This window comes from Coturnix japonica, chromosome 13 (assembly GCF_054131305.1).
Source record: "Coturnix japonica strain WE chromosome 13, WE-NBRP24, whole genome shotgun sequence".
NCBI classification, from domain to species: Eukaryota; Metazoa; Chordata; class Aves; order Galliformes; family Phasianidae; genus Coturnix; species Coturnix japonica.
In genome coordinates this window covers 3613511-3683268 of record NC_140675.1, presented here as the reverse complement: position 1 = coordinate 3683268, position 69758 = coordinate 3613511, and the positions used below count along the sequence as shown (strand labels likewise).

Genomic DNA, 69758 nt, shown 5'->3' with positions numbered 1-69758 from the left:
ATAGTCTTTGGAGATATCTTCCATCCTCTCAGTTTGCACCAGCTCCTATATTTCATGTTGAAAGAAAAGCATACACAGTAAAAACAAGCAGAATCTTTAAGACAGCCTAGAATTAATAAGCTTTTCATATAGCATAAATAAGGACTCAAGCTGATATAAAGAGTTTATGGTAAGACATTTCAATTAACATATCGTGATGTCACTCAACAAGATCAGGTTACATGCATGTATTACATATGTATTTACTATGCAGATTATTGTATTTAAAGCAATCTGCCAATGCTCTGTAGTGACTAATTATTTGAATATCTTTCATGGTCTACCACTAATTTCAGTTGGCCACTTTCATTTTGCTCCAATTTTTTTTTTTTTTGACCTTTTTCCTGTTGCTTGGAAAACCTGCATCATTCATTTAATAAAAAATAAGAGCATGAAAAATACCTGTTTAAGTTGTTGGATAGTATAGTCTTTATAATCCAGCTCATCCTTAAACTGGTTATTAATCCTTTCAAGTTCATCCATCCTGTTCCTGAGGGATTCCTCCACAGAACGCATCGTGGACACCTGTAATGTAAGCACAGCTCACGGTTCATTAAAAGACTTCTGTAATCCAACCTGGCCAAATACTTCTTTGTTAAATAAAGAGGAATTCACAAACAAGTGCTGAGTAGGAAAACGACAGCAAGTGCAAGGTTACCAAGGAAGACATGAATTCATTTTTAAGCTTCAATTTTCCACCCCAAGCACACCCAATAAAGTTTCAGACTAAGATCCTGAAAAATGGGTTTTAAGATATCTTCTTGTTTAATAATTAAATTTTAACTATTAACATCACTGAAGCTGAAATTGAAGAAAAAAAATATACATGCTTATATTAAAGAGCCTCTGGAAATTAGTCTATTTCTCTTCAAGTAAATAGCATTCTTCTTCCCAGTTATCAGCGTTTTTTCACAAGACTTAGGTTTTAGGCTTTGGAGTTACAAACCTCGCTTTGTACTTGCTGAATTTGTTTCTTGGCATCAGAATGTTTGTCTTTTAGATCTGCATACTCTTCTTCTTTCCTCTGCAAATCTTTTTTCAAATTCAGTACAAGGGCAGAACTCTCAGAAAGAATATTTTCTAGCCTTATGTTAAAAATAAAGAGACAAAGAACATTACTGTTACACATCTCATGGAAACAGCAATTACAGCTTAATCCATGCCCTGCCTGTTGGTTTCTATTTGTAAATAGACTCTTAAATCTATCTAGACCAGTGACAAGATTTAAACAATTACTTTTGAATTTCAGCTTGCTTCTCATAATCAGATGCTGAAGCAATAAATTATTCAGATGCTATTCTGAGGGATGGACAACAAAACCACCAGAAATCCCCATATTATTCTTTATTTCCTTGCACACTCCTGTTTTCCCTTGGAACTCAAGTAGCATACCAAAGCATCCTAAAGTAGTAGTTTGGCCATTGATAAGCATGCAGATGCATTAAGTCGAAGGGATGTTCCCATTAACTATTTTTAACTCTAGTTCATTCTCAAAGGGCTCTAAGTTAACTCAGTGGTTACTTACGATTCTATACGTTGCACTTTCTCCATTTCACTCTTTTCCTTTTCCCGAAGAGAGTGTTTCATCTGCTCCAAGCTGTTTTTAAGCTGCAGAACTTCTTGAATCAGATTTGCTTCTTTGCTACTTAACTCTTCAAACTTTTTGTCTGCATTTGCAGACTTCTCCTGCAGAGTTGCTGTAACTGTCTCTAGATTAACAATAATAGATTCTTTTTCTTTAAGTAATTCATTGAGTTTTGACACATTGTCTTCAATTGTCTTGGAAGCCTCCAGGCGATATTCAAGCTCTCTTATTTTTACCTCACAGTTGGCAACTTCCTCCTGAAGTTTTGCAATCACTCTCTGATCTTCTGCAGTCTTTTCTTCAAACTCCTGAGTTTTCTTTTCTATTTGCTCATGTAACTGATTCACAAGATCTTCTTCCTGACTAGTGTGAGTTGTAATCTCACATAGCTTCATTACAAGTTGACGATTATGATTTTCAGCATTATTCAGTCCCGCCTTTAGGTTTTCATTGTCTTGAAGCAGTGCTTTGATGTGCTGACTTTTTTGTGAGGAAACATCAACAATACTTCTGCATACTTCCCAAATCCTTTCAAGACTATAGTTAAAGGAGAGGTCCTGCACAAGATCTGAGATGGAAGAAGTCTGTGACTGAATGCATGCAGAACTAATTTGAGATGTCCCTGTCTCATCTTTTTCAGAGTCTGAGGAATCCTTTACACTGACAAAGTCAGTACCGATGGCGTGAAACTCTAAGTGACATTTGTATAATTCATCTAATTTGGTCCGCATTTCTTTTACTTGTGACACTTTATCAATTATACATTCTTTGGCAACTTCTATGTTGTTAGTTGGGCATTTTTGTCTTCTAGTGTCATATTTATAGATTTCTGTTCATCCAGTTCAGAAGCAATTTCCCGATAGTCAGCTTGACCCTGCAGAATTTGTTCACGGAGGACATCAGCTGTTTCTTCAGAAAAAGAAAGCTCAATACGCAGGCTTGTTACCTGCTTACTGAAATCTTCTTTTTTATTTTTTTCTCTTCTGCATTGTTCTTCAAGCACAGTTAAATGATGTTCCAAGATTTCAGTTCTTTCCCTCAGTGCTAGTACTTCCTTTCGGTACGCGGAGCACTTTTGTTTCATGTGTTCAATTTTCTTTTGCTCTACAGTGTTCTTTTTCTTTCTCTCATTTACAACTACTGTAAAACAAACAAACAAACAAACCAAAAAAAAAAGGGAAAAGGAATGTAGCTCAGATTGATTAAAATCATTATTACATAGCAGTTCACAACACCAAGTAGCAACTTCTAAGTGAAACACTGTCGTAATATGCAAGCTATGCCCTCACATCACATAGTATTTGATACTAGTGAAGGAATTAAAGTCCTCTGAACACGTAATCAGGTGCCTCAGATTTCTATACAGAATTAACAGCAAAAGGTTTTCAGTCTGTAAGATCACTTTTACCATGGCACTACTCAAACCTTCCACTCCACACCAGTAGAAAATCTAATTAGATTTAAGAAACATGGGAACGAGATAGATAATTCACAGCTATATTCTTTCTATCTTCCCTGCTTCAGCAATCCCTATAAGGCAGCCAGGAATCACTCCATCTACATCTAAATGGTAGATAAACAGTTCTCTAAGAAATTTCATTCCAACTCACAGTCCTCTTACTTTCAAAAGAAAGATAAAACCCTGGACAAGTTGATCACTTAAGTGTTGATATCTGTCTCTCTTATTCAGTTGATCTCTAAACAAAATATGAGGATTCCTACTTCTGTCCACACTTACTCTTTTGCATATGAAGTTCACTCGTAAAGTTGTACAAATTTGCAGATTCAAGTTTCCATAAATATTCCATTAGCTTGGGGCTGTTTTTTTCTTTAACTGGTGAGCAATTAGCTAAAATCACATGCATTTTCTTTCTATCAAAAGCGACTTCTGCTGTATTTCATCATTGCTTTAGAATCCAGTTATGTCCATTCCATAATATGCATACTTTAAGTATTAAAAAAAATAAATATAAGTCAAGACTTACTAGGGATTGGGTCACCACAACAATATATTCAATGGTGATTCTTGTACAGTCCTTTTATTACTACAATGCAGAATTTTATAGTGCCCACGTGCAGCCTGCATTACATACAGATTCACATGTACTGCATGGAAACAGCCTCTTAACTCATCTAAGGAGTTTTATATACAGCCCTCAACTGATTTAAAAGTCATAATGAAGAAACAGCAGTGGCATATTCCACCCCAAACCAGGTTTTGGTTTTGATTGCTGCTCCCAGCAACACTAGTGAGGGGAATATGATTTATAAGTAATCTAAACACTTTATGCTGAAAACAACAAGCAAGCACTAAAGCAAGATAAATAAGACTAGGGAGAAGATTTGTAATGTTCAGTCTAGAAGCTCCTTACACAGGAAGTAGGGAAAAAGCATTATTACAGAGCATAGGAAACAAGACCTAAAAGCTCAGAGAATGGTGTAAAGACCCTGAACTTTAAGCTGAGATAACCTAGCATCTCCTAAAACACTTTTGCTCGTGCTACTTATATAACTAATTCTACAAAAGAACCAGCACAACATACCTGTGCTCATTGTTCTACTGTGTATATTTAACACAGCTAAAGAATATATATTAAGAGTTTTTTGAAATTGGACGCTATTAATACTCACAAATAGAAGAAAATTTTAACATGATTGAATACTCAGTACTTCTTAACCAAAAACTTCATGCTGACATTGTGACTATCAGCTACCCATTTTAATTCCTATGTGGAGCATTGCTGTCATTAATTTTTAAATGAGAGCTTTGGTCATATGATTAGAACAAACCCACTACTATTTGGAGTATGGAGGAGTCCACATCCCTCCCTCAGTCTCTGGTAAGATGCTTATATGTGATGCCATTCAGTGGTCACATTAGGATTCAATATTTATGCCAAATAAAGGCAGCAGGGACAAATCATCCAAGAACAGCATCTCATCCAAAGAAGGCCTTGACTTTCTCCCTTGCACATATTTTGCAAGAGGAATACAAGAAAGGAAGGGACTACAGCTAAGTTTTAGATTTTCCCTTCTACATTGTATATGCCTTCCGTAATTCTAGGAACACTGATGCTCAGCTGTGCCCAGAAGTGAAGTTAAATGCATCAGAGCTTATCCAAACCATTTTGCTCAAATATTGCCCATGAGCGAGCAATTAGCAGGTCGTCAACAATTTTGATAGTTGCTTCAGGAAAAACAAAACAAACAAACAAACAAAAGCACTTGAGCAGCTAATGCTACTCAGAAGATCAGCAACAGCAGTTGAAACAATCCTAAAGAAACTGCTTTAAAACTATTACCAAATCTGCAAGTTCATCAACAGATGAGGAAAAAGCAGCAAAAAAGTAAAAAAATAGTGCAAAAAACTTTTATTCTTAAGCATTCAAAAATGAACAGCATAGGACCTTCTGAAAAAGGGATATTTACATAACAGTTACTTCTATTTACAGTTTAACACAGTGGCTTTTCTCCTTATACCATAAGGTAACGTGCTTCACAGCCTTTTGTTTCCTATCCGGAATAGGAAGCAATTTATTGTTTTGGAAGACACCCTGTTCAAGGATGGAAGAAACTGTACCTTTCTTTGGAGGTGGCTCTTCCACAGTAGGCTTATCTTCATCATTACTGCGCTTTCTTCCCACTTCCAACTCAGTTTTCTCTTGTTTCAGTGCTTTAACTGAAAGCACTGAAAATTGGCTGCTTTCAGTTCCTTTATTAGTGTTCTCTTCTGCCGGTTCTGCTTTAATGGTAGTTAAATGGTAGGTAGTCTTTTCCTGTATTGATATAAGATCAGTTACATTGAAGCTTAACAAAAGGAGCACTTAAGTCTCAGTAATCTTCTGTAGGCAAATATTTACACAAAACCATACAGCTAAAATATTTACCCGGTGACTCTATAGACATCAGTTACAAATTTCAATAGCAGACAGAACAAGTACACCTTCAGATAATGACAAGTGCAATACTCGGTAGAGTATACAAGGGAAAGCAAGAGCCTAGCAGGTTACAAAGTAAAAGACTTGCACACAATCAAGAGTTTACCAGTTTATCAAAGAATTTCCTGTTTCCAAGAAGTCAACAAAATTACAAACACGGTCAAAGAGCAAATGGTCAGCTCTCATACAAGTTCATCACATCACACTTCTGCTAAGCTGCTAAAATCACTTTCATCGTGACAGATAGAATCCAACCTTAAAGCTTAGTCAGCTCTGTCACGCATATTTTAGATTGTGTCCTTGACCACAAGTGAAGCTTCCTTACTTACAAGATGACAATTGTTAAGCCATGCTGGCACTGCCAAGGACTGATTATTCATCTTTAGTAACTTATGAAAAGAAAAGCCCCAGAAGTGTTCAGGCCACACAATCTCACAGATAGAGTTGGAGCCTTGTTCTTGGAAGAAGTAATAGGTGAGGACATGACTACTCATCACAGTCAGCTTTAACACCATGGAAATACTAAGTTGCAGTGATGCAGACAGTCAAAGACTAAGAAGGGTCAAGTTGCTAAGCTTACAAGGTTAGAGATCTGAGTGACAGAATTAACTATAAATGTTACTTCAGGCTACCAAACATCAAAAAATGAACAAAAACCACCAGAAGTGGTATGCACACATACTTAATCAAGCTAGTCTTCACATATTCAGTAGCTCGCAGTACATTAGTCAGGATAAAGTTTTATGGACTGCATAGAACGTGGAGATATCCTGACCATTCATACTCGTACTTCCAACTCTACTCAACATACTTTTACTGTTGCTCTTCCTCTGATGTAGGAGTGTGAGGCAGGAGTTAGTGGAACACACTGATATTTTTGTTGTTTGTGTTAACAACAACTACCTTCAGATAAATTTGAATTGTTTACAATTTCAAGCGAGTACCAGCTACATACAGAAAATCAGTTTTCCAAAAATGTGTTGATTACAAGCATAGAATTAGTGTTTTCCTTTTTTTGTATAAGGCTATGGAGATGTGTAAAACTCACATAATCTTTTATTTTTTCTTCTGAATGAGATTTTAAGTCTTGTAGCTCTGTAATAATGTCATCTTTCTGCACCACGATGTCCATTAGCTCTCGAATCCTTTCATTTTGTGCATTCATTTTCTTAGAAAAAAAAATAAAAAAAATTCAGTCATCAGTTTCTAATGTAGTGTTAAGTAGCTGAATTACACAATGCATTAAAGGCAAATTCAGTTAAGCTAAGCTCGGTAAGAAATCTATTAATGGAGCCTACTGGAATAGCATTTTAAGCTACCACAAGTTGGTATTAAAACAATTTTACACAACATCTTCTTGATAAAGTTACCTCAGTTGCTTCTTTAAGTTGCTCAACAGACTCATCCAATTTAATCACCTGCATTTCAAAGTCTGTAACACACAGAAAAGGTTGTATTACATAAGTAGCCAATAGATAGTTTATTAAGTAATCAATTTTTCCAGATATTCTAACGTTTAGGTAGCTTTTGAACAGATTAATTAATTTGCATGTGGTCTTCACTTATTGGGAGTGATTCAAAAGTTTTCTATATTTCTTGGAACGAAAACATTGCATCAACAAGACATAAAGAAGAGTAGAGATTACAATATAAAAGTAAAAATCAAGATATAGACATTTAACCCCATACTTACAAAAGCGTAAAGCTGCTAGTTGCAGTTTAAAGGAGGGGGGGAAAAAAAGAAAAGAAATAACCAAAAACCGTGGAATTGCTGAACCTGAATATACACAAGGAACAAACTATCACTTATCTACAGGCTATGGTTCCAAAGGTAGAACATCTCCTCTAATTCCTACTCAAACTGGTTATTTCTCTTTTAGATTAATGAACTATTTCTGTCTTCTACCTTTCACATCGCATAACTCACCTTTGTTCTTCTGCATCAGCTCTTCTTCAGTTTTAAGTAGTTTGGTGTTTTTCTCTGTTAGCTCTTCTTTGGTCTCCATCAGTTCAAAGTTAGTTTTCTCCAGATGCTTTTCAAACCAGCCAATACCTTCCTTCGGGTCCTCCAGGGATACAATGGAACTATGTGCTGCCTCAGCTTGCTCTTTAATATCCATGACATCATAATGCACAGAATCAAGAATGCCCTCAGGATCAACACAGGTGTCAGGCACTATGCTATGTTCTCCACCCTGAAACGTAATTTATAATCAGTTAAAACTGGTGAATAGCTGACTACATAATAGCTGTTATTTCTACACATAGTCTGGATAGCCACTATGAAGACAGCCACACCTCACAAAAACCCACCTCACAAATTCACATACAACATGACAGTGATTCGTATGGGGGGAAGATAAGTGGCATTCTAGTAACAGCTAATATATTTTATAGTATTTGATGACCACGCTCCCTTTTTTTTTTTTTTTTTTTTTTTTTAAATATTACCCCAGATTGATCTCCTTCAAATTTAACGTACAAGTTTGGACTCCCCTTTTCTTTGTATACAGCGTAAATTTTCATTTTGTGTTGCAGAAACAAGGAAAATGCCCAAATTCCCAAAGCTTTCTGAAACTGTTCTTAAGGCTCAGCAACTATTCCTGCTAGATGAAGAATAGATGTATCTTGCTCATCATACAGCAACACAGCATGCACTTCTTTGTAAACAGCCTTGTGTTTCTATAAGATGTGCCCATAACATTTAAATAGTAAAAAGGAAAATATTTAAGAAAAAAAAAAAGAAAAATATTGAAGAAAAAAAAAAAGAAAAATACCAGGGTGTCATGGTTTAATAATTTTGTAATTTTGCTATCAGTATTCCACATCATAACATCATATAAAGCATGAACAATGTTACTGCTCCCGAACACTTGCAGTATATTGATGATATTGTCGTGTGGGGCCATACAGCAGCAGAGATTTTCAAGAAAAGAAAACAGATAATCCAAATTCTTTTGCAAGCTGGTTTTGCCATTAAGCGCAGCAAGGTGAAGGGGTCTGCCCAGGAAATCCAGTTCTTAGGTGTAAAATGGCAAGATGGGCATCGACACATCCCAGCAGATGTGACTGACAAAATCACTGCTATGTCTCCTCCCACCAACAAGACAGAGACCCAATCTTTTCTGGGAGTAGTGGGCTTTTGGAGAATGCATGTCCCAAACTACAGCCACATAGTGAGCCCCCACTATCAGGTAACACGGAAGAAGAATAATTTCTCATGGGGTCCTGAGCAGCAGCAGGCTTTTGAGCAGGTAAAACAAGAGATAGCCCGTGCCGTGGCCTTGGGGTCAGTACGGACGGGACAGGATGTAAAGAACATCCTCTACACTGCTGCTGGAGAGAAAGGTCCCACTTGGAGTTTGTGGCAAAGAGCTTCAGGAGAAACCCAAGGCCAACCCCCGGGACTTTGGAGTCGAGCATATAAAGGGTCTGAGGAGTGCTACACTCCAACTGAGAAGGAGATCTTAGCTGTGTATGAGGGGGTTTGGGCTGCTTCTGAAGTAGTTGGGACAGAGGTTCAGCTCCTTCTAGCACCTCACTTGCCTGTGGCCCCCCTGTCATGGACACAGGTAGATTTTTGTTTAAACCGTGACAACTACCCAGAATGCAGCATAAGGGAATTTTTGCCTAGAACTCTGGAGGACTATTTGTAACTCAGAAAGGTCAGAGATAGAAAGTTCACACTGATTTCTGGGTCACCAGCCTCACCGTACATCAGCATTTTTGGTTTTTAAATGATACATAAAGTTCTCAATGGCACTGCTCTAGTCGGTAGTTCTTTCCCTTTCCGTGCAGCTCGCTCTGTGCATGGCTTGTGAACCACTATTCAGGCCAGACAGCTGCAGCCCCAAAGACCTGCCATAAATGTACAAATTCTACCAGGATAATGTCTTGGTAGTGGAGAAACAGGATGCGCAGTCATATGGCTCTCACACATACCTTGTACAACCAGCTTGGCTCTGGACTGGGCATCACCAATGTCACAGGTGTACACGTCACTGCCACTTTTCTCCAGATTTTTTATGCACAGCTGCAGGTCTCGTCCTTTCTGTGCCCTCTCGTATTTCCTGCCATGCCTGAGCTCAGCAATGCCTTTCCTCCATATGACGAAGGATGCGGCTTTCTCGCTCTGACATGTAAAAAGTGCACTTCCACTTTCTTCAATTTTCACATCTGAAAGTTCCTTGATAAAGTAATTAGGTTTTTCTGGAAGGAAAAAAAAAAAAGGATGAGGGTGTAGGACAAAGGGATTTGTTACCCCAACAAGTCCCAAGCATACAGAGGTGTCCTGAATCTCCTTTGCCCTCATTTCAGAATATCACATAGAGATGCAAAGAGTCTAAGAAGACCACAGAGTCCACCCATTTACATAGGTTTGATAATTCCAGTAGATATCTGGAAAGTTCAATACCATTATACATGCGCTGGTAGGATCTCATCTGATAAACTGCATATAGTTTTGATTACACATATTCAATAGAGACTAATTCACATTGCCATCTTTTCTTGGCTCACTAACACCCAAGATCATAGAATCATAGAATGATCACAGAATCATATAGTGGCCTGAGAAGAAAAGGACCTCAAAGATCATCTAGTTTCAAACCCCCTCCAAGGGGTCACCAACCACCAGACCAGGCTGCCCAGATCCACATCACACTGGAGAATCATTCAGTTTCCAGATTATTTTAAGGAAAAGATTTTAATCCATCATATTTTCTGAAAACTAAGAATTGATCCTGCTCAAGGAAACAGAAGAGAAAAACATCACCCACAGGCTGCAGATATTTACCTCGACTTCTCTACATGCCATCCCCAGTGTGCTTTTCAACTCACCTTGCACAGTGACCCTGGCTTTTGTTATGGAGTCCTCTGTCTCACAGGTGTACTCCCCACTGTCCTTGGCAGTAGAGTCATGGATGATCAGAATGGCCCCAGTTCCCTCCTGCTGCAAGTCGTACTTCTGGCTTTTTCTGATTGCTTTGCCATCCTTGTACCACCTGATGTTCAAATCCGGTTTTGACAGCTCACTGCTCAGGCTGATGTCCTGCCCTGCTGCTGCTGTCTTATCCTCCAGCTGTTTTGTAATCTCAGTAGGTTTTTCTGAAAGAAAACATGCTTTTTGAGTAACATACACTTAGGGTAGGATTCCTCTCTCAAAATACATGCATCTACATGCTGGAGATAAGTTAGAGAGGCACTTGCAACAGACGCCATCCTACAGCCATCAGTAATCTGCAAAGTACAGACAATAGAATTCCAGGCAGCATTTATTTTCTCTTAAATCTACCCAATTGAGGATGATGAACCATGTCTGAAAACTGCCTCTCTCTTCTCTCCACTCATCACACTGGGAGCCTCGGATGATGCTCTCAGATGCACATGTTCTAGATAGGAATTTGTTGTACAGCTAGATGATGTGAAGGCCATCCCTTCAGCTTATACTTAGAGGATATTTGCTCCCACAGTTCCCTCAACAGATCATTCCTGATTTACTGTTAATGGAACAAGCTGTAGTGAGATGACCATTGCCAACACTACCCCAGTGCTTTGGGTAGTTCTCACATTTGTGTAAAATGTTTCCTCCTTTTACTTATTTTTAAGAGAAATTCTCAGTGCTTTGAGTTTCAAGTAGAAGGTTGCTATTCACTTTAACCATATTATGAGTTAGCTCTCACGACAATCTTATCAGAAGACAGTTGAAGGAATCAGGCCCCAGAATCTCTCTTATCTCATTACCTTTCACAGACAGAGAGGCTTTGGAGGTTAGACCACGGGCAGTAAAAACGACTTCCTCAGTGTCAGTAGGAGTCACACTTTTGATATGAGAGTATATTTCCGACTCACGTTAGAAGCTTTAAATCGCCCACCACTTTCCACTCTGCTTCCAGTCAGTGTCCAGTTGAACTCATCAATGCTTTCATGGGACGGAATGCATTCAAAAGTACAATCTTCTCCCTCCTGGATTTCAGTGTTTTTCAGCCGTTTGGTAATGCCAATATTCAGCTCTGGAAGATAAGAGATAGGTTAGTATGAGGTTTATATGGAGAAAAGGCATTTGTGACATATGTGAGTAGCAGTACTGGTGTTTTAACTCAGGATTTGCAGAACATGGCTGCGTTCCTTACTGATGTATTCTCTAAGACATTCTCCACTCAGAATTACCAGAAAGCTATAAAAAAAAAGAGACGTGAATCTCTTGGCTTTGCTCTGGAAGAACTACAAGGAGAGCAGCTCAGTCCATGGAGCAGAATGAAGATTCAATGAGCTACAGAGGGAACAACCTAACAGAGAGGACAACTCTAAGATGCTGCGTGAGAAAAAAGATTTTGCCTATGACAAGAAATTAACTGTTTCTATTAGCTAATTTGTTACCATCCTACCCCTATTGGTGTTCAAACCATTTCTCCATTTTAGGGATGGTTTGAAAGGAAACATTTCCAGGACATTCTTGATGTGTTTGGTGATTTTCATGGCAAAATGAGATACATTTACATCAAAAGCAATGGGAATTTTCCAGACATCACTGCGCTAAATTGCAGTAATACACTTCTATTGTAGAAACTATTAAGGCTCATGGGGGAATAGGTGTAAGACATAGTGACCACACTGAATGTGCTTTCAGCACTCCTTTACTTTCCACACTACTTACCATGAACGCCGACCTTTGACTTGGCAACATCAGTGCCAATATCACAGGTATATAAACCTGCATCTGACTTCTCGAGGTCATGGATAAGGGGACATAGGGTCTTCCCAGACTGTACCAGCTCATACTTGTTGCCAGAAGGGAGCACAACACCGTCCTTTTTCCATACTGGTTTGACCTTCTCTTTATAGAGACTTCGCATTCCAATTTAATCACACCCCACTCCTCAACAAAAACATCATCCAAGGACTTCATGAAGACAGCAGGCTTCTCTGCAATTAAACAGGCAAAACAGAACAACATGATACAGAAGATCAGACATTTCCAGTTGCTTTCAGATTTTTAAAGAGGGATAAATAAATCTTCACCACTATTGACGACACCAAGATAGAACCTAAAGCAGTTTCATGTGTGTTGACTGAATGCACTTTATGGAATTCTGAACTAATCAGTAGGAGAATACAGGGAACAGGAGGGACAGCCTGCATTGCCTTGGGTGGGACTGATATCATATGAAGTAATTGGGATGCAGCTCTTCTAAAGCTGGAGAGCTGGCATTGCCCTCACATGGAGCAGAGCTCATACAGCAGGCCACAGGATTAAGAGGAACACTTTTGATTTTCCTGTATTATTGACTCCTCTTATCTGTCTTCTATTTCACACATCAGATGTTTATACTGGGGAAAAAACTTCCACCAAATGCAAAAGAAAGGAGAAAGAGGAAATCCTTCAAACTCTGAGCGCATAGAGTAAAAGAGCTTAATTGCTGGGGAGAGCAGATTAGAATCACAGTATCCTTAGAATTGGAAGAGACCCTTAAAGGCCATCTAGCCCAGCTCCCCTGCAATAAAAAGGGACATTCACAGCTAGATCAGGTTGCTCACAGCCTGGTCATTAGTCATCCCAGAGGCAAAACACACACTGAATGATCTCTCCCTGCAGTCATAAATCCTTAATTCCATAAATCACTGGAAGAAAGCCCATCATGACTTTGGTGGCTATCTGAGCCCCAGAGAGGTGAGCTTTAGAAGCAGGACTGCTGCACAATAGAATGAACTGGAGCTCCTTAGCATCTCTTACATCCAGGAGGGGTGTGATCAGACCCACCTATCACCTTCAGGTGCGCTTTCTGATACCTTGTCTGACTTCACTGTCACTGTGCCAGCATCCTCAGGCTTAACCTGCTTCATTGTCAGTGTGCAGCAATTGCCAGCGTTCTTGATGTCATTGTAATTGTTGGTGTAAAGGAGGTTGCCATTCAGGAACCATTCCACGTCCTCGTCATCATGGGACAGCTCACAGGAGAAGACAGCAGAGCTCTCTTCTTCAATTTCCACATCCTGCAGGTGCTTCGTTACTTCTACATTGCAGGCTGTGGGGAAACAAGGTGAACTGTTACCATTGTTACTATAAATCATACTGGGATGTGGTAGAATGGTTGGACTAGATGATCTTTGTGTAATCTTCTCAGTTAAGATTATACATTTATAAAGTTAGCAGGAGAGAACGGCAGAAATCAACCTCAAGAAGAGAAATCTGAGGTGAAATAGGACATGGAAGAGGCCACCCTCCCTGCTCATACCTTCAGCTGTCAGCGTGGCCTCAGTCTCTGCAATTCCTGCCTTGCACTTGTACACACCAGCATCATCGGGCTTCAGCTTCAGAATCTTGAGCTCTGCTGAATGCTTATCCCTCTTGATCTTGTACTTCTCAGAGGGTTCGATGGGTGTGTGGCCCTTGAACCATTTCACAACCTTTGGAGAAGGCCTGAAGTCACAGGACAGGATGACAGAATGATGTTCCAAAGCTGTCTTGTCCTCCAACTTCCTGGTGATTTGTATATGGGAATCTGCAAAGCAGGGGTGGAAGAGAAGAAAGGATGAGGACAATTGGAAGAAGAGGAAAGTCTCTTGCATGTATTCAATTCCAATTAATGTCATGTTCACAATGGTTCTTTGAACCACTCTAAAGATAAAACAAACGATTGTCTATAGGGAATGCCATTGACTACATTTCTATAAAGTAATACTGTATATTATCTACCAAATGCAAGGTCCAGCTCTTGTTCTGTGCTTATTAAATTGCTCCCATTTGTTGAGGCTTTTATTCAAATAAGAGTGAGTTGAAAATATAACAAGTACTTTAGGGTGTGAATGGAGACTCTTACGCTGGGGACAACAGCAGATAAAAAGCCCGGAAGTTTCTTTCAGGTGAAATCAATGACAAACTGCATCAAATTTAGGTGCTACCCAACTTAACCTTGTCTAGTTCAGAAATACAATTAATTTCACCTGATTTGACTTCTTTGCTATAGCCAAGGACAAAACCTCAGCTCTGTAGATCTGAATAGTAAGCACACCACAACTATTCAAACAGATCTTTTACTGAGATGCAGCTGTCTCATTTAGTGTCCAACGACTTTGAACTGGAAATGGAGCAGACCCTCCAGAGACACACAAAATATTTCAAAGACCCCATGTCATGGTTTAATAATTTTGTATTTTTTGCTATCAGTATTCCACATCATAACATCATATAAAGCATGAATAATTTTACTGAATCTGCAACTTACAGAAGAAGACTACATCTCCCAGGGAACAACACGATAGGTCACGGGACCTGGACTCTATATTAACTCTGTCGCAGAACAGACTGACGTCTTTCGAGTTCTGGCGTTCAGGGGAGTGTGTGGGAGCCTTCAGCCGTTCGCCTAGATTCACAGTAGGCCTCTCGGTTACGGGACTCATTCTCTCTCCTATTTTGCTTGATTCGTTAGCTCAATTTCAATTATATTGTATTATATTGTGTTATCCTGTATTTCGATATAGTATTTAGTAAATAAGTGTGCCTCCTTAGATCGTTGCCGCTGTTTTCTTTTCCTAATTAATTTTTTCCCTTTCGGCCTAGGGCCCCTCCGGGGCCTACGGCCCCCTGTCACGGACGCAGGTGGATTTTTAGTTCAAACCGTGACACCCCAGTGAAGGAAGACTGTACGTTAATTAATTCTTCATCTTCATGATGTAAACCAAGCCAGGATATGTTACCTCTGACAAGCAGATTGGCTGTGGATTTTGATTTGCCAATTGAGAACTGAATGGTGCTTGTCATATCAGTGGTGGTTATCGCTATGGCAAGCTGATGGATGGTGCCTTCTTGCTGCATAATCAAGATAATAATAAGATAATTTCTGCCAGCCTGTAAGACTTCCCCACGTAGGAATACCACTTGGGAGGTTTCACAGAAGGAATGGATATCTCGCATTCAAACTTGGCTTTTTCAGGCTCAGTCACATCCTCATCACACAGCTCCTTTACTAGATTAATGGATTGCTCTTTAAGAAGGATGGAACAAGAGAAAGCAGAGATGTAGAAGGAATGTAAAAAACCCTTACATTATCACCCCACTTACTCACGTCAGCATTACTGCACATGAACACTACACCTATCAGCTCAAAATGCCTTTAAAACATCATTAAAAAATAATATAAAGAAAGGAATGTTGTTAAGAAGTCACATGAACACTACACCTATCAGCTCAAAATGCCTTAAAACATCATTAAATAATATTATAAAGAAAGGAATGTTGTTAAGAAGTCAGACAATAAGACTGACAACCTGAAGAGAGCCCAGATCTTCTGATTCCCAGTCCAACATCCAAATCAAACCATGACCTTCCCATCCCGATATCAAACTCCTCGCATTACGAAATGGAATAGAGGTTCAATGAAACACAGACATTGATAATTACTTTGGTTAAATACAGCAACTTAGCTCTGAACAACAAGTTTTCACCTAGTAAAGGTCTCTGTAGCTCAAATGTAATGACTCTACTTAGGAGAAATTCATTTTCCAGGATGTTCTTGCCCTTATAATGGTAACAGGGGCAAGGCTGGGGACTGAACTCTTGAGTAGTGTGCTAACTCAAATGTCTCCCTTTTCTTTGTAACACTTAACATCATATATATACCCTAACATTGTATATATTAAAAAAAAAAAAACAACAACCCTGTGCTCTTTTCAAACAGACAGAGAAAATGAAGAAAAAGTCACGCTATGTTTTTTATCCCTCAACGTTCAAACTCAAATCTGAAGTTTAAAAGTAGAAAATCAACCTCGTAAGAAAATAATCTGTTCTACTTAGCAAAAGTAAAACCCAAAAGACAAGCTGGATATTTTGTGGGCAGAAAGGTAGGTAGGTAGGAGTTTTTATTTCTGTGAAAGGTCCTGGTGACATTCAACTTTTTTGACATTCTTGCAAATGATGTTAGCTGGTCCATGTCACTTGTTCCACCCTAACCTCAGTCCCAAAACAAAAGGGGAACTCCCTTCTGAACCTTCTTCACTTCATTTCAGATGTCCTTTCTGCTTCATCTCCAACCCACCCCCCACTCAGGAGAAAGATCTCCCTCTTACACCCTACCATCTTGCCGCATTCTGATGTTGTCATCAGCCTTCAGCTTGTTGTCATCTTTGTACCACTGGCTCTGAACCTCATCGTGTGAAATCTTGGACAAAAGATGCACTCCCATATTCATTCACTTCCACATCTTCCAGTGGTTTAACAATCTTGATATCTCCAGCTGTGAAACAGTAGAGATATATTTGTCAGGGTATTTCCAGAACTGAGTGCAGCATCTTTTCCTTACACATATTTGCATAGAAAATAAGTAGGATTATGTTTTATTCTAAACCATCATCCATTCCTGATTCATTTCTCTCTTCAACACAGTCAATGCATTATTGCCCTTGAACTTAAAGATAGACTTACTAGCTACAATGGAGCTCCCTGCAAACAGTTTTCATGGAAACCAGAATCTCATTTATTCTAAAACCTTTCAAGCAAAATTAAGGGTAGAAAAACAATAGAACTGACTGAATCTTTAAGGTCATTTAGTTCCAGTCCCCCTGCTATAGGCAGGGACACCTCCCTCCAGACCAACTCTTCTTAACAGGGTCAAGGCTTCTCTCAAATCATTCTCCTCTAAGCCTGTGCCTGTGCTTGGGATTGCCCTGACCCAGGTGCAGGGCCTTGTACTTGGCCACACTCAAGTTCATGAGGCTGCCAAGGGCCCACCTCTCCAGCCTGTCCAGGTCCCTCTGAGTAGCATCCCTTCCCTCTAGCACATCAACAGCACCGCTCAGCTTGGGGTCATCTGCAAACTTGCTGAGGCTGCATTTGATTCCACTGGCCATGTTGCCTACAAAAATGTTAAAGAACACTGGTCCCAACACCACCCTCCACCTGGACACTGAGCTATTGACTGCAGCTAACTGAGTGTGAACATCCAGACAGTTCCCTATCCTGCAACTGGTCCATCCATCAAAACCTTTTTTCTCCAGTTCGGTGACCAGGATGTCATGCAGGATGGGATCAAATGCTCTGCACAGGTCCATGTAGATGATGTCAGTTGCTCTCCCATTATCCACTGATGCTGTTACTCCATCATGAAAGGCCACCAAGTTTGTCAGGCATGGCTTGAATTTGAGGAAGCCATATTGGTTACCACCAATCTCCTCATCTTAATTTTCCAAACTATGCCAAGGAGAACTAGACAGAACTCTACAATGTCGTGTCACTACAAACCTGTCTGAACCATTGGCTTCTCTGCATGCTCATCACTAGTCTCTCCTTAGCTTGTGTGCCCACAATGTATGGGGAATGTCAGCCACAAATGTTACCTAGAGGACATCTTTGCTTCAAAATCCCTTGAACATCACACAATCCCTTTTAACTCTCCAGGTCTGCACTTATTTGTGTCAGAATCAGACCATATTTCTGTGCTGCTATTTCCCTTTCCTTCTGAAGGGCCTGGATACAACTTGGATTAACCACAGGAGCAGAGTTCCTGCATAAAACAGCCAGTACTGAAATAGCAACCCAACTTGGTTGCAGACTGAGAGAGAAAATGAGAGTTCACTACTTGTGAATAATGATACTTCTCTTATTTCCCTGGGAAGTAATGCCCACTTTTTTACTTTGACAGAGCTCCTTCCCATCCTAGAAGGGAAAATATCAAGTCAAATCTACATTAGTCCTTCCATCTCTGCACTGAGTAAAGGCAGCCTTCAGATCTATGCTTAATTCACCCACTCCCCTAGAATTAATGGAACTGTGCTTACTGGAACATATGCTGAAGCTTAAGCACAGTGCAGTGTTTTCAACATGTAGGAATAGCTATAGAACTTGCATAAATTCTGGCTGACATATGACAGCTTAAAGCACTGCGGAGGACTGTTAACAAGCCCGTTTGGACATCACCTTGAATAAATGACGTTATCCCCAAGTAAGGGAAGGAACAGCTGAGCACCGGGGAGGTACACAAAGTGCCAGAGCAAATTCTCACACTGTCAGGTGCAAAGAAAACTGAGATTTCACCCTAAAACCCAGTTCACAACAAGGCTACAAAATCCTGGCTGACAATTTCTGTGTTAGAGTTGAAGCTCAAGACTGTGCTCCAACCAACAATATTTTGTGAAGCAAGACCTCAGGAGTTCACAATAAACCCAAAACAAACTTCAATTTAAACTTGATAAATGAACTCAGGACATAATAACAAAGAGTGCTGATCTGGGCAAGTAAAAGAGCACAAAGAAAAGAGAGTAATGCAAAAGCTATCAAGCAAAATCTCAGACTCGCATCCCTTGGAAGTGAAATTAAAGGCTCTCATTCATTTCCAGAGAAGTCAGAAATGAAAATACCATTACATGCCATACCTTGAACCACTTGACGTCCACCTTGGGCCTGGACAGCTCACACTCAAATGTGACCTTGTCCTTCTGAGTGACGCTAATGTCTGCCAATGGCTTGCTGATTTTCACAGGCAATTCTGAGAAGGAGAAAGAAGGATGTGGATTTAGTTGGGAATGAGGTCTCTAGGAGCATCTGGCATAAGGAATAATGAAAGGCAGTGCCGACTCTCCATGCTTACTAGAACTTGTCATTAACAACAAAAAAACCTATTGTTTTGAGCACATTATCATTACTTGTGCTAGGGACAATAACGTTCCAACAATCCTCTTGATATTTGAGGGATGCTCTGGTGGCAATGGCCCAGTGCAAAACATTCTTTGCAGCTGGAAGGAAAGCTGGTTCTGCTGTTCAAGTAATCTGGGACAGGAGCAGATAATGACACCTTGCACCAACCAATACCTGTCACAGTGAGCCTCCCCGATGAATTCATGCCTTCTGCTTTAAAGGAAATGAGTCCTGCATCTTCAAGGGTCACAGAAGAAAGTGTCAAGGAATGTTTCTTCCCCTGGACACCCATCGTGATATTTGGTGCAGGCTTCAGCCGCACGCCGTCCTTCTGCCAAGTCCCTTCCACATCCTCATGGGACACCTCCACCGAAAAGGTGACAGTTCCCTTCTCAGGGAATTCCAGGGGCTGCAGACCTTTCACCAGCTTCATCTGCGCACTGAAAGACAACGGGGACAGGTTGGAGATCTCACACCAGCAGCTGAGAAATAGAATCATCAAATGAATCAGAGAAAGGTTTAGGTTGGAAAGGACCTTTGAGATCATCCAGATCCAACCCCCCTCTGCTGTAGGCAGGGATGCTTCCCTCTACACCAGATTGCACAAAGCCCCATCCAGCCCGGCCTTGAATGCTTGAATAGCATCAGGACTTCCAAAACAAGTTACTTCCCTCTTCCTCTCCCAGGTACAGTATCTGCTAATTAAGCAACAGCCTTTGCAAAGAAGAAAACTTGTTCATAACCAGGTCCATGGGTGCTCTTAAATGGATCCTTCCAGATGTAAAAAACATTTCAGGTGGCCTCCTAGATTTTACCCCTTTTTGTGTTGCACACAAGACTGAAAAAAAAAATAAAATTTACTTTTGCAAAGTTCTTCTTGTCATAATGAAACAAACATTTGGGGAATGGCAGAACCAGGTAAAGTTTACCTTCACGTCAAGAAATTTGAAATATCACTCACATGTTCTTGGTGTGATGTTTCTGCTATAATTATTTGGACTAATTAAGCTTTTCCCTGACGAAAGCCTAGAAGTATATCACAAGAAGGACCAACTTACCCATGACCTTTTATTTGTCTTACTCAAGCATCTCCTCCTGACCAAAACTGACAATAAAATATTCAGCCAGACTACAGGTTTGAGCAGCTGAGTTGTTTCTAGGATCTCCTGCAATCTCAAGCTTGGAACACACACTTGTCTTTTGACTAAGTGTCTTTTACAGTGCAGTAAAACAACAGGTTTTCACATGGCTATTCCTCATTTACCTTGCTCTGAACTCATTCTCAAACCATGCGGGATCAGTCCAGGGAGAAGGGGAGGAGAGGGGAAGGGAAAGGGGAAGTCCACGGTCCTCTAAAATCAGGCTTCTTAGCCTAAAGCTCAACAGCAAATAGCAGTCCACTTCCCCACATTGCTAGACTCCGAGCATTTAAAGAACATCTGCTGACCTCATGATGAGCTCTAACATAGCCAAAGGAATTCATATATTCAAATATTCCCTCAGGGGGAATTGTGGCTGTTCCATGCCCACAGGGTAGAAGACAGCCAGTCTTCCTCTCAGCCACATAAACAGCTGCTTAGTGCTCCTGAAGCGAATGCTCACCAGTTGTTTCCAACTTGAAGCTCAGCCTCGCAGATGTATTCTCCAGCATCTTTCTTCTCCAGCTGCTCCACAACCAGACGCCGTGTTTTGCCCACAGATTCCATTCTGAACTTTCTGGAGGAGGCAAGCAGTCTTCCATCCTTGAACCATTTTACTCCGGTTGGATCCTGTGCTACTTCACAGCTGAGGGAGGCACTTGCTGCCAGGGCAGCACTCACCTCTTTCTGCACCTGCTCCTGGTTTATAAACACAGGTTTTGGCTCTGAGGGAAGAAAAGAAAAACAGAAGGACTGAAATGAGACCATCTTGCAGGTTTGTATGTACAGGTTGGAACAGGTTTAGGTTACCACTTGTGCCCAAACTAATAGCCTTCACTAGAGAATATCAGCTCTTCTGTTGAAACAAAGTGTCAAATCTAGGCAAGAAAGAACCTAGGAACTGAAGGAACCAAGAGGGTCCTTGAACACCATCCCATGGTTGCAAGTCACTATGCAAACATATTGAACCCAAAAGAACATCTGTCCTGCAGGCAACCAAAACCTGAGTTCCTTTTACTTAAGACCCACTGTGAAACATCAAAACACATAAACATGTGATAGTCAAACCACTGGCTGCCTTTTCATGACCCAGAACAGTACTCCTGGCTTCCTGAACAGACTCCTCATGGCCTCTACCATTGCCACAACTGTGACTGTCAAAGGCACAAAGGAAATATGCTCACCAACGCAGTCCTTTGTTCTTTGTGTGTGATTTGCAGATATCTATTTTACTTTGAGCTCTGGCAATAGTCAGCTCTACCAGGTCTCTTACTGTGAGTAGCAGACTCACCTATCCAGATGCAGCCTCCAACATAAAGGCATAGTAAAAAGGCAGTGTACTACTAGGAGAAGTTCCTGCTTCTCCTGCCATGAAAGGCTGCACGTAGAACATGCACTCCAGCCTCACTGCACATACTTATCTTAGTCAAATGTTTCGGTGAACAAGAATTACAGTTTGGGATCTCAGGCACAGGAGAGATTTGAATAATATCTTGAATATTGCTTCCATTGTACATATATCAGTAATTATTATTCTACAGACAGACTGAAACAGGTCTTTGTGCCATACTAAAACCAAATACTTTCTACAAACCCAGGCAATCAAGTATAGGGAAAAGACTTCAGCACAGACTACTGCACCTGGATCACTGTATAATAGAAACTAGATTTTACTCTACTGTTCTCTACTGTATTTCATACAACACCTGTCTTACCTGTGACATGAATCTTGAAGGTGAGTTTCTGGCCAGCAGCCTCGCAGCTGTACTCCCCTGCATCTTTCTTCTCCACCTGGCTCACCACCAGCCGACGCTGGACATGAGATTTAGAACACCTGCATGCACAACTGAACCTCCTCCCTTATCTTTTTTTCTTCTGATGTCTCTCTACATTTCCAGTAAATCAGAAGGGAACGGCCCTCTAGAACAGGTTGCCCAAGGAGACTATGGATGCTCCATCCCTGCAGGCATTCAAGGCCAGGCTGGATGTGGTTCTGGGCAGCCTGGGCTGCTGCTTGGCAACCCTGCACATAGGAAGAAGGGGGTTGGAACTGGATGAGCACTGTGGGGCTTTGCAACCCAGGCCATTTATGAGTCTGATTAGTGGCATTTTCCACCTAATTGTGTCATTCAAATTTTGTAACCAGACCTCTTCAAACACCTCCCCTTTTCTCACTCCTTGCATGCCTGGTGTGCTCTTGCACTGTAACCCTGCAGACACCAGCTGACTACAAGAGCTGCACAAGTTACCCTCCTTGCCTATTCTTTGTTGCAGTAATTCATTCCTGGATGGAAAAGCACATGTAGAAAAGTGTTGCTATGACACTAGATGACAAAGAAAGTCCTATAGCCAAAATGTTTTGCACCAGAGAGGCTGTAAGTTGATCCTCCAAATGCAAGAAACATAAAATGAAGCGTTCCTTTATCTCTGGGATTTCAAGCATTTTCTCACCTCTGACTTTCACTTGGAATGTTGCTTTGTCATCTTTTGTTTCACAGCTGTAGCTCCCTTGGTCTTTCAGGGTCACATTTTTGACCATGAGCTTGTGGTGCGTCCGCTGGGAGATGATGGTTGTCCTCTGGTCCTGCTTCACCTCTGTTTGATCTTTCTTCCATATGAAAGCTCCGCTTGCAGCTGACACCTCACACACCAGCTCCAGGTCTTCAGAAGGACTGACTGATATTTCTGGAGTTGTTTTTGGCTTGTTGACAAAATTAATGGCTTCATCTGAAGAAAAAAAGAGAAAGTGGTTTACATCCTGACTCAGGCTTATTCAGCACAGCATTAAGATACAGTTAGTGCTGATTGTAATGTCTCTGCTCATTACATTTGGGTGATCAAGTTTCACCTCTGGAGGTACTCACATACAAACGTGTGCTTGATTCTCCTGTGTAAAGGAAAGAGTAAGTTCTATGCAGACAGTTCTTATTTCTTTTAATCAATTCTGTATTCTGCACATGTTCTTCTGAAGCTAAAATGAAGGCAGCTAAGTAACATGTTTGCAATACATGAACAAACCTATTCAACACCTTGTCTCTAAGCTAACAAGCAGTGTTTGATGAGCACATCAGTATTTCATGCCCTTCATTCCATCCAGACAGAACCTGCCTGAGGAGCAAGCTGATGGCTGTCAGCTACAGGCAGACCTAGCTTAGTACTGCATTTCTTAGAGCAACAACTGTTGCTTTCAGTCACTGAATATACCAAGGCCAATTGCTATGCCAGGCACATTTATGGCATCAGTGAACAAATAATTTGTTAAAAATTGTAATAGACAGGAGCCATCTATTCTTTTAAAACTAGGTGACCAAAGAAGAACAGTCCCTCTAGAGTCAAGCTGTTAAGAACTAACAGCATCAATCAATATCACATAGATAGATTACTTCCCTGCCCTAAGACCATCTTGTGACCATTTGGTGCTTCTAATTAAGCCCTCTTGATGGCTTTCTTGTCTGAGCCATGCGACATTTTGTGATAGGAGTTACTGCCAGTGTTCCCTTAACCCTACACCAAAGTAGGAGGTATCCATTCTCAGGGAATCATGCAGGCTTCCTCTGTATCTGATGCTCAGAGACAGCCCCAGAACTTTTAAAATCTTAGCTTAGCTCTCATCCAATAATGTTCATCAAACAGCGCAACTTGTCTTTTGGGGCTGCCTTTGTTCTGCATCCACCAGTTCCAACGGAGTCTTCTTGGCTTGTTTTAGATCAGTTTTTCAACAGATAAAGCCAGGGTCTTTGAATTACAAAGTGAAATTGCAGAATGCATGATTCTCAACCAAACAGAACGGGAGGTGGGATGCAGGGTGAATACCTGAGCCAACACCACCTGCAAGCAATCCTTCAATATCTTAGGAATCTCTAGCCATCCCAAATCCAGTGTTGTGCTTGATCTATCATCTCTGCTGAGTTTTTAGCTAGCTGATGGTGAGCATCATGGTGGTGATGGGTGAGCAGTCGGACTAGAGGGTCTTAATCAACCTTAAGGATCCTGTGATCAGAGGAATGTGAATGTGCTGTTAAAGGTCACAAGGGCTGCACTGCAGCATGAGCATACACAGCGAAAGGCTTTCAGTAGAGCTTCAGTTCATAAATGAGGACTGGGTTATGGAAACGAGGCTCAAGATAGAAACCAGAAAACAGATCTTAACGCCAGGTTCTGTGAATGCAGCCAGCTGAATTTCACAGATATTGAATTTCAATGACAATTTCTTGTGTTATTTTACCCTCCAGCTCCACCCTGAACAGGAACATGTCAGTGACAAGCTTTACTCCTCCAGGCTTGACCTGACAGTGCTTGACTTGTACTATGAGCTAATGCCAGGAAGAGCAGGAAAAGAGTTTCATCCACATGCCTTCTCCTTCCTTAGTAAAACCAGTGTGAAACTGCAGCCACGTCAGGCTGAAGGAGACGTCTCAGATGTCCTGCCTGGATGCAGGAGGTCACGTGTCAGAGGATGTCTGGCACGTCAAGTCTCATGGCAGTGCAGTGCATGACAAACTGCAACAACACTTTCCTGTGGGCTCCTTTGGGCACAAGGCCCAGCGGGTGACACACCTCTGGCTGCAGCTCTTCAGAGCCTCCCAGCAGCCACGTGATGCCCATGGGAGAGACACAGCTGACCCGCACAGCAGATGATTTACCAGCTAGCTCTGGTTTACAGCAAGAGAAGATACAAGTGGCGATGCTGAATGGTGAAATACTGCGAGTGTGTGGCATGGGTATAAGATTGGTGAGCCTGAGGATGTTCAAAGTCAGGATGGACAGGGCTCAGAGCACCTGATGGAGCTGCGGTGCCCCTGTTCATTGCGGGGGGAGTCCAACTAGCTGACCCTTAAGGGTCTCTTCCCTATCTATGAGATACACGAAAGCTGATTCTGCAGTAACCAAGCTACCAACAGCAGTTGTTTGTCTTACAGCTTGCCAACACAGGTTTTAAAACAACAGCATTGATTACTCTTTTGATAGTCACATTACAATTCAAAGCACATGGAAACGTCCATCAGCTAATTCAATTCTGGGGGCAGACTTGCCAGTATGAAATATTATGCTAACATGACTGAGAGAAGAAAAGCAAAATGAAGACTAGCTGACAAGCCTTGGCAGGAAGTTTTGCTCTCCATCAATTTAGTCCCATTATTCAGTTCTGTTGGGAGCTGTCTCCATGTCTCTCTGGAGTTTGTTCTTTGAGAAGAGGCAATTAAGTAAGCTCTCCAATGCCAAAGTGCATACACTACTCTAGGGCTTTGTTGTTTCTCCATGGACCAACAAGGGTGACAAGCCAGCAGAATATGATGAAGAGCCTCATGCATACTCAGTGTGAAAAAAAAAAAATTGTTGCTGGGAAGAAGGTGCATTTGCATTTGTGTCATCTGCAGAGGGTACTGCAGAAATGGAAAGTCTTCCACTGGAGCAAACAAAGGGCTCTCATTTATTGCAATCAAGGCCCAGCGTGTGGATCTCAGAGATCAGACCTACACCCTGCAGCAAAACAGAGACCTGCGTGGGAAAGTTCAGTTTCTCTCTACATCAGTGTAAGAAAAAGCCCACCATGGAATGACAGCTAAGTAAACATCCCTGTGACTCTTCACAGGTCTCTTCTACATTTGGGATCACTGCTACAAAAAGAGCTGTTTACATCATATCACGTGGCCACCCTGAGAGAAGAGCAGGAAGGCTGGGATGCTCTTTTTCCTATCTTTCCCTTGATTTCCTCTATATCTTAGGGACGAATCACAGGACAGAACACAGAAATCAAATGGCTCTACAAAGCAGATTGGCCAGTTCAAGTCAAAACAGCCACTGAAAACACCCCAGATGCTGTCTGACAACAGCTGGACTGTCGGGGAGTCAGGTGAATGCAGTCTGCTGGCCCTGGGCCGGAAGAGGACAGCCCAGACTGTCACATACCTTTCACTGAAAGCTGATAGAGCATTTTATCCCCCTCACAGATGCACTGATAACTTGCAGCATCATCCATTGAGTCGTTGTGAATTTTCAGGGTGTGTTTCTTCCCCACAATGTGCAGTTCCTATTTTTCACTGGCCTTGAGTTCCTTCCCATCCTTCATCCACTCCACAGTAGCACCTGTGTCTGAAAGCTCAGCCTGAAGTTTGGATTCCTCACGCAGCCGAGCGCAGATCTTTTCTACATCTTTGCTCTTATTGGTAAATCTCACTGCAGCACCTGTCAGTAGCAAAGGCTGCGTTATTTCAATTTATATCAGGCTAACGTGGTCAATGTTTGCTGCAAGATCTCTGAAAAAGCATCACCTTCTGTACCTGCACTCATCATTGTGTCAGTGCTGAGCAATTCAAGATGTTTCATTTAGTCTTCTTGCCGGATTTACTAAGTAAAAATCAACCAAACATTTCCTTCTACTGATTAATAATGCTCTAAACATGCTTCTGCAGAGGTTTCCACCCAATGACAAACAAGTCCTCCCATAATGAATGTTTATTTGTAATATTTTGTCATGCAAAGCTGATTGATAAAGATATTATTGGAATGATTGCTCCCCTACTTCTAAACTATTCCAGTGCAATCAGAAAGGCTATCTGAACCTGGAGCTGAAAGTACTGCTCTATGGTGATGCAGTGGTAAACCTGCTGACTGAATGCACTGGCCAATAGCTGTGAACTGCAGACAGTTCATTCATCAGCTGGCATGAAGCAATCTGTTTCAGATACCAAGCAGCTGGGTAGATTGGCTTACCCTACACTCAGTGCTATCATGTTTAGGTCACTTACCCTGGACTAAATATCTCTGTGCATTCCAACCCCACCACAATGGCAAGTCAACAGACATGATGAACAGGGTGAAGGAAGGGCAGGAGGAAAAACAAAACGGGAGGGATATCAGAGCTGTTATCTGGCCTTCCTGCACAGATCCAAATCCACTTTGCTACTGAGATAAATTTCAGTGCCACTTCAGAGGGGGAGTCTCTGAGAAAAGACCACCCAAAAATGGCCTACAGTGACAGCCCAAACAATCTGAACTAAGAGAGATGATGATGCCGTTCCTTCCTCCCTTTTGTGACCTTACAGACCCAACATCAGGAGGTTCCGTGCAGAGGAATGTGACAGAGCTCAGCACTGCACAATTATGCCACAGATTTTGTACCGTATCAGCCCAAGTCGCCTGTCCTTATTACAGGTGAAACTTCATCCAGTTTGCACTGAAATCAACAGCGATTTCCTTGATTTCATCTAACTATTTTTTTTATTAGTACCCAAATGCATTTTACAGAGAGGTGGAAATTCTGCAATTTAGGCCTGCTGACCTTCGTATGGGACAAAAGGCAACAGAGGCGGCACTTCAAACTCCTACTGAAAAGACAAAACAAACAAAAAAAGGCCAGTGGTTCTGCCACTCTCTTCCCTACAGAAAAGTCTTTCTTTTCACTGCAGCTGTGGGTCAGGATGCATTAAGAAACTCATAGTGAGCATCATGCAAGCAGAGGGACTCCTCACAGTCTTGTTTACTTGAAGAACAGGAGTGAACTATGTAAATCCTGTGCTCAGCTGAGCTCAGCGCAGAGCACAGCGCCTGCCCTAAAACGAGGCACTTTGCACCCCAAAGCAAAGGAAAGGCACAGTGTGGTTTTCTCAAGACCTTGAGACGGGCCAGTGTCAAAACCTGCAGAAAGCTACACAAAAAGCGGATCAAAACACAGCAGACACGTGAACACCAAGCAGGAATAGCCTCCTGCCCAGGAACCCGCCAGTGCAAGGAACCAAGCAAGGCAAAGGTGGGAGAAAGTCAGCAAAGCCAACCGTGATTGGACAAGAGCAGGGGAGTATCACACGTGTATACCATATCATTGAGTCTCAACGAGGTAAAAACAAACAAGAAAGGAAACTGAGCAGAGCAGAGATACACACCTGAGAACTCCCCTATGGGCCATGTCCAGCGAAGCACAGAGAGACAAGGGAAAAAAGGAAGTGAAAAAAAGGATCGATCAGTGACTGAAACCAACAAAACTAAAATTTTGTTTCAAAAAAAAAAGAATTAACCATGATTCAGCCATTTCAGTGTCAAAAGGCATGAAATAGTAAGGACGGGAACTGCCACGACTCTACATACAGGACAAAAAAACCAAGGAGAGGGAACCCCTGTTAGAACTGCAGCCACACGCCTCAGCCACCCCCAGCCTTCCAGACACGAGCTTCAGACAGTCGCATCTCAGCCTGGATAAACCTTTCTTTTCTCAGTCACACAGCACTAAGCGCAGAACGGCCAGTTTCCACTGCCTTCTTGTTCCCCTCCCTTTGTGATCATTCTCCTGTTAGCAGACAGATCTGCTGAAATTAAACGTGCACTTCAGCCACATTTCAGCATGCAAAGGACAGCTGCATCTTACAACATTTTTTTTTTCCAACAGCAGCGCCAGGGCTCAGTCTGATAATTTCATTTAAACTTCTGTATAGAAAAACATCATTTATATACATGAACTTACCACTAACGTAACAACTGCTGTTTTCACCATAAAACACCCATTAAATGAAGTAAGATTTTAATCTCCAAAGCAAACACAGGGGGCCACCCTAACACTGAAAAAAAGGACTTTGCAGGGCCCATTACCCAACTGTTAGTCCTACCCTATGTCCAGAGTAAAGGGATAATGAAGACCAGGAAAGGAGATAAGAGAGAAAGGGGGAACAACCCACAAGCAGCTGGGACTGCTACACTTTCACAGCTTTATCCGACTGCTACCTGACACAAAGCTGCTTCTCTGACTGCTTCAAAGTCCTCATTGGGAACATAGAACATAATCAGACTTCAGATACAAGAAGCTCCTTCAATATCAGCCTAAAAGGAGAATGTAAAACTCTCTTGGATTGACTAAGAAGGTAAAAACTGCAGTGAAATCTATGATGTTTCCATACGAGAACGACAATTGTTCTCCTTAAACTTAAAGAAATCTTAACAAAAGGGTTTTTTTTTTCTTGCAAACTTCCAAGAAAAGCTCTATTCCAAGTGAAGCTGCCAGAAGGCAGAATTACTGGCGTGAAGATTTGTGGGAGGAGGGGAAGAAGCAATCTTCAAACAAAGGAAAATAACTTACAGACACAAAGACAGCCCAAATACACAGCCATTAACTCAAGCTGTTGGGTAAGAATTACTGCTGTAGGTGCATATTTCAGTCACAGTGTATCCCAAATTCCATGCCATTTTCTAAAGGTCAAACATCCAAGTTCGGAAAAAAGAGTGAATCTAAACGCTTCTAGAAGCCTAACGGAGCTGTCTTTGCTTCAGAGAAAACAGAACAGTCCCAACAAATTTTACCTAGCAGATCTGCTCCTTCATCAACATCTCCGATCACCTCGGATCCTGCTGTGGAAAGTTCATGATAGAGGGCGTCTGTGTTGATGCCAAACGCTTTGTTCACAATCCCCTGGGTTGGGCTGTGGTTGGAAGAAAGAAAGGCAAGGATTCTTCTTACTTAGTGATGTTTAAGCCAGAACATAACTCTGAAATACTGAGCATCACAGACCAGTACAGTCAAAACTCTGAGAGTGGATTCTGCCACGGGTTGACTGAGGGAATTCAGTAAGTAAAGGAAAAAGAATGTTTTATTCCCCATACCATGTACCAATACCTACCTTGCATGACCTCAGCCTTGCCTCGCTGATGCCTTTTCAAATAGCTGATAACTACTCAAAAATTCATAGAAAACCTTCCACTGGCAGTCCTAAGGCTGTGCAGTGATGCCTACACTCCCACCAACTTCAACAGCAACCCTCACAGCAGTAAGATCAGATAAGGACTCAAATGCTGTGAACAGCCCTGGATTTCTTTTTTCCTGTCTCAGAGCAGCCTGGGCCACTCACACAGATCCTTCCATATTACTGATATGTGCCTTCCCTGGAGATCTCAAAGGCTGCCAGCACCTCATTTTTGCATTAGGCAGAATTTATGCATTTTCTGAAACAGCTGCATCTTGAGCTCTGGACCACAATATCCACCCTTCACAAAAACAAGACAGAGGGCCAAGAGCAGAAAGTCACAACCAATACCTGTTACCAGGGCGCTCCAGGCGGGGATCCTGACACATATCCAGCTCAGGAGTAGAGTCTATGATGTCCTGAACATCGGACCACTCGTCACTGCTTCCCATACCTACGTAAGACAACACATGATCTATGGCAACAGTGCTCCTTAAAGGCATTTCTGCAGCTGCAAATAGCACAGCTTGACAATGTCATGGTGCTGCATATAGTTAAAATTTCACTTTGAAACTGCACAGTTCAGTGCATGAAATCTAACCTGGTTTCTGTATAATCTGTAGCCTAAGACCAATATTTGAGGAAGAAAATAAGGGACTCCCCCTTTTGCCAACTTACATAGAAACCAACATACTTAGAAACCAAAACATTTGAAAGCTGAGGCAAGCAACATAAACACAATGTCTGTTTGCATAGAGAATTCCCGAAGGATTAAGGATGTCACCTGTGTACTACATTAGCCCCTTTAATGTGTTAGAGGTGACATTTTTGTCCTTTCCAAGCTGCCCCAGAAGTAAAATCTACAAAGCCCATGAGAACAAGAGCGTTCATTGCTTGGTTGAGGCTGGCACTGTGGGCAAGCAATAATAAAATACAGAACTGGACTCAGCTGTGAGTCTTTTTATTCAAATGCTACACTAGAGGATGTTGCACGTTGTTTTATAGTCTCAACCTGTTAGGAAACAGCTGGTGAACGTTAGCACAGGAATTTCCTCTGTATTACACAGAAAAGGTTCTGGTTCTGATGCTAACCTCAGAAACCTGTATTCATAAACATGCTCCAGCTCCCATACCTATGCTGACATTCCTCATCTCCTGCGTGACCTGGACTTCCATGTTCCGGCTGTTCCGCTTTTCTCATGTCCTCTTGTTGCTCTTGGTTGTGCCATTGTATTCGCTGATGGGTTGGATGCTCTCATTCAGGGGTGTGACAGCAGCAGAGGGCACAGATGATGTGGGAGTGTTGGACTTGGTTCCAGTGGTACTCGGCGTGGTAGCTGCTGAGGACTGCCCAAATTCAGACATTTCATCTTGGGGACATTATGGCAATTCCAGGGTAGGGAAAGAATAAAAAGGGAAAAGCAGAGCTATATATTTCAGTTAATCTCCGGTTTGTTGGTATATGGCTGCCTTAAAGCATTAAGCAAAATGAGCCTTGCTCACTGCACTGACTAAATGCCCAGCGTTCACTGGAGACACGTGGCACTGCAACCAGAATGCAGCAGTGAGTTCCCATGCTGAACTCAGCAAGCAAATCCTACCTGTGAAAGGATTGACATCCTTCTTCTCTTACTATGAAGAGTTATCTTCACAAGCCACATCATTATGCGACCTCTTCATCATGCACCTCAAGGAAGAAGGTCTTTTCATAAGTGAAAAGCACCTCCAATTGCCACTGACTACAGCAGAAGCTGAAGGGCTTTGGCACTCGCAGTAAGCCAGGACAGCATTTCCCAAGACTGGAAGGTAACACGGACATTGCTTGGGAAAGATGCGAGCTCTTAGAGGATCCAGAAGCTGCCATTACAGTAAGCCACTGACATAACAAGAATGAGAATCCCCTGCGTTGAGAGAACAGCAGCGTATTTCTTACACCAAGCTGCAGAAGCAAAGCAGATAACAAACTGATGGTCCGATTTTGCTAGTGGGGGAAGCCCTATGTCCCCGCATGATGTTACACAGAAGCTTGCCAAGCATGGGTCTGGCTTGAAAGCACAGAAGAAACAGGTGTGGTCTCCCCAAATTGATAAGGCAAGACCCAGAAACTCAAAAATAAGAAGCTGACAAATTAACGAAGGCAACAGACTTCCATTGTGAAATGTGCATGAGTGAGTCTCAGCTTTACAGACATTACAGCCCCATTTCTTGTATTAACACCTCTTGAAAAACATGGGAGACTTGTAAGGCTTTGTGAGGATTTTACACTGCAGCCCTTGTTTGTCAATTAAAGCAGCGCTGCTTCAAAGTCAGCCAATTAATGTCTTGACCGATGCAGTAATCATCCCCAGTACCAAATGAGATCTCTCCTTTCTTCACAGCAGCCCACTCTAATTGCTGCCAGCAGGGAGATGGCAAAATGAATTTGGAGAGTTCTATGTGCTGATGACTTGCAATTGGGTGCAGTGACGCTCAGCAGCCGCACACCCAGACTCAGCTATAATTGTTACTGCTTGCCTCTCCCCTCCTGTGCAACTGCTGCAGAGGCTCAGACTGCTCAGCAGCTGCTTCAGGCCTCCCATCCTCGGAGCTGTGATGCTGGTTCACTAATTTCTAAGTCTTGCTCTACTGTTCTAACATTAACTGCACAACATAACAAAGCAATTCAAAATGGGATGAGAGAAATACTGAAATATATTAACCCTTTGCAGCCTTTTTTTTTTTTTTTTTTTTTAATCTGGAATCTTATTAACACCTTCCCTTAATTAGACCGGCCACTATGCTTATCTTAAAACACCCTGCAGTGCATTGCATGGCACAAGTCAAAAGGTTCTATATTACATCTGTGCATTTATATAGAAAGGTTTATTTTTAATATTTGACCATTCAGAAAAATTGATGTCTTGTTTGGTTTCTGCACATTCAGTCCAAGCAGCCCCCACGCTCCCACATGGAAGTTCCAATGGCTTCCCTGCACATTTGCTGATTTTACAAGCAAAACTGAGATGGAAACACTTCACTGTGGCTACATGTGGAAACCACACTTCTCACCTCCACTCCAGATTCCTGTTTTGTGAGTTACTTTTCTAATAGTTTAGTTCATTTTTTGGGAACGTGATCCAATAAACCTTGTAACACTTCAGCTGCAATTTACCTGCTGTGCTTTCTGTCATACAGAGGGACAACAAAGAGTTCCAAGCATAAAGTGCAATCATAAAACCTCTTCCCCCACCCAAAAAAACACTTCTGTTGGATGAACAGATTCAGAGCTCCTTCTTGTACCCACAACCTTTAAGCATAACTGAAGTCTGTGAGAATTTCAGCCCTGCAAAAGGGATGTGTAGATGTCAATTCTTGGACTTGGGATCTAGATGTCATTTAGAAGTTCTACAGCATCTATAGAGTGATACTTGTATTGAGAATACAAGCTTCCTGCTTGTTGACATTATCCTTCTCTCACCCAGAACACATCAGGGAGTTATTACAAATGTAATTACACTCTGTGATTATACACTTGTAGTTTGTAGTCATCTAGAGAGTGTCCTTTATTAAGACTACCAACCTGCCCTGGAGAAATTCCTCTCAAATGTTAACACTACCAAGGCACTTTTCTTCGCAGTCCAGAACATCTATTAAACTTCGCTGGTATCTTCCTTCTACTGTCCTTCTGATTGTTCCACTATTACTGTTCCAGATATTTTACCGACTGTACAGCTCTCCTCTGCAGTCCAGGAGGCACACTGCATTGCCCAGAGCTCACCCAAAGAAAACTCCACAGCCACCACTTACCTACAGCCATACCTGTCAACCTCCTAAACATCAAATGTGCAGTAGTGACCTCCAAAATGCATTGCAAAGGCTCAACATTCATAGCAGTCATATGTCACCATGAGTAGTCACACTTGTATGGTTATAACACTGAAAGCATAGTACATAAAAACAAAAACGTTAAGGACTTTCATCTCCAAATCATTATGTAAAATAAATGTGCAACTGAATATAAAAAGAAAATAACAAATGACAGCAACTTAAACAGAAAATAGTCATAATAAGTACACAAGTACAATTAAAACATAACTAATGTATGGCCCCGTAAGAAGGAAAACTAGCCAGAAAAGTCAAGATACACATATTGGTGTCATGGTTTTGTAATTTTGTAATTTTGCTATCAGTATTCCACATCATAACATCATGTAAAGTATGGATACTTCTATTGAATGTGCAGTCCACAGAAGAAGACTACATATCCCAGAGAACAACGGGGTTAATGATAAGTCACGGGACCAGGACGCTGTATAATCTCGTTCCCAGGCTGGAGTGCCCTCCTTCTTCTCTCGAACTTCTCGGAGAGTGGGAAGCGTTCCAGCCGTGTCGCCTAGAGTTCACAGTAGGCCTCTCGGTTTTCGGGGACTCTCTCTCTCTGTTTCGTTCAATTTGTTAGCCTCAATTATATTATATTGTGTTATCTTGTATTTCGGTATCATATTTAGTAAAATAAGTTTTTCCTCCTTAGATTGTCGCTGTTTTATCCCACTCCCTTTTTCCCCCTCCTTTCCGGGCCCCGGGAGGGGGGCCCACAGGGTGGCTTCCCCTGTCACGGGCATAGGTAAATCTAAGTAACCCGTGACAATTGGGAAAATAAAGTCAGTTACGTGTCTGCAGTCGATGTCAGTGAAATATCAGAGCAGATGAAGAAAAAGCAAGAAGTGCACGAGCACCACTGCTGAGATTTCAGCCATGCAGAAGAGCTGAAAAACAGCATTTTTAGTCAGAGTGCACACAAGTAGCTCGCAGGAGGAAAATTTTCCATTCCAAACTGCAAATCCAGAGTCAGATAATCAGTCCTTTTAATTATTCATATGTTTCTTCAACAGCCTTAGGAAATCCTCCCTAACACCCCAGCTATCCAAGTCTTCCATAGCCCGAGCTCTATCTGCACACTATCAGCTGACCTCCTTATTGTGTTTCCCACTTCTAATTTTCCTAGCAAGCATCAACACAAGCTCCAGACCCACCCATCAAATACATGTAGAGCAGCACGGTACTATTTCTGCATGTTTTCTTTTTACCAGAAATGGACTTCTTGCCTGACATCACCAATAATAAATGACAAAGTCATCAAGTCAGTAACTCTCCATTACTTGAGCTTGGAAACCAAAGCTTACAATCTATGTGGATTCCCGCTGTATTCTCCTGCAATGCAGATCCTGAATTACTGCTGAGTTCCCCTCAGCTCTCACTGAAAACCTCTCAGAAGCCCCGCAATGATATCTCTGAAAGAATGATGCCTTCAGTAGTCTGGAAGGTGGATCTCACCTCAACTTTGTTCCAGCTCCTCTAAAGGCTTACACCTGCCACACATGCCTGACCAACAGAGAGCTCAAGAGCACACCCATACCACAGTGTGCAGTGCTGTTCAGAGATCCAAAGGAATAAATTTTTTCCAGAAGTACAAATATGGTCTCTGTACATTTTGGCTGCCGTGTGATTGTGTGCAGCAATGTGCTGGCACACATCAGACTATCTGAAGCTACACCTTCACATCCACATCCCACTGCACTGTGGTTTTGCTATTCCCTAACTGCAGTAAAGCTCTCCAGAAATTAGTGTAGGATCTGATTAGTGCCTTTTAAGACACCTTTAAAGCAGACCAGAAGCTCTGCAGGGAGGACACACTGCAAGCCATGCTGGGTGGATGCATCACTGGCTGTCAGGGCTGACACCAGGCACCTGGGAAACATTGTTTAAGAATCTGGTAGGATTCTGAGCAAAGACTGAGAAGTTTGCAGGCACAGAATGTGGGAAAGATGGCTCATCATGAGCGGCCTCAGCTGTTAATAAATGCACAGATCTGTCAACTAAGAGCACAATCTCTGGGTCTTTGAACTCAGACCAGTCTCCAAATGGCACAGCACCTGAAGCAAAAGGCACAACGATCCAGCTGCTCTGGTGTGGCTGCCATGCTGTGAGGCTTTTGGCAAGCCCCAGTGCAGAAGGCAGTGCACTGAATGTGACAGGCGTACTGGATATAGACAGCACAAGACTAGAGCTGCAGACCAGATGTGTGAGGAAGTGAAGAGCTTTAAAAGCACAGTGCAGGACTTGGGCAGTCAGATGTTTAGTACCCCTTTTAGCTGAAAATAGGAAGGCCAGAAGAGTGGTAAGACAAAAAGAACAACTGCTGAAGAGCAAGAGTAACTCTACTTCTAGCCCCATCTGAGGAGCAAAAGCTTTGCTCTTAGAGAGGGAAAGAGAGGAGGCAGGTTCCATCATTTCCTCTCACAAATAAGCTAAAAAAGGTAAGGATTTTATCTTCACTATATTTCTAACTGTCCTCACATATACTCTTTTCAACTTAGGGCCAGCCAAGAGATTAACACTGAGACAAGGGGGTAACAAGCATGAGGAGCCTTATAAATCCATCCCACACTGTACACCAGATCTGCGATGGGACATCCTCCCACCTCATCACAGCCACCACAAGAGTAAACTCACAGCAGGAAGAGGCTGCAAAGGGTTATGGACACAGGTTAACCTCCACCTTAATGAAAACATGGATGCTATTGACAGTGGCAGAGTGGGAAACCCTTGCTCTGTGATGGTCTGTAAAACCTTGTAGCTGGAGTTGGACTGCAGCTGCCCGAGGCCACTCAGGTGCCAGTGGTCCAGTGTTGGGACGATCTTGGCCCCTATCTGCCCACGTACCATGCCATCCGCGAGGGGGAAGACATTCAGAGAGTTAGGACGCTCCTTCCTGCTAAACAGAGAAACAGAGAGAGAGGGAAAGCCAATCTGTTAGCTGTTTACGAGCTTCATACACAAAAGAAACAGCACACTAGCTCATGCAAAATGTTAGTCATTAGAAACTGAACCGCACTCCTTGCCCCAGCTTAGCAGTTGTGTGGATTCCCAAACCCACAGCTCCATGGTGCTGTTTGTTCAGACCCAGAGTGTCTACAGGTAGAGCCAACCATCTGCCTAGAAAGTCAAAGGGGGTCAAGTGACCAGGACAGGCACAACTGACATCAGCACCCCCATGCAGTGTTTGAAGGAAAAGCAAAAGTGCAAAGAAACCGAGCAAATTCAAACCAATGTGTCCTTTGAGAAATGGGTGCACCGTGGGAAAACGCCACAGCAGACAATCCCACAACAAAATGGGCATCATTGAACGAAGAAAGAGGCTGAAGTGAGTCACCTACACGCCACTTCTGCACATTCCACCCCAAACCTGGTTTGCACCAACAGCAGAAATCAGTGGGTTTTGGATCACTTCTAATACTAAGCAAGAGAAGTAATACTTGCATTCTGTGATTCCTCCTCCATATCCAACTACAGTCTTCTCAAAGTTCAGAATTTATACAAACTTATAAATAAATGCATCACTCATAAAGCCAGATGTCTGTATTACTTTTTCTTTATCACTCTCCTTTCTGGCAAGTGCAGGTGACCAGCAAGCTGTGGATTTGATTCTCAATATGGAAGCTGGCACAGATTTGGGGACCAAGTTCCAGTGGGAGAAAATGTAGAGCAAGCAGTGGAGGTGGAAACTCAAAAAAGAAAGTAGCTTGTCAGCATGAACACTCCAGAAACAGGGCAGCAGTCAACACCTCCTTGCAAGACACCGATCTGCTTCCCTGCTCCATCAGGCTCCATGCCAGCCCAGTACAGCACTGCTCCTGGACACAGCAATCATTTCACCAAGACTCAGCTCAGCTACCACCATCACACAGTGGGACCGGCAGCCTCCAGCAGTCCCTTCAACCCAACCTGTTCTGTGATCCTGTGATCTGTGACCACGGGTGAAAAACAACTGCAGCTGCATCTGAGGCTGCCCCAGGACTGACTCAAACACACTGACATGGCAGGGGCAGAAAAGAGTTCATTTACAAAGTGAAAGCAAAATGTCTAACGGAAGAGACCAATGCTCAGCCTTTCCATTCTGAGCACTGTCCAGCTGACACGGCGCACTGCACCGCTGTGCCAGCATGGCTCCTGCTTGGAATGGCTGCTTACTGTGCCCCATCAAGGAAAAACTGCAGGAAAGATAACTTCAGTTTCACAGTCCTGATGTTGGTGTTACCAGTCCCCAGAGTAGTTCAGAATATCCTCAGGGTTGCTATAAATTTTCAGTGCTGACTACAGCCCTTTGGAGTGACTTTCATACACCCACGTCCTTCTGGTCCAGGGGGACTCTGAGCACTTGGTTAGTTCCACCTCATGTTGTGAGGAAAACAGCAAAAGCCTCTATAAGGGCTTGCAGTAGCCAAAACCTGGATCAGAATGCTCCTCCTGTAAGACCTTAAAGCTTAGAAAATGTAACAGAACTACTAGGTTTGCCATCATTGCAAGGTGGCAACAGCCCTCTTTGTAGGCTGAGGGTGCAGAACTCACTGCCTCAGCCAAAGTCAGATGTGCATTCTGACAGTTACTGGTGACACGCATTTCCTGCCCTGCTTAGAAAAGAGGTGTATTTTGTGCTCATATAGGAAGTGCTCAAGAAACGTGTAGATGCGGTAGGCAGGGCATGGTTTAGAAGGGAAATATTGGTGGTAGGTGGACACTTGGATCATTGGGGATCTTTTCCAACCTTGGTGATTTGATGATTCTAATTTAAAGGAGAAAAGACAACTTTTTAAAGTAATCTGGAAGGTGAAGTTCAAATGTCCAATCACACAGGGATGATCCCGGTTTGGAATCCAGCCTCTGCCCCTTCTGCTTTGGGTGCATGAGCTCCTTCCTGATGTAGCAGCTTGCTGGCTCCCTCTGCACCAGCCAAGGGAAGTGTGCCATGTGAGTGAATCTAATGCAGATGTCAGTACACAAAGAGGGCAAATAGGCCAGCACAGAACCTTTCAGCATCACACCACGACCACCCAACAGCAACCTCCAGAACTATGATTAACAAATAGCAGTAGGATTTACCTTTTCCTCCATGACTGGCGATGACTGCAGCGACAAACGTAACAGCCAAAACAGAGCAGCAATTGCACAAAAAGCAAGAAAAAAAAAAAAACAACAAAAAAACACAACAACAACTATTAGAGAATGAAGGTCATGCAAACATGCAGCCCTATCAGAGACAGCGAATGCATGCACTTTTATTCATACTACTTGGAGGTGTGCACTGTACCCATTCCCCTCCTCAGATGGCAGCACACACACACACACCCCAGCAGTTCTTGCACCATCTTCTCTCAAGTGACAAGGAAGCACCCTTGGTGCATTTACAGCCTTATGCAAATATGTATTTACACAGTCTACCATATAAAACACACCCAAGCACATCCACAGGTGAAGGTAACCAAATGCACTCACAAACATGTAGGAAGACATTGAGAGATTACACCCATATCCCCCCCAAAACACATCAGTGTACCAACTCACAAGTGCTGGTGTTCACCCACACGCAGCTGTGCAGACACAGGACCACACAACCCTCAAAGGCACAAACATACACAAATACAGCACACATGAACAGCCCAAAGCTTGAAATGAAGGAAAACGACCCACTTCCCAGCTGCTGTTCCTACAGATTCAGATGGAGGCCTGGCAAGGGCTGTGACAGACACAGAGAGCTGCTCTTTCTTCCCATTCTTCCAGGAACTAGCAACACGTTACATGGAATAGCATCTCTCCAACACAGAGACAATCCTCAGTGCAAGGTTTGTCCTTCATACCAGAGAACGGGGTGTGGGGGGGCAACCAGCCTAACACACTCCAACCATTACAGCTGTGATCAGGATTGGTTTGGGGCAGAGGAAAACAGAAACAACCTATTGAGGGAGCTGTCAGGAACACACACTCTCACAATCCTAACAACCTACTGGTTCTTTTCACCCCATATCTTCTCTTTCCATACCCATCATGCCTGCCTCCATTCACCTACAGAGGCCACCATCCAGCTTCTGCTCTTCTTTCCTTGTATAGATTTCTATATTTTTCCACTGGTCTGCTAGAAAAGCATTACCTTCAGATGGGAAAGGGTTACACTGTATTCTGTAATCAGTTTTATTTTTCTAAGCCACTCTCTGACATGACACCAATTTACTGCTCTGCAGAAAACACAGCACTGAGAACTTACTATATGGAAAGAACTCAGCCAGATCAGAATGTTCCTATTCCAGTTCCTTTTAGATCCGCTACAGATTTGTGCTGTCCTTCAGAGTTTGTGCAGGAGAAAGCCTAGATAAGTCTCTCTGCCTCTGGAGTTTAGGGTATAACTGCTTCAAACTGCTATATTGCTGCCCCTGAAACACTGCTGGATATTCTCCATGGCAGGAGAGCTGAGCTGCTCTCTGCAGAACAAAAGAAACAGGACCACACACTGACACTTGGCTTCCTGCAATGCTGCACCCTGCCAGCTCAGCAATTCCCAGCTCCCCCTGTTCCCAGCTGAGACATGGAGATGGCAACAAGACAGAAACGCACACATCAGCACAGCTGTTCTTCCTACAAACATTCATACCTTTCAGGTAGGTGGGAGAGGTGAGTTGGACTGAACAAAGACCTAATCCACCCTGTTTCTCCTTCACCATGGGTGTGCCTAAGAGCTTGTACAGAGACATCTGACAGCAGAGGCACACAGCCCAGCAGAAGTCTCAAACATGGATGTTCTGCAGTTACAGAGCCCATTTTCCTTCAGCATCCTCCCTTCCTTCTAACACAATGTTACGTTACCAACAGCTTTGAACAAAACTCCCGTTCCCCCCAGCAGCCCTGTGTTCACACCAGTAAGGCACCAGTACAGAACCAGAGGCTGACCCCCAAACCTTCCCCTCACAGCACGATGCTCGGGCAGGAGGCCAAGCACTGGCTGGGGAAGGAACATCACGTCTGCAAGGAATCGGGGAGCAGTTTGTATCTCTCTTGCTATCTCCTCTGCTGTTTTACAATACACAACCAAAACCTTGATGATCTGAGTTCCTTCCCAGGCACTCCAACCCAGCAAAAGGAAGCCACAGCTTCCAGAGAGCTTATATTGTTTATTTCAAGACCTGACACTTCCTTCCACTTTCTTTATCCCAAACCTAATGGACACACTAGTATTTAAATGTTACGGATCTAAACAGAAGGTACTAAAATAACCTTATGTTTAGAAAATAGGAAGAATATTTCTTCTTTTCTTCATTTGAAATTATCTTTTTATATGTGGTTTTAATAGAGTGGTTTTATATACTGCACTTCATTTCCTGCTACTGCCATTCCTTTAAACAGAGGCTGGCTCTGATCACTTTGGTGCTATGAAAACAGAGGGGAAAAAAACAAAGCACTTTCATGGGCATAACTAGATCTATTGAGTGACTGACTCAGATAAATCTTCCCTTAAGAAACTGGGGAAGAAGTTACATAAAGGCTGATGCGTTTAACTACTCCAGTTTCGCTGTCTATCACACATGCACACAGACACACACAAATGAACACTCTCTTCCATCCCCATCCATTTTATGGATCAGTCTTATACATGATACCTGAGAACACAAACGTTGCTTTCCAGAAGACGTCCATCTGCAGCAGCACAATGAAGTCTAAGCTTTGTAACAGAACACAAAAAACTCCTCTCTGTCAAACCTTAGAGAACTTATCCACAACTCACCCTCAACCCATTACAAAAAGCTTCAGGTACAATCCATGCCCACAGGGAAAGATCCTTTGGTTTCTTTCTCTTGCAAATATGCACTCATTTGATAAGTTCCTGGATGGCAAACATTATATGGAGAGGTTATGGCCCTACCTTCTCCCAGGTACACTGCCCTCAGTTTGATTATTTCCCACAACCTGCTGCATCTTGGATCGTTCGATGTGTTCCACATAGGTCTGGATCATCTGAGAAGAGGAAAAAATACGTGAGGCAAACAGAATAAAACAAAAGACTCCATTGGACTCCATGATAATTATGGGTCCCTTCCAACTTGGGATATTCTGTGATTTCTGTTTTTTGAATATTGTTTTCCAGCATTTACTTCCAATTCCTTAAAATTTCTTTAAAAAAGTGCTATCTGATGTTCAGACAGAACCTCCCGTGTTCCGGTTTGCACCCTCTGATTCTTGTTCTGGCACTGGGCACCACTGAAAAGAGCATGGCTTCATCTTCCTTGCACCCTCCCTTCAGATAATGTTGATGCTCTCAAGTTTCTGAAGCTCTAGTCACTGTCAGGATGAAAAACCCAATTCTCTGATGTGGTTTTATGGGTAAGCTAAGAGTCTGTTTATTTGGAAGGAATCAGGCAACAGCTTACCTCTGTGTGACGCTGATGTAAAGCATTATACTCTTTCTTCATTTCTGATTCACGCTCCTCCAGCCGTGAAACTGCCAAGAAAAGATTCCACCCATCAGCTAACATACAGATCTAGACATGCTCCATGCAAGAGAAGCAATGAAACCTGCACTACACTAGTGTGGATATGTCGCACCCTGTAGATTGCTCTGATTTTTATACCAAAGGAAGGGACAGCCACAGATTTCAGGCTTTCCACAAACTACATTAAAACAAACAAGAAAAAACAGCACATGAAGAATATCTGCAAGTATATGCTCATGGAAAGCAAACTACATAATCGTATCTGGTGCACAACTTTGCTTACTCTGATCTGCATAGTTTTTGGTCTTCAGCTCCAACTGTCGAGTCTGAAATTCAAGGTGTTCCACTTGGATTTGTAGCTCTTTCTTCTGCTGTTCCAGTGCATCTTCAAACTCTATGAACTTCTGTACAGGGAAAAACCAGAGAAGGAAGCAAGGATGAGGAACAGACCTAAACGTATTTGACTTTTCCTCTTCTCTCCTCCTATACTATGTGTGCGTATATATACATATATATATGTACACACACAAAAAAAGCAAGAGATAAGAATTTCTATGTGCTTTAAGTTAAAACAGCATTTACTCAAGCTAGAAATACTTATCTTCTAAAATAAAGTAAAAGATGTACTTTGTGTATCATTAAGATATAATCTGCTGGCCAATGCAAGTTATGTAAACCAACACAGTTCCATCATCTTCAACAACACCTTTATCATGCTAGGCTGAATTTGGATTCCTGTTAGTTTTATGTCAGAAAAGCCAAATTCTGTGTCTACGGTCACGCATTTAGAAGTGCCTACGTCAGAAATCTCCTTCAGACATCAGAAAGTTCCCACTATTAATGATGTTGCATCTAAATTTTGCAGGAAACATACAAGCCTTGTGGAAAACCAACCCACAACCATCACACCTCTCAGTCTCCTTTGCAATCCACTTCCCAGATCTCAGACCAGAGGTTTTTTCAGGCACACATCAGAGAAGGGGTAGAGAGTTACATGGTAAAAACCAGAGCAACTTTGACAGGTGATTCTATAAGGATGGCACATTCAGCTCCAGAGCTGCTAAGAAAAACGTGAGTCTTACTTTTTCAGTTCTGTAAGTTGAGTTATGCCTCAGTTGGTGCAGAATGGAAGCAGTGAGTGATGAGACCTCACAGCAAGAAAATCCCAGCCAGTCTTCTCTGGGCATCAGTAAAAAAGAAAAAGTTCTAACCAAGACAGCCACACTGAGCAACAGGCCTAAAGAAGCCATTTCACTTGGTTTGGACTGGTTGAAGCTATGCTAAGAAAAGCAGTATTTCCCTCTGCCCCCTCTCAGGGTTTGCTGGAAGCACTCCATGCTAATGCTCTGTTGACAAACTTCCAATTACAGCCCAGCGCTAAATCCCTCTCCCTTCTCACTTGCTTGGCTTTCACTCTTGTGCAGCTCTCCTGGCACAAGGTGCCCATCTCTTCCCAGCTCCCCACCCAGGCGTGTGCCACCCAGCCAGGCAGGAATTGTGCTTGGAGTAGCAATAAACTTTAACTGACTCTAAGGAAAACATTCACAGAACTCTCAACAGTAAAACAGGAAGCAAAAGAAAGCAGGAGACCAATTTTATTCCCACTATGTAGGTCAACTTTAATAGGGTTCCTGGATTTGCTACCGTTGCTTTGGTTTAGTTTAGTGAAACCGATTGGAAGATTAAACATTCCACACTAAGGCTCTTCTTAGTCCTGTCTGTCTTGCAGCCTCAAAGTACTCAAACAAACTGCAAACTAGCAATGAGCCGACCACGTGGAGAAGAAACAGAGACAGCAGCAATAAAAATTAATGCCACTCTAAGTGTTCTCAGGGAAGAAGAGCATCTCAGGTGAGTGCACTGCAGCAATATCCTGCTCCATCTACGGAGATCGAACACCAGCTCTGGGCACAGGGACCCAACGGCTCCTCACTCTGTCTGGCTCCAAAACGCTTCTTGGCTGTTCCTCCATCAGAATCTCCCAGCCAGTGTCTCCCCCTGCATCAGAAAGTCAAGACAAGCAAATAAAGTGGGTGCCGTGGGAGTGGCCACCCAGCAAGCATGGGGACATGGAGGCACTGTTCTCTAAGGAACTGAGAGAGACCTGAAATCCAGCTGCCCTGGTCCTTATGGGTGACTTCAACATTGCAGATGTTAACTGACAGTAACACACAGCTATCTATTTTCCACACATATGTTTACAAACTGCACCAGAACAGAAGGAAGGGATGCCATGGAGCCTGGACAGGCTCAAGAAGTGAGGCCTCAGGAACAGGTAATTCAAATGATGTTGAAGGGAAAATCTTCCTTTCTTTTCTACCCCACTACAATGAAATCAATGGGTGAACTGGAAGAACAAAGAGCCCACTCCCACTTGTCCTGGGAGAGCAAAGCCGAGCACAGCATTACTATTTTTTCCAATCCCTTCATACTTGCTTTCAAAGGATAACTTTCCAGCAGTTATAGGAGCCAGATATATTTTTAACAGTTAGTAATGATGGAACATGATGCTGCTGTACACATACAAATTAGTCTTGCTGGATCCTCTCCCTGGATTTCAAGCAGGATCGCTGGTCTCTAACATCTCAGGATAAGGTTACAACCAGCACCATGGTTCACACGCTCATCGTTAAATGGAAAACAACGAGCACAAAATCATCTTAAGTGAAAGAACGAGTATTCCTCTGCAAAGCAGCGGTACACTGGAGATGGCTGAGCTTCCTGCATTACTGGCTTTCAGAGGAAGAAAATGACTAAAAATAGTAGCATGCGGTCAGAAACCATCATATCATATTAACAATAAATCAGGCAGAGTGAGCTAGATGTGCATATATGCAGAAATCTTATTATAAGGTCTTAATCTGGGCTGGCTGGCAGCACGTATTACATGCTGACGGGAACAGCAGCAGCTCAGCCGTCACCTTACCCTGCGGCTGGGCAGAGAGCAGCGCTGGGATGCACTGCCCGGGAGAACAGGGAGGATGCACAGCTGGACGCACAGCTGGATGCACAGCTGGACGCACAGCTGGACGCACAGCTGGATGCACAGCTGGACGCACAGCTGGATGCACAGCTGGACGCACAGCTGGATGCACAGCTGGACGCACAGCTGGACGCACAGCTGGACGCACAGCTGGATGCACAGCTGGACGCACAGGTGCCTGTGAGGAGGGGGCTGTCTGCAGGGCAGGAAGGACTCACACCGCATTCCACTCCCCACCTGCAGGAAGGCTGTCAGCCAGGGAGCCAATGCAGGCTGTGCAGCCTCCAACTCACAATTTGGGGCAGTAATTAACTGGCAATTCGGGAAGTTACGTTGACAGTATTCTGTCTTAGGAGGCCAAGACAAAGAAATAGGGCAGAACCCACTGGTGGCAGGACGCAGTACTGCCTGGTGGGCAGATGCTTTGAGCTACACCCCACGCTCAAATCTTTGCTATCCTCCCCAAAGAGAAACACTCCTCTGAAGGAACACCTCCACCTGCACAGGAGCACACAGCCTCAGTGAAATAACATCCCCTTGACAACTGCAGCCCTTAAGGGCTTTTGCTTCTCTTGCTAATTTCAAGGATTCACAAGCACATCTTTTATGTGTTAGCTACTTTATATTTGTAGATTGGTCTTCAAATGCTTCTGTGAAATCAAATGCTGTTATTTTGGCATATATCAATAAAACCATCTCCTGGATTCCTATTCCAAGGGATCTGAGCCTTTTTTTGAAGAATGAGATGCTCTGCCCTTTAAATGCTCTCCATGAAGCAGGCCTGGTGCTATGGCAGAGCCAGGGCAGGCAGATGGGCTCTTCCCAGCCCTGACACAGCTCTGCCCCCGCACACCATGGATCACTGTAGAGGAGCACAAAGGGAGCACGGGCAGCTAACAGAGCTCTTCAAGGCAGCCTTGTGGTAAGTGGGGCTGACAGGGCAGGAGGTGCTACTCGAGTGCAGCAGATGAGACCGGACTGGGAGATGCCACTCATGAAGAGAATCAAAACATCACACAGGAGGAACGAAGCGATGCTGATGGTCAGAGAGGAGCTGGGACTGGGCAAGGGCATGCAAACATCGTGACTGCAATGAGAAGACTTGAAAGAAGGGAGCTGAGCACAAAGCAAAGATGAGCCCCAGGTCAGCTGCAACACAGTGTGAGGAGACAGACAGACGTGCTGCCATCTCCAGCCAACAGGATGTCACACAGGTGAACACGCAGGGTGATCACACCAGATAAATCCTACCATTGTCATTTTGAACAGTGAACACTCCAATTCATGCTGAAGCCTACCAGGAAAGCCACCTGCTATTGCAGCCCCACACGCCCAGGGATCAAACCAGGCACAGCCAAGTGTCACCCAAACCAGCTGCACACAGATCCCTCCATGGGGCACTCCAACCTGACCCTCCTCCAGCAGGCAGCGAGCAGAGCTCGGCTTGTGCCACCAACACAATGGAGACCAAAGGCAGGACTGGTTTCTATTAATACTTCAAAGGCACAGATATCTCATGGAGGCAGAAGTTACTTGGAGTAAAAGTCAATGCTGGCACAAGAACAAACCAGTAAAAACAGGCTGCAAGTTAAAAAAAAAAAGAAAGTGGAATTCAGGAGGAGGTCACTTTTAGAAGAGCAGACGCAAGAGGTTTAAGTAATGGCTTTAAGACAAAGCCTGATACATTTATGAAGCAGCTTCTGTAATGCAACTGCCTGCAGTGCTGAGGAATGGGCTGCTGAGTCAGCAGGTCCCTCCCAGTTCTGTGCTCCTACAAGTGGGTGCCATCCTAACACCCGCTACAGAGCAGGAAGAAAATTCCTATGCAAGGTCCTATGCATAAGCTGCAGATGTCACTAAATAGTGGGAGCTGCTGGCTCCCTGGAGTGTAGGGAGGCCTTGCAGTGAGAGCTTGACGAGTTAGTGGGATGTGCATTAGGCTCCACATGAGGATTAACAAGGGAAGTGCTGTACTCTGCACTGGGACAGGGCAGCCCCAGCTCTGTGCAATGACAGGAGCGGCACAACAGAGGTGCTATAAAGGAAGGGAAGAAGATCGCTCACCTGGAGCAGAAGATCTCGGATTCACATGGGAAAGCTGCACCAAGGGGGGATCTCCAGAAAGAGACCCTTGCCAGCAGCAGTCAGCCCTTAAATGGGCTCTAGGAGAGGTGCAGCCATTACCCTGCGCTCACACAATGCAAAGCAGGTGGAAGAACACGGCAATACTGAAAAGCTGACGCTGTTCCACAGCTTCAGTGTTTTGGAGGTCAAGGAAAAGAAATGTGACATTCTGAGCCCTGCAATCACAGACTGACTGCACTGCTTCATTTCAAGGGACTTCTGACTTCAGTGCTCTTGTCCGGGTGCTTCTGCTGCCCTATTTTAGAGCAAGTGGAAAATATTGAGTCACTCTGCAGTCAAAGTGTCCAGAAAAGCTTCGCTTTTGGCTGAGAGTATTTTGAAAGATACTGAATGCAACCATCCTGGGGAAATGAGTGGCAGAACATGGAGACAGAAACCTCTGCTTCAGAGGAAGGGAAATGAAGGCTGTGCAAGCTGCCCCAATGGAGCAGGACATGGCTGGGTGCACGCTTATGTAAAACAAGATCTGGTGGTTCTGCAGTAGCGGAAACAGGAGGATACGACACAACTTTTATGCCAGAGAATAACATCCACTGCTGGTTTCAGTTCACTTAACATCAATAAACTAACGATGTAATCAGACGCCCATGACATGATATTGCAATACAGGAACAAATTACTTTGTGATCACCGACTCCCAGCTCCCCAGCATTGCTGCAGCTGTTGAAATGATCATTGATACACGCAAAGAACTCAACAGCAAGGGATTGAACATCGCTCCTGGAGGTGGAACCCCCACTGAAGGTGGGGCTGGAAGCTGCAGACCCAGGACAGGCAAAGCACACAGCGCCGAGTGCTGCTCAGGGACGGAGATGGGCTTCCCCTGCTACAGAAGTGCAAGGCGTGCTCTGGTGGGGGTGCATTTCTCTGCTTACAATGAGCTGATGAACAGCAGAATTCTCTGTAGCATAAGAGATTTTCACTTCCATAACACGTAATCCACTGCACAGGAAGAGGCACACAGGAAACTGCTGCAGGTAATGGTGTGCTTTGGTCACACACAAAGGGAATGACAGCTGTATCTCACACACGTGAGCTGATAGCAGAGGCTACACAGGGGGCAAAACCCATTTGTTCTCATAGAAGCACATTATCTATTCCTTTCTGCTAACAAGGCCCTATGCAGATACTTTTTTGCCCATTCAGCTCAGATGCGCCTGAGGATGACAGAGTGCTTTTACATCTGCCAACAGCACCGTGCTGTGGGTCCGAGCGTCCCTGCAGGACGTAAATGTTGTCACCACATCTGCTTCCAGGAGCAGGCACAGCAGGAAGCAGCACCCCCTGTACCTGGTAAACTGAGAGCAGAAAGATACGAGTCCAAAGATGCAGGATCCATCCATGGGGCTGTTCCACCCCACGCCCCGAGCCCCACTCCTCCCCAGCAGCAGCACATTTCCAAGTATTTAATTCTCAGAAGCTACAAAATACCGGCTTGTGGAATGAAGTCCCACACTTGGAATTGCTTTTCAATCCCTCCCTGCCTTCATATGAATTTGAAAAGATCAGCTGTAAGTTTTATTAACACAAAACTTAAGGCTACAACCCAAATTGACCAGCATTAGTACAGGGCGATAAATGTCCTGGGCTCACGTCCTCGCCATCCAGCACCCAGAGCACCTCCATTGAAATACTGCACGGCGCTTTACTCTGGAGTCATGAAGGGATTTCATTTACCACATCTAAGCAAATCAAAACCCGACTCTGAGCAAGACTCCTGGGACGGAAAAAACCCTCTACTCTCCCAGTGTTAAAACACAGCCAATACAGACGCATACATTCCTTTCCCAGCAGCTTTGCAAAGACATGCTGATGACACGGCAGCATTACACTTCTAGCGGTACCAATGTGTCCGGCACGTCGCAGACCGGCCCTGCTGGAGGCCGGAGCCGCCCGGCTGCGCCTATGGCCAGAAAGATGCCGGTGGTGTCGGCGGACTCGAGCGCTCAGTGCGGAGCAGCGCGCTCAGCTCGGCTCCTTTGTCCCCGCCTGAGGCGCTGTGCCCCGATGCCGCCCGCTCCCAGCACCTGCCGCAGCCCCGGGGATCCGGGACCCGCAGCGCCCGGGGAAAGGCCGCTGAGATCAGACAGGGAATCATCTCCAGGGCAGGGGAAGTACAGGGAAGACATCAACCATCTGAGGGCCGCGTTTAAACCCGAAACCGGCAGGAATCCTCCAGTCATCCCCGTGCAGCCGGTGTTCGAGCTCGGGGCAGCGCAGCAATGCGGAGCCATTCCCAGCTATTCCCAGCCATTCCCAGCTATTCCCAGCCATTCCCAGCCATTCCCCTTCCCCTCCGCACGGGCTGCGCGGAGCGGATGGAGCGGGGCCGGGAGCGCGGCCTGCGATGCGGGTACCGCCGCAGCACATCACATCACATCGTATCACATCATCACATCGCATCGCATCATATCATCGCATCACATTGCATCACATCCCCGGCCCTTGGCGCCGCGCACAAGATGGATGCCGGGCCCCGTTGGCGCTGGGCCGCTCTCACTCACCTCCTCGGCCTGTTTGCGCAGCACCTTCTCCCACTCGTACTGTGTGAGCAGCTGCTCATTGTCCTCCTGCAGCAGCTCCAGCTCCACCTCGTGCTCCTGGTTATCGGTCAGCACCGAGTCCAGGTTCTCCAGCACCGTCACCACCAGCGGCATCAGCTCCTTCACCACCTCCTCGTTGTAGCAGTGGATGAGCCGCTCGAACTCGCGGTAGATGCTGTTGGCCAGGCCCGACACCCGCTCCGACATCACCGACCCCGAGCAATAGTCGTTGCCCGGGTACCCCCCCACGCTGCCATCATCCAGCTGGATCTCCAGCATCGTGCCAGCCCCACAGCGATGCGCTGCGCCCCGCGTCGATCCGCTCCGTTCCGTTCCGATCTGCTCCGTTCCAATCCGCCGCTGCCGAGACCCACCGCGCTCCGCCCGCCAACGGGACCCAATGAGCCGTGCGGCGCCGCCCCGACACCGAGACGCGGCGCTGAGCGGACGGAGCTGCAGCCGGGCGGGGTGGGGCGGAGCTGCGGCATCCCCGTGTGCGCCGCGCGGGCCGCGCTGCCGCCGTGTGCATGTATGGAGCCGCCAAGGGGTGGGGGGGGGGGAGTCACAGAACGATGCAGGGCCGGAACGAGCCGAGCTGGAGAGCGGCAGGGGAACACCGGGAACACACAACATAACACAACACAACAACACAACACAACAGCACAACACAGCCCGACCCCCAGCCCCGCACACACCACCCGATCCCGGCGGCGGGGAGCCGAGTCCCGTGAGCTCCGGCAGCGCGGGCCGATATAGGAGCGATATTTCTGGATGGGAGGAGTCAGGAGCTATAAGCTCATTTTGCAGCTCAATTAGTGATGCCCCAAACGCCTCCAGACCTGAACGTCTCTGCCCAGAGCCTGTGAAAACCAGGGCACTCCTGTGCGCCTGCATGTAACAGTAGTTTCAATGTAGGTAATGATCCTTCAAGGTGAAGTGCCTGCGGGTTCTGCAGCAAAAGGGTTTGATGGCCCCATTGAGGCGGGGATGGATCCAGAGAGAAAAACAGGGAAAACTGGCTGCCTGCCGTCCCCTTGGTCACCCCCATAGGACCCCACTGAGCTCCAGGCCCTTCTCAGCTCCATTGCTCCTCTCTGGACACACTCCAGGGTCTCAGAGTCCCTAATGCTCCGAAAAAACAATAAAGGAAGTTGTCCAAGGAGAGGTGAAAAGAACCTCATCGCTTATTCACTGCAGGGAAACATCTTCAGTTTGGGGGGTAAACGGAAGAGAAACGGCTGCATAAAATGACAGCTTACAGACAGGAGGAGGCTGTCAGGTGTCACGGTGTTATTAAAGGCCACAAGAGCACGAAGGGAAGGAGTGCAAGAGTGGGATTAGGGCAGGGGAGCTCCTGAGGGCTGCCAGCAGATCTGCAGCCCGCGTTCAATCTGTGTGAAACCCACATGGCACAGTTTGACTTCAGCACATTGGCACATCCTGAGCACAATGGAGTTATTGGTGCGAGGGCAGTGCCTGGGGGATCCCAGCTATTCCGTGCTGTGTAACAGCAGCAGAAAACAGCTGCAGAGAAACCTCAGAGTGCTCTGTGAGATCTCAGCTCCAGCTTATCTTGGGCTGTGGAGTCTGAGCACAGGGACAGCAGAAATCCATCTCCTGTCCTGCACTGAGCTGGGCCCAGCAGGGCAGGCAAACCAGGGCCTGATCTTTGGGAAGGCTCCTGACGTGGATGTGAGTTAGAGCTCAAAGATGAGTGTGATTCCACAATCATTATTGTCATCCTACAGACTCCACGTTACACAAAGCGGAAGGCACTTAAACCTGCCCTAAAAGCATCATTGCAGTGGGAATATCACATCTCACCCGTGATTCACGGCCTTAAGCCCTACAAACACTCCATTCTATGTGATGTCATTATACCTAGCTATATTGCTAGCATGCTGTAGATTTGGTGCACGACGACTTTAAAAAGACACATTTAAGGCTTGTCTCACAGAAAGGAAGAAGTGACCATGAAATATTATTATTTCATCTGAGATGTACTTAGTTATGGAATGGAGCACTGATGAATCACGAGGCAGCTCTGCTCCGAGCATCGTGCAGAGGAGCTCATGGGCTTCTCTGGGACTGCAAACCTCCCTCTGAGGAATCTTAACTGCAAGAAACCTGGCCTGAAGGTTTGGTCCCCATTCCCAGTGTTGTGACAAGAGTCACCTCAGTTCTCTGTTACTTTACTTCAGATAACCCCACTGGGTGACCCTTGTGTTGGTCTCTTACAATTGGATCTAGGAGGTGCTGGCTGCCTGTGTTTATGATGAAAGAGCAGCAGTGATGTGGGTCTGTGTGAGGTCACAGTCATTGCTGGGTTGGGAGGGTTTGGCCCCCAGCTGTCGAGCAGAGCTGGTGCTCTGGTGAGCGTGCTGCACACAGACACTGAGCTGTGAGCGTTCCTTGTTGGAGATCATCCTTTGGGAGCCCACTGCAGGCACCGCTGTGGCGTGTGTGTGAGCTGGGCACAGCCCGGACTGACCAGGCCAATAAGGTGAGCTGGGTTTGGTGCTGGGCGGCTGCTGGAAGGAGTCTGAGCAGAACAGCTGGGCTGGGGAGGAGCTCCCAGCTCAATGGAGGCCCTTCCGAGTGGCTGTTTGCAGGGGAAATTGATTCCTTGTGAGATTCTGTCACACGTTTTGGTGAGGATGATGAACTGCCATTACTGCCCTGTGTGATGCTGCAGTGCAATGGAAAGCACAGCAGTGATAATGGGGTATCAAAGTCCTGGGCTGCAGCAGGTGAGGATAAGCCCGAGTGCAGCAGCTGTGGGCACAGAAAGGAAGGAAAAAACTGCTGACCATTGGAAGGGCTCAGGCAGGCAGTGATCTCCAGTCAGACACCCTCACCTGCACTGCCAACCCTTCAGTGATGTCTGGGAGGGGTTTGCATGTGCCTGAGCTGCCCTGGGTTGGCCCTGCCATCCCACCAGGTGCTCAATCTCTGCTTCAAGCCGTGACTGAGCATCGCTGCTACAGCCCTGCAGAACTGCTGCTGGTCCCCAGCCTTTGTTTTAGACATTAGAAGGGAAGGAGAGCACAGACTTCATGGAGTGCAACTTGTGCTTTATTGACCCCCGGATCCAGCACATTTTTAACAGAACCCCCTGAAGTCCTGGTGAGATCCAGGTGCTGAGCTGGGCCGTGGGCTGTGCAGTGACATCACAAGCACAGTGAGCTCACAAGCGCTGCCTGGGGCCGCGGCTGCCACCAGTGAGTGCCAGAGCCGTGAGTGCTGCGTAGAGTGTGGACACGCTGTGTCAGCCCTCGTCCCGGCTGGCAGTGACGGTGGTAGTGGCTGCTGGTGCTACCTGCTCTCACTGACAGTGTTGCCCAGCCATTGTACTGGTGTGTTAGCTGGAAGGGAGGAGAACTGCAGCTGTGCCCGGGTAAGCCAGAACTGGAGGTTTCTCAAACATGTGAGTGGTAGCACTGCATCCACTGCAGCTGCAGCAAGGGTAGATGATGGAGTCCTTCTCATGGCAGGAACACAAAATGTGTGCTGCAAGGTATATAACTGCTGGTGGGATGGAGAACAGCACTTGCTGGGGAAGTCATGGCACTTAGACACACATTGGTTCCAGAGCTGGCACAGTTCTTGCAACCAGCTGCTTCCAAGGCATTGCCCTCCTCGAGAGCCCAAACTGCATCAAAAGAAAGCTGGGAAAATGCTTATTCCTCATGATTCTTCCCTTGTAGGCACTTCCTGTAGGGTTCCGGTCCGAGAGGACTCTTTGGGGATCCAAGCAGTTCGAGCACAACTGTCTCTTTGCAAGAGCAGGGAATTCCTCTGGAGATAACCCAGACGGGCTCTAAGAATTTCACCATGTCTCAGCAAAGAGGCGACTGCTACTTCTACTTCTACTCCACCTGCACTAAGGTACGGTTGACTTTCTTCTGCCTGGGTTTTCTTCCATTTCCTCATGTTGAAGAGAAAGGGGTGGAGCAGGGGAGACCTGCTGGTGATGTTACCCTCATAGCGCTGCTAACAGCCTGGGCTAACGGCATGGACACGTTTCAGGCTGTGCTCTTATTTTCCTGTGGTTTCCTTGTGCTTGCAGGGAGACAGCTGCCCCTTCCGCCACTGTGAAGCGGCTCTGGGGAGCGAACGAGTCTGCAGACTGTGGATGGAGGGCGGCTGCTCGAGGAGTAACTGCAAGTTCCGTCACATGAGGATTGATGTGAGTGTTTGCCTAAAGATGTGCTTTCCAGCTTAGTCTACAACACCACTTTTCATGGCTGTGGTTGGGCTGAATGCACTTCTGCAGGCTGGATATGTTTGCTGTGAAAATCTTACTGGTTTCTGTTTCTAGAGGGGACTGGGAGGAGGTAAAGAAGGCAGAGAATTCAGTGCCTTAGGTATATCACAGCGGGAGATGTTTGCATTAGGAGCCAAAAGCATTTTCTCCCCAGATGCAAAAAGCTCGCATTGCTCAGCCTCCTAAAGCTGCTGGAGCTGGGTGATAGGAGAGAGTGGCACTGCCCTCCTGCCAGCAGGTCTCGGTTGTGCCCTGTCGGGCCTTCTCCGTCCTGGATTTCTCCAGAGCAGTTCGTTCTGGCTGCTTGGAGTAGTGAAAGGAGGGGCAGGAAATGAGGGTACAGAGCTAAGGCTCCACACAATGGTTTCTGATGGCTGTTGGAGCGCGGCATCTCCCTGCAGACCTGATGTGCCTGTTTCCATGGCCCTTCCTTTCCTTCTCTCTGCAGAAGCAGCGCAGTTTGATTCCCTGCTTCTGGGAGAACCAGCCCGGAGGCTGCCAGAAACCACACTGCGCCTTTCGCCACCTGAAGGAACGCGGTGGGAACAGACCGACTGCGCTGCTGAGCCACAGTGAGTGTCCGATGGCGTGAAGCATGAAAGGCTCAATTCTGAATGTCAGTTCTGAGCGGGTGCAGGATGCATGTCACCATTCATTGGGGAGGCAGGGGAGAGTCGTGATAGTGAAATATCCGTCTGTGCTTTGGCTGTCAGAGCAGCGCTGGGCTTTTTCTGGAGTGAGGAAGATGCACTGCAGGTCTGTGCTGACTGCACAGCATTTGGGCAGCGGAAGGCAAATGTAACAAACAGTGCTTGAAAATGTGAGGCTTGTGGTTGACTGTGCTCAAACCTGCCCCCAAAGAGACGCTCATCAATCATTCCTTGTTTCTTTTCTGCCAGAAGTTGACACCAGTGGCCTTCCTCCAAAGAGCGGCCTTGCAAAAAGTCTGGGGAACCAGACAGAGGTTGACAAGGCACCAGAGAGAGGTACAGATACTCAACAGGCTCCTGGGTTTGATGCACTGTTTTTCTACTGAGATCTGACTGTTCTTTCCCGGGACTCTTTGCAGTTGACATCCCAGTTTCCTCCCATGGCCCAGCTGGACTAAAACGCAAACGGTCGGAGGAGGAGAAGGGAAAAGCAGGGGAATCACCCTGCAAGAAAAGAGTTAAAGGTGAGCACGAGGAGCTCGTTACGGTGCCTCAGAAAAGCAGTGCTGTCATTTTGCATTGCTCTCTGTCAGACTTTTCCTTGCCCTGGATTATTACTGAGTGCAGCTATTGGGTTTCTTTGTTCCTTTGTATGCGTTGTTGGTACACAGAGATGACCGTGTGCAAAACATGGCTGAGAATCCCGGACAGGGCAATGCAATTCCACTGGCCAAATGTATTTAACTTTGTGGAAGGGTGGTGGGACTGATAAGAGAACTTGATCTCTCTTGAGGCGCAGCAAGACAGTACCAGCTCTCTCTTCCTTTTACTTTAGGTGGGCGCAGGGTCTCTGTGAGGCCCATTGATTGGAAAACCACCTTCCCCCCAACGCGGAGACAGAAACGAAAAGCAGCAGAAATTCATCCATCTGCTGCTGAGGACGCGGATGAGCCCCCAGCTAAAAAACTACCAATGGTAAGAGCAGTGGCAAAAGCAGTAGTGGATATGAAAGGTTTACATTGCCCTTGAAGAAAAGGAAGAAATTCCAAGTGTTCTACAGCTCTTCTGTTTCCCTTGAAGGCAGCAGATGTCTCACAAGGTACTTGTGGAAACTCTGACCCGTGCTTCATACTCTGTCTTGTTTCTTCCTAGGAGACTCTTGCTTCAGTCCCGCCTGAATACACCGTGCTCAGCACCGAAGTCATAAAGCTTCCAAGCAGGTGATGACCACAACTTGTTCTTCCTTAATGCCCTTTTCCCATCAGACAGAAGTTCTTTCACACTGGGGGAAAATGGGGTGTTTGAGATGTGTCATGGCATAATGCAACAAAGGAAGAGGTCATCTGAGATCATTGAAACTGCTTTGTCAAAACCTCTGCTGAGTTCATGGGGAAAAGTACCTCAGCCAGCAAGCAGGATTTTGCAGAGGATGATTTCTTGACATGTTTACAGACAAAGCAGTGAGGGTGGCAATGTGTTTCTGCTACAAAGCCCAGCCCCTGATTGCCAGACTCAAACTGCTCTACTTGAACAGATGAAAAAGGCACCTGCTGGTTTCCTTAACTCCAAAGGCAGCCGCAGGTTAATCGAATCACCATCCCTATGTGGGTGTGAGGGGCGGGAGGGTCAACTACAGACCTCAGAGCTGAAAGCACATCTCAGAAATGTCACGTAGATTGTTCTTTTCCTTCCCACAAGTCTGGAGCTGCTCCCAGGAAGCCACGCAGACCCCATGGCACAGCCAGAGGAATCCAACACTACATCATGTTCCTCACAAGGGGCAGAAAATTAGCAGCTGAGCTGCACAGGGGCGGGGGAAGCAGCCATCACTGAAGAAAACAACCTTGAGGAGCTTCTGATGGAGCTCACAGAAGAACTGGAAGGAGAAACTGATGTGACGTTGAGGATGTGGATGAGCTCCTTCTGGACCTGTCCGACATGACGGCTTAACACCATCGCCTGATTGGACAGTTTAAAACAACAACAATTAAAACCAGCCCTGTTCCTTTCCAGCCCTGCTCCTTTTTGTTGTTACTCTGTGGGTATTTCTGAGACTCTGCACAGAGTCTTAAAGCTGAGTCAAAGCAGTGACAATCAGCACTGACTGCATCCTGTTCTGATTTCCTTGTGGCTCTGAGTTCAGGTCCTGCACCCGCCGCCAGCTCTGGGTGCTGCTTCAGCATCGAGGGCACAAAGCTCCTCTGTGGGCACAGAACGGCGTCCATCCAGGGCTGAAACTTCCTCCTTCCTTCACCCTCAGCAAAACTCTGCCTTGGGCCCAATGGGAGCTCTGCTGTTCTGATTCCTTGGGCAACCCTTTGAGAAGGCAGAAAGAGTGGGCTCAATAACTGAGGCTGAAGCACAGCACTCAGGGCAGGGGCTCATGGGGGAACACAACGACGGGGGATTCAGGAGCTGGGGGCAAAGCCGCTGTGCAGGGAGCGGCCCCAGCAGCCGCCGTGGCTTCGTGGTACCCCGGTGGTCGGGGCCTGGGCGGCCTCTGGCGGCGGCATTGCTGGCACAGCCCTTACATTCCTTTCCATTCCCTCCCGTTCCCCATCCCATCCCATCCCACTCCATCCCATCCCCATCCCATCTCTATCCCATCCCATCCCATCCCCATCCCCATCCCATCCCACCCCATCCATCCCATCCCACCCCATCCATCCCATCCCATCCCATCCCATCCCATCCCATCCCATCCCATCCCATCCCATCCCATCCCATCCCCATCCCGTCCCTTTTCGTTCCTCCCCGCCCACCCAGCGGGGAGGATGAGGGATCATCTATGAAGGTGCGGGGCCGGGCAGGGCTGCAGGGTGTCCGTGCTGCGGGTGCCATTGCCATTGCTTTGCCCCATGTTTGGCTTTAGCGTCCTTCTACTCCATCGGATCGGATCAGACCGCGCTCCGCCCGCAGCGCAGCGCACTGAACTCACCACACCAGGTCTCCGAGCCTCAGACTCACGGCCGCCATCTTACCGACACCGCGCAATGCACCACGGGACAGCACGGCACCACGAGGGGCGGGGGCGGCGGAGACGGTGATTGGATAGTAGCGGTCACGTGGGCGGGAGGGCTGTCCTTCTTGCTGCATAATCAAGTTTCTGCCAGCCTGTAAGACTTCCCCACGTAGATACCACTTGGGAGGTTTCACAGAAGGAATGGATATCTCGCATTCAAATTTGGCTTCTTCAGGCTCAGTCACATCCTCATCACACAGCTCCTTTACTAGATTAATGGATTGCTCTTTAAGAAGGATGGAACAAGAGAAAGCAGATATTTAGAAGGAATGTAAAAAACTCTTACATTATCACCCTACTTACTCACGTCAGCATTACTGCACATGAACACTACACCTATCACCTCAAAATGCCTTAAAAAATCATTAAAAAATAATAGAAAGAAAGGAATGTTGTTAAGAAGACAGACAATAAGACTGACAACCTGAAGAGAGCCCAGATCTTCTGATTCCCAGTTCAACATCCAAATCAAACCATGACCTTCCCATACCGCTATCAAACTCCTCGCATTACAAAATGGAAAAGAGGTTCAATGAAACACGAACATTGATAAATACTTTGGTTAAATACAGCAACTTAGCTCTGAACAACAAGTTTTCTCCTAGTAAAGGTCTCTGTAGCTCAAATGTAATGACTCAACTTAGGAGAAATTCCTTTTCCAGGATGTTCTTGCCCTTATCATTCTAACAGTGGCAAAGCTGGGGACTGAACTCTTGAGTAGTGTGCTAACTCAAATGTCTCCCTTTTCTTTATCACACTTAACATCATATATATACCCTAACATTGTATATATTAAAAAAAACCCAAAACCTGTGCTCTTCTGAAACAGACAGAGAAAATGAAGAAAAAGTCAAGCTATGTTTTTTATCCCTCAACGTTCAAACACAAATCTGAAGACTAAAGGTAGAAAATCAACCTCCTAAGAAAATAATCTGTTTTACTTAGCAAAAGTAAATTCCAAAAGAGAAGCTGGATACTTTGTGGGCAGAAAGGTAGGTAGGTAGGAGTTTTTATTTCTGTGAAAGGTCCTGGTGGTGTTTAACTTCCTTGACATTAAAGCAAAGGATGTTAGCTCGTTTATAACATAATTTAAGCAAAATCATCATCAGAAGCATAGTTACCTTTAACTGTAAGATGGGCACGAGATTCTGCCCTTTATGCTACAAATTCGATTTCTGCTGCATCATTGACTTGGACACGTGTGTAAGTCAGCAAGTAGGTCTTTACTGAAGCAGAGAACCACAGAGTCACTAAGGCTGGAAAAGACCACTAAGGTCATCTAGTCCAACCTCCAACTCATCCCTACCAAACTGTGCTCTTGAGAGCAAACCCACAACTACACTTGGCTTCCTTGAGCAAAGAGCTCTGAGGCACATGGCCAGGCTGAGCATCACCCATCTGGTTTCACAGCATCACTGCCTGTTCTCTCATGTCAATGAAACCACCCATTCCCCCACATCCACATCCTCACCAAAGTGGAATCTAAACATGGCTTCTACAAGGACTGACCGAATGCGGCCGCTGTCACCTTCAAAGTACCTGATGCAGAAGGATCACACTCATTGTCAGACAAAACCTCTTTGGAGAGGTGAACTGACTGCCCTGTTCACCCCCACTTTGGAAATAACTGCACTCATTTCTTACCTGCTCCTGGCAGTGTGGGATGGTGGGATAGCATCACACTTCCCACACTAAGCTTCCCACCTGTCACTTGTTCCACCATAACCTCAGTCCCAAAACAAAATGGGAACTCCCTTCTGAACTTTCTTCACTTCATTTCAGATGTCCTTTCTGCTTGATCTCCAACCCACAACCCACCCAGGAGAAAGATCTCCCTCTTACACCCTACCATCTTGCCGCATTCTGATGTTGTCATCAGCCTTCAGCTTGTTGTCATCTTTGTACCACTGGCTCTGAACCTCATCGTGTGAAATCTCACAGACAAAAGATGCACTCCCATATTCATTCACTTCCACATCTTCCAGTGGTTTAACAATCTTGATATCTCCAGCTGTGAAACAGTAGAGACATATTTGTCAGGTTATTTCCAGAACTGAGTGCAGCATCTTTTCCTTACACATATTTGCTTGGAAAATAAGTAGGATTATGTTTTATTCTAAACCATCATCCATTCCTGAGTCATTTCTCTCTTCAACACGGTAAATGCATTATTGCCTTTGAACTTAAAGATAGACTTACTAGCTAAAATGGAGCTCCCTGCAAACACTTTTCACGGAAACCAGAATCTCATTTATTCTAAAACTCTTCAAGCAAAATTAAGGTTAGAAAAACAATAGGATGGAATGAATCTTTAAGGTCATTTAGTTCCAATGCCCCTGCTATAGGCAGGGACACCTCCCTCCAGACCAACTCTTCTCTTCAGGGTCAAGGCTTCTCTCAAATCATTCTCCTCTAAGCCTGTGCCTGTGCTTGGGATTGCCCTGACCCAGGTGCAGGGCCTTGTACTTGGCCACACTCAAGTTCATGAGGCTGCCAAGGGCCCACCTCTCCAGCCTGTCCAGGTCCCTCTGGGTAGCATCCCTTCCCTCTAGCACATCAACAGCACCGCTCAGCTTGGTGTCATCTGCAAACTTGCTGAGGCTGCATTTTATTCCAGTGTCCATGTTGCCTACAAAAATGTTAAATAACACTGGTCCCAACACCACCCTCCACCTGGACACTGAGCTATTGACTGCTGCTCTCTGAGTGTGACCATCCAGACAGTTCCCTATACTGCAACTGGTCCATCCATCAAAACCATTTTTCTCCACTTTGGTGACCAGGATGTCATGCAGGACAGGATCAAATGCTCTGCAGAAGTCCAAGTAGATGATGTCAGTTGCTCTCCCATTATCCACTGATGCTGTTACTCCATCATGAAAGGCCACCAAGTTTGTCAGACATGGCTTGACCTTGAGGAAGCCATATTGCTTATCACCAATCACCTCATCTTTATTTTCCAAACAACAAACCTGTCTGAACCATTGGCTTCTCTGCATGCTCATCATTAGTCTCTCCTTAGCTTGTGTGCCCACAATGTATGGGGAATGTCAGCCACAAATCTTACCTAGGGGACGTCTTTGCTTCAAAATCCCTTGAACATCACTCAATCCCTTTTAAATCTCCAGGTCTGCACTTATTTATGTCAGAATCAGACCATATTTCTGTGCTGCTATTTCCCTTTCATTCTGAAGGGCTCGGATACAACTTGGATTAACCTCAGGAGCAGAGTTCCTGCATAAAACAGCCAGTACTGAAACAGCAACTCAACGTGGTTGCAGACTGAGAGAGAAAATGAGAGTTCACCACTTGTGAATAATGAGACTTCTCTTATTTCCCTGGGAAGTAATGCTCACTTTTTTACTTTGATGGAGCTCTTTCCTATCCTAGAAGGGAAAATATCAAGTCAGATCTCCATGAGTCCTTCCATCTCTGCGCTGAGCAAAGGCAGCCTTCAGATCTATGCTTAATTCACCCACTCCCCTAGAATTAATGGAACTGTGCTTACTGGAACATATGCTGAAGCTTAAGCACAGTGCAGTGTTTTCAACATGTAGGAATGGCTATAGAAAATTCAGAAATTCTGGCTGACCTATGACAGCTAAAAGCACTGCGGAGGACTGTTAACAAACTCGTTTGGACATCATCTTGAATAAATGACGTTATCCCCAAGTAAGGGAAGGAACAGCTGAGCACCGGGGAGGTACACAAAGTGCCAGAGCAAATTCTCACACTGTCAGGTGCAAAGGAAACTGAGATTTCACCCTAAAACCCAGTTCACAACAAGGCTACAATGTCCTGGCTGACAATTTCTGTGTTAGAGTTGAAGCTCAAGACTCTACTCCAACCAACAATATTTTGTACAGCAAGACCTCAGGAGTTCACAAGAAACCCAAAACAAACTTCAATTTCAACTTGATAAATGAACTCAGGACATAATAACAAAGAGTGCTGATCTGGGCAAGTAAAAGAGCACAAAGAAAAGAGAGCAGTGCAAAAGCTATCAGGCAAAAGCTCAGACTCGCATCCCTTGGAAGTGAAATTAAAGGCTCTCATTCATTTCCAGAGAAGTCAGAAAGGAAAATTCCATTACATGCCATACCTTGAACCACTTGATGTCCACCTTGGGCCTGGACATCTCACACTCAAATGTGACCTTGTCCTTCTGAGTGATGCTAATGTCTGCCAATGGTTTGCTGATTTTCACAGGAAATTCTGAGAAGTAGAAAGAAGGATGTGTATTTAGTTGGGAATGAGGTCTCTAGGAGCATCTGGCATAAAGAATAATGAAAGGCAGTGCCTACTCTCCATGCTTACTAGAGCTTGAAATTAACAACAATAAAACCTGCTGTTTTGAGCCCATTATCATTACTTGTGCTAGGGACAATCATGTTACAACAATCCTGTTCATATTGGAGGGATATTCTGGTGGCAATGGCCCAGTGCATAACATTCTTTGCAGCTGGAAGGAAAGCTGGTTCTGCTGTTCAAGTAATCTGGGACAGGAGCAGATAATGACACCTTGCACCAACCAATACCTGTCACAGTGAGCCTCCCCGATGAATTAATGCCTTCTGCTTTAAAGGAAATGAGTCCTGCATCTTCAAGGGTCACAGAAGAAAGTGTCAAGGAATGTTTCTTCCCCTGGACACCCATCGTGATATTTGGTGCAGGCTTCAGCCGCACGCCGTCCTTCTGCCAAGTCCCTTCCACATCCTCATGGGACACCTCCACCGAAAAGGTGACAGTTCCCTTCTCAGGGAATTCCAGGGGCTGCAGACCTTTCACCAGCTTCATCTGCCGCACTGAAAGACAACGGGGACAGGTTGGAGATCTCACACCAGCAGCTGAGAAATAGAATCACAAAAGGAATCAGAGAAAGGTTTAGGTTGGAAGGGACCTTTGAGATCATCCAGTTCCAAACCCCCTGCTGTAGGCAGGGATGCTTCCCTCTATACCAGATTGCACAAAGCCCCATCCAGCCTGGCCTTGAATGCTTGAATAGCATCAGGACTTCCAAAACAAGTTACTTCCCTCTTCCTCTCCCAGGTACAGTATCTGCCAATTAAGCAACAGCCTTTGCAAAGAAGAAAACTTGTTCATAACCAGGTCCATGGGTGCTCTTAAATGGATCCTTCCAGATGGAAAAAACATTTCAGGTGGCCTCTTAGATTTTACCCCTTTTTGTGTTGCACGCAAGACTGAAAAAAAAAATTACTTTTGCGAAGTTCTTCTTGTCATAAGGTAACAAACATTTGGGGAATGGCAGAACCAGGTAAAATTTACCTTCACGTAAAGAAAGTATATATTTCACTCTCATGTTCTTGGTGTGGTTTCTGCTACAATTATTTGGACTAATTAAGCTTTTCCCTGATGAAAGCCTAGAAGTATATCACAAGAAGGACCAACTTACCCATGACCTTTTATTTGTCTTACTCAAGCATCTCCTCCTGACCATAACTGACAATAAAATATTCAGCCAGACTACAGGTTTGAGCAGCTGAGTTGTTTCTAGGATCTCCTGCAATCATAAGCTTGGAACACACACTTGTCTTTTGAATAAGTGTCTTTTATAGCGGGGTAAAACAACAGGTTTTCACATGGTTATTCCTCATTTACCTTGCTCTGAAATCATTCTCAAACCATATGCCATCAGTCCAGGGAGTAGGGGAAGAGAGGGAAAGGAAAAGTGGAAGTCCACAGTCCTCTAAAATCAGGCTTCTTAGCCTAAAGCTCAACAGCAAATAGCAGTCCACTTGCCCACATTGCTAGACTCCGAGCATTTAAAGAACATCAGCTGACCTCATTATGAGCTCTAACATAGCCAAAGGAATTCATATATTCAAATATTCTCTTGAGTGATGAGAAATATGGAGCATAACTTCAGACTTCTGCTGTTAAACTCTCACTTCTATCATAAACCAGGGTAAGAGTTCAATGCTGTTTTAGATGGAGGACTCATATTTTAAATAACTCATCTTGGATTCCCTACTACAATTAGCTAAATTCCAGTTTGGATCATGCTTCACCTTGGATCACTTGGGGCTTCAGCCACTTATTGGAACTAACTTAGTTTGTCTACAGAGAAGCTGTTTTCTATAGCAACAATAAGCTGTGATAGCAACTGGATGTCGGGAGAGCACAAATCCCGCAGTTATCCTGCACCAGCATCCTCTCCTTCCATCAGAACAGCAAGTTTTTAAACCAGACTCATGCAAGCTTGCATGACACACCTTGTGCAAAACTGTTGGCAGCCATCAGGACAGCCACTTGCTTCCTGTATAGACACTGTTCCATCAGTTTTGGTTTCTTGCCTTGCTAGAACAACAGCCAGTGTCTGAAAACTCACACAACTGAAGCAACCACGCTGATATACCGCAGTCACTGGAGGTGCTCAAGAGCCACGGGTATGTGGCACTGGGGACGTGGTTAGTAAGTCCAGTGAGGGTGGGCTGGGTTGGACTCAGCTATCTCAGTGGTCTTTTCCAGCCTTGGGTCCAACTTGTAAGAGGGAATGAAGCAGCAAACTGCCCAGCACTGAGCTGCATTCTTCTGACACGTGGTATCAGTGAACTGCTGTATTTCCCTATCTTCTCTGGAGCTATTCATCTAACCTAACTGAAACAGTAAGCCTGAACCTAGATATAAATCAGGATCATAGTCACCCGTGGTTGCTTATATATTCAGAAAGATACTCTAGAGGGAAATTCAGTGCATATAAAATTAAAGTAGAAGTTCCTTAGTCAAAAATATTCCACAGCCACATTTTCACCTCGCTAACACTACATTAAAAAGGAGAATCCAACTTGTGGTGTGGGTCATTGATGTTGTTCCAGGGAGAATTTTGGCTTTCCCACGCCCACAGGGTAGAAGACAGCCAGTCTTCCTCTCAGCCACATAAACAGCTGCTTAGTGCTCCCAAAGCGAATGCTCACCAGTTGTTTCCAACTTGAAGGTCATCTTCTGGCCAGCAGCCTCGCAGATGTATTCTCCAGCATCTTTCTTCTCCAGCTGCTCCACAACCAGACGCCGTGTTTTGCCCACAGATTCCATTCTGAACTTTCTGGAGGAGGCAAGCAGTCTTCCATCCTTGAACCATTTTACTCCAGTTGGATCCTGTGCTACTTCACAGCTGAGGGAGGCACTTGTTGCCAGGGCAGCACTCACCTCTTTCTGCACCTTCTCCTGGTTTATAAACACAGGTTTTGGCTCTGAGGGAAGAAAAGAAAAACAGAAGGACTGAAATGAGACCATCTTGCAGGTTTGTATGTACAGGTTGGAACAGGTTTAGGTTACCACTTGTGCCCAAACTAATAGCCTTCATAGAGAATATCAGCTCTTCTGTTGAAACAAAGTGTCAAATCTAGGCAAGAAAGAACCTAGGAACTGAAGGAACCAAGAGGGTCCTGAACACCAGTCCCATGGTTGCAAGTCACTATGCAAACATATTGAACCCAAAAGAACATCTGTCCTGCAGGCAACCAAAACCTGAGTTCCTTTTACTTAAGACCCACTGTGAAACATCAAAACACATAAACATGTGATAGTCAAACCACTGGCTGCCTTTTCATGACCCAGAACAGTACTCCTGGCTTCCTGAACAGACTCCTCATGGCCTCTACCATTGCCACAACTGTGACTGTCAAAGGCACAATGGAAATATGCTCACCAACGCAGTCCTTTGTTCTTTGTGTGTGATTTGCAGATATCTATCTTACTTTGAGCTCTGGGAATAGTCAGCTCTACCAGGTCTCTTACTGTGAGTAGCAGACTCACCTATCCAGATGCAGCCTCCAACATAAAGGCATAGTAAAAAGGCAGTGTACTACTAGGAGAAGTTCCTGCTTCTCCTGCCATGAAAGGCTGCACGTAGAACATGCACTCCAGCTTCACTGCACATACTTATCTTAGTCAAATGTTTCGGTGAACAAGAATTACAGTTTGGGATCTCAGGCACAGGAGAGATTTGAATAATATCTTGAATATTGCTTCCACTGTACATATATCAGTAGTTATTATTCTACAGACAGACTGAAACAGGTCTTTGTGCCATACTAAAACCAAATACTTGCTACAAACCCAGGCAATCAAGTATAGGGGAAAAAACCTCAGCACAGACTACTGCAACTGGATCACTGTATAATGGAAACTAGATTCTACTCTACTGTTCTCTGCTGTATTTCAGACAACACCTGTCTTACCTGTGACATGAATCTTGAAGGTGAGTTTCTGGCCAGCAGCCTCGCAGCTGTACTCCCCTGCATCTTTCTTCTCCACCTGGCTCACCACCAGCCGACGCTGTTTGCCCTCTGACTCCACCCTGAACTTCTTGCTCGAGGTGATCAGTTTCCCCTCCTTGTACCACTTCACCTCTGTCTTCTCCTGGGCCACCTCGCAGCTCAGCATGGCATTTTCTGTTGGTGTAGCCTTCACCTCCTTCTGCACCTTCTGCTTGTTGATAAAAGCATCTTCTGCTTCTGGAATTGAAGGCAAATGGGCACATTTAAGACATGAATCTTTTCTACACAGCCTTCCCCAAATGCCCAAATTAGTCTTTGGACTGTACCGTTGAGGACAGCTTTCCCACTCACATTTCCTGACAGTGCTATGAACTGAATGCCAACATCTGAACTATATCAATTGCCAGTGAAGAACTTCCTCCCTGCCAGACCAAAACAGCTTAGATAGCCCTAAACTTGTTTTCATTTCCACCAGTATCATGTTCCAAAATCTTCAAAAATTAAAAAACACCCCTTTCCCCACTGTCCAGCAGCACACCAGCATACGCAGTCATTGAAAAGTCTGTTTCATACAAGGGGACAGGCATTAAATTGTCCAAACAAGCTGACAGCTGTAAGTTGCTTTGCCAACAAAAGCCAGGTGAGGGTCAAGGTTAAATTCTGTTTGTGATTAAGTCATAGTGAGGAAATGTATTTTTCTCACCTACTTATTTCTGAAAACAGTTCCAATATCTCCTGAGTTTTCAGAGGCAGTAATAAAATGGTTTCCCCTATGGAATCATAGAATGGTTTGGGTATAGAAGGAAGCTTTAAAGATCATCCAGTCCAACCTCTTGCCGTGGTCAGGGACATCATTCACTAAATGAGGCTGCCCAGGGTCCCCATCCAGCCTGGCCTTGGACACTCCAATGATGAGTCACCCACAACCTGCACTGGACAATCTGTTCCAGTGTATCACCACCCTCATCATAAAGAACTTTTCTCATGTCCAAACTGAGTCTACCCTCTTCACTTTTGAAACCATTGCCCCTTCTTATGTTGCTATAGACCCTGGTAAAAAGCCTTTTTCCACTTTCTTATCAGACTCTCCTAATAAATAGAATGCCTTCCTCCATTTCTGGAAAGAAAAGCACCAGCTTGAAGCCATTCTATTTTTAAGCATTTCTTTTGTACCTGCTATAGAGAAGAAAACAAAAGAAAATACAGGAAAACCTTTTTAATTGCAGGTTTCATTAATTTAATAGAAACCACCAGTGCCGTCTTCTAGCATTGTGACCAAATGCTGTCTCTAACACTATTTAGGAAGAAGCATTTGCAGGGGTGTGCTTGTGCCCTGAAGATACCTTTAATATTCTTCAATTTCCCCTGTAATTATTGACTTCTCATTTTGCTATCATTGCATCTACTTGAGATCCCCAGGGAAATTCCCGAATTATTTCCAGCCTGTCTTAAGCTGAGGCTACCCAAGTCTTCTGCTTCAGAAGGCAAAGAGGAATGTACACAAATTAAACAGAATTTAAGGACAGTCTACATCACTGAATGCTGGGGTTGAATGTGTCAAACCACTTAACTTTCCCCCCCCTTCTTTGTTGGGGGGTTCAATACAGTTGAAACAATTTCTCTCACCTGTTACATCAATCCTGAAGGTGAGTCTCTGGCCAGCAGCCTCGCAGCTGTACTCCCCTGCATCTTTCTTCTCCACCTGGCTCACCACCAGCCGACGCTGTTTGCCCTCTGACTCCACCCTGAACTTCTTGCTCCAGGTGATCAGTTTCCCCTCCTTGTACCACTTCACCTCCGTCTTCTCCTGGGCCACCTCGCAGCTCAGCGTGGCATTTTCTGTTGGTGCAGCCTTCACCTCCTTCTGCACCTTCTGCTTGTTGATAAAGGCATCCTCTGCTTCTGGAACTGGAAAACACTGGGTAAAATATACATTAGATATGAACAGCTTGTGACTAGAAGACATTAAAAGTTGCTTCTATGTTGTATTGGACCATTTCCTGGAGCAACACTGCTTCACAGTGTTTATCACACATTATAATGCATCCTCAGCACAGTCCCTATGGTCATCCCATCCCTCTGGGTAGTCTTTACTATCAGCTCGGACTCCTAATTTTCAGATTTCTTCTAATGAAGACAATGACAGATCTTCATCTTTCTGTCTTTTTGATATTGCTCCACTCTGCACTGGAGATCAGCCAAATACAGCTCAAATATGAAGTGAAGACCTCAAGATCAGGAAACCATAGAAATTTAAGAGCAGAAAACCATCTTTTCACTCTACCCTATGGGAATGATATAGCCCTTAATATGGTGAATACTTGGCCTACATTAGATTTTGTAGCTCAGTTTTATGCATAAAGCATGGTTTTGTACTCTCAGCAACCCCTGATTCTTCAGAGAACTGGCTGAGGTCATCTCCTCTTAATACCTAACACATATAGAAGAAAGTGTTTAAAGCCCACCTTACCCTTTGTGTCAACAAATGGAGTTAGCATCAGAAAGATATCAAGTGTAATTAGTTAGGCATACACACTTCAGTTAAGGGGATTCAGTTAATCACTTTGCTAAGTGGGATCAATTGAATCTTTTATTGATTACTTTAATGACTGTTTTATCTGGTTCTCCTTTTACCAACAACTGGTTGCTGAGAGCATTCATGCTAGTTCCTATTTGAGGCGTGGGAGAACAGATAAACCCTAAATAAATGGGCTTCCATTTCTATTCCATGGTTTGCCCTACAAAAGGCTGTAGAAGTGCAGAATATTTCTGACGCACTTACATCATGGACTTCTCTAGTGCTAGCCAGCTTCTAACAGCAGAGCAATTTTGAATAAGCTTCCTATGCTTGTTTGGGTCCCAGGAAAGATCCCAGGGTCCTGATGTTGATACCAAGACAGAGGCTCCAAGCATGAATGCAGGACTAGCAGGTGTGAGGGGGATTGACATTGCCTTTTATTTGCAGTGGAGACATGGAAGACCACTCATTCAGATCATTCATGCAAGCATCTTCAGGCATACCCAGCTCAGGTGACCGGGAAGGCTCCTGCTCCCCAGCAGTCATGGCAAACCCTTCCAGGACCTGTCCCCTATCTCCTTCCTCCCCGCTGTCACTCTGTGAAGCCTTCTGCTGCCATCCCTTTCCCTTCCTTCATGACTTTCTCCTCTGCATGCTGTCTGAATTCTGAGTGGCAGCAGCTGCCCAGGAGGGTAAGTTCAGCTCAAGTTGCTGTGCTGCTGACCGTTGCATTACGTGCAATCCCAGGATTCACACCACAGCTCTACCACCAGCACTGCAGTCCACTGAAGGCGAGGGAGCAGGGCAGCAAGCCAATGCAAGAATGCAGTTGACACACTCTACATTTGATCTCCCTGCTTGTATTGACTGTAGAAGCATCATTCTCTCCGCCCATCTTCAACAGCCCCTGTTCTGACTGATGATTTTCAGGGGAGGTTCAAGTTGGATGTTAAGAAAAACTTCTTCTGAAGAGGAATGGTGATGTGGTGGCACAGCTTTGCAGGGAGGTGGTGGGGTCACCATCCCTGGGAGTGTTCAATAACCATGGAGATGTGGCACTGAGGGACGTGGGCAGTGTGCATGGTGGGATGGGGTGAG

At 44.8% G+C, this 69758-nt stretch overlaps 6 protein-coding genes and 1 long non-coding RNA gene across 8 annotated transcripts in view; 1 reads left to right on the top strand and 6 right to left on the bottom strand.

Moving 5' to 3' along the window:
- The window catches only part of LOC146758604 (kinesin-like protein KIF20B), a 3937-nt gene extending 3871 nt beyond the window's left edge, over positions 1 to 66 (bottom strand). The window contains exon 1 of the mRNA XM_085514882.1: positions 1 to 66. This exon is cut by the window's left edge and continues 16 nt beyond it. Within this exon, the coding sequence (XP_085371008.1) occupies positions 1 to 24 (24 nt within the window). The 5' untranslated portion in view covers positions 25 to 66.
- Positions 67 to 949: 883 nt separating this feature from the next.
- LOC146758603 (kinesin-like protein KIF20B) lies at positions 950 to 6996 on the bottom strand. 2 transcript variants are annotated; one of them, XM_085514585.1, is made up of 5 exons: positions 6933 to 6996; positions 6611 to 6730; positions 5205 to 5400; positions 1565 to 2764; positions 950 to 1124 (listed from the first exon to the last, which is right to left on the bottom strand). In XM_085514585.1, exons 4-5 carry the CDS (start codon positions 2353 to 2355, stop codon positions 965 to 967), a joined length of 951 nt encoding a protein of 316 aa, XP_085370711.1. In that variant the 5' UTR covers positions 2356 to 2764; positions 5205 to 5400; positions 6611 to 6730; positions 6933 to 6996; the 3' UTR covers positions 950 to 964. The 2 variants fall into 2 exon arrangements, with proteins under 2 accessions (XP_085370711.1, XP_085370712.1); XM_085514586.1 differs by having other exon boundaries at positions 962 to 1124; positions 6933 to 6990.
- A 499-nt stretch (positions 6997 to 7495) lies between these two features.
- LOC146758602 (uncharacterized) lies at positions 7496 to 10661 on the bottom strand. Its single transcript, XR_014934036.1, has 3 exons — positions 10402 to 10661; positions 9505 to 9771; positions 7496 to 7757 (listed from the first exon to the last, which is right to left on the bottom strand). It is a non-coding gene; the product is annotated as an uncharacterized LOC146758602 (long non-coding RNA).
- An 8206-nt stretch (positions 10662 to 18867) lies between these two features.
- LOC146758598 (obscurin-like protein 1) lies at positions 18868 to 65170 on the bottom strand. The gene is made up of 3 exons (XM_085514881.1): positions 64838 to 65170; positions 19364 to 19629; positions 18868 to 19040 (listed from the first exon to the last, which is right to left on the bottom strand). Exons 1-3 carry the CDS (start codon positions 64999 to 65001, stop codon positions 18868 to 18870), a joined length of 603 nt encoding a protein of 200 aa, XP_085371007.1. The 5' UTR covers positions 65002 to 65170.
- On the bottom strand, positions 29344 to 31328 carry LOC146758601 (C-Jun-amino-terminal kinase-interacting protein 3-like). Its single transcript, XM_085514600.1, has 3 exons — positions 31130 to 31328; positions 30348 to 30450; positions 29344 to 29735 (listed from the first exon to the last, which is right to left on the bottom strand). The coding sequence occupies exons 1-3, from the start codon at positions 31170 to 31172 to the stop codon at positions 29555 to 29557; spliced, it is 327 nt and encodes a 108-aa protein (XP_085370726.1). The 5' UTR covers positions 31173 to 31328; the 3' UTR covers positions 29344 to 29554.
- LOC146758600 (C-Jun-amino-terminal kinase-interacting protein 3-like) lies at positions 35080 to 50276 on the bottom strand. Its single transcript, XM_085514602.1, has 5 exons — positions 49925 to 50276; positions 42576 to 42696; positions 42230 to 42300; positions 41725 to 41816; positions 35080 to 36750 (listed from the first exon to the last, which is right to left on the bottom strand). The coding sequence occupies exons 1-5, from the start codon at positions 50240 to 50242 to the stop codon at positions 36462 to 36464; spliced, it is 891 nt and encodes a 296-aa protein (XP_085370728.1). The 5' UTR covers positions 50243 to 50276; the 3' UTR covers positions 35080 to 36461.
- On the top strand, positions 53770 to 56892 carry LOC146758599 (uncharacterized). Its single transcript, XM_085514588.1, has 8 exons — positions 53770 to 53851; positions 54033 to 54152; positions 54679 to 54802; positions 55130 to 55216; positions 55300 to 55404; positions 55716 to 55855; positions 56033 to 56100; positions 56579 to 56892. The coding sequence occupies exons 1-8, from the start codon at positions 53798 to 53800 to the stop codon at positions 56670 to 56672; spliced, it is 792 nt and encodes a 263-aa protein (XP_085370714.1). The 5' UTR covers positions 53770 to 53797; the 3' UTR covers positions 56673 to 56892.
- Positions 65171 to 69758: the final 4588 nt, after the last annotated feature.

What these genes read in the sequence shown, in the direction of transcription:
- LOC146758601 (XM_085514600.1), bottom strand. Translation starts at nt 31,172, where the DNA reads ATGGAAGTCCAGGTCACGCAGGAGATGAGGAATGTCAGCATAG. An exon ending in GATGAGGAATGTCAGCATAG is followed by an intron (nt 30,451 to 31,129) that starts GTATGGGAGCTG and finishes TGTCTTACGTAG; the next exon opens with GTATGGGAAGCAGTGACGAG. An exon ending in CTGGAGCGCCCTGGTAACAG is followed by an intron (nt 29,736 to 30,347) that starts GTATTGGTTGTG and finishes TTCCAACCACAG; the next exon opens with CCCAACCCAGGGGATTGTGA.
- LOC146758603 (XM_085514585.1), bottom strand. Translation starts at nt 2,355, where the DNA reads ATGCGGACCAAATTAGATGAATTATACAAATGTCACTTAGAGTTTCAC. An exon ending in AAAGTGCAACGTATAGAATC is followed by an intron (nt 1,125 to 1,564) that starts GTAAGTAACCAC and finishes TTTTAACATAAG; the next exon opens with GCTAGAAAATATTCTTTCTG.
- LOC146758600 (XM_085514602.1), bottom strand. Translation starts at nt 50,242, where the DNA reads ATGCTGGAGATCCAGCTGGATGATGGCAGCGTGGGGGGGTACCCGGGC. An exon ending in CAAAAACTATGCAGATCAGA is followed by an intron (nt 42,301 to 42,575) that starts GTAAGCAAAGTT and finishes TTTTCTTGGCAG; the next exon opens with TTTCACGGCTGGAGGAGCGT. An exon ending in TACATCAGCGTCACACAGAG is followed by an intron (nt 41,817 to 42,229) that starts GTAAGCTGTTGC and finishes TCCTCTTCTCAG; the next exon opens with ATGATCCAGACCTATGTGGA.
- LOC146758599 (XM_085514588.1), top strand. Translation starts at nt 53,798, where the DNA reads ATGTCTCAGCAAAGAGGCGACTGCTACTTCTACTTCTACTCCACCTGC. An exon ending in TCCGTCACATGAGGATTGAT is followed by an intron (nt 54,153 to 54,678) that starts GTGAGTGTTTGC and finishes TTCTCTCTGCAG; the next exon opens with AAGCAGCGCAGTTTGATTCC. An exon ending in CTGCAAGAAAAGAGTTAAAG is followed by an intron (nt 55,405 to 55,715) that starts GTGAGCACGAGG and finishes CTTTTACTTTAG; the next exon opens with GTGGGCGCAGGGTCTCTGTG.
- LOC146758598 (XM_085514881.1), bottom strand. Translation starts at nt 65,001, where the DNA reads ATGGTTCAAGGATGGAAGACTGCTTGCCTCCTCCAGAAAGTTCAGAAT. An exon ending in CTTCAAGTTGGAAACAACTG is followed by an intron (nt 19,630 to 64,837) that starts GTGAGCATTCGC and finishes GTTGTCTTTCAG; the next exon opens with TGCGCAGATGAAGCTGGTGA. An exon ending in GGGGAGGCTCACTGTGACAG is followed by an intron (nt 19,041 to 19,363) that starts GTATTGGTTGGT and finishes TCTCCTTCTCAG; the next exon opens with AATTGCCTGTGAAAATCAGC.